The sequence below is a fragment of the Quercus lobata genome, chromosome 8, assembly GCF_001633185.2.
Source record: "Quercus lobata isolate SW786 chromosome 8, ValleyOak3.0 Primary Assembly, whole genome shotgun sequence".
Lineage (NCBI taxonomy): Eukaryota > Viridiplantae > Streptophyta > Magnoliopsida > Fagales > Fagaceae > Quercus > Quercus lobata.
Genome location: NC_044911.1, coordinates 44,845,079 through 44,914,183, shown reverse-complemented (window position 1 = coordinate 44,914,183; position 69,105 = coordinate 44,845,079). Strand labels below are relative to the sequence as shown.

General features: G+C 33.8%; 5 protein-coding genes across 10 annotated transcripts; 3 read left to right on the top strand and 2 right to left on the bottom strand.

Moving 5' to 3' along the window:
* Positions 1–3,766: 3,766 nt before the first annotated feature.
* Positions 3,767–9,311, top strand: LOC115957272 (3-hydroxyisobutyryl-CoA hydrolase-like protein 5). 2 transcript variants are annotated; one of them, XM_031075480.1, is made up of 16 exons: positions 3,767–4,071; positions 4,381–4,452; positions 4,684–4,767; positions 4,859–4,927; positions 5,122–5,185; positions 5,311–5,384; positions 5,503–5,586; positions 5,712–5,796; positions 5,981–6,066; positions 6,836–6,957; positions 7,203–7,263; positions 7,370–7,468; positions 8,438–8,539; positions 8,664–8,705; positions 8,946–9,052; positions 9,165–9,311. In XM_031075480.1, exons 2-16 carry the CDS (start codon positions 4,420–4,422, stop codon positions 9,208–9,210), a joined length of 1,158 nt encoding a protein of 385 aa, XP_030931340.1. In that variant the 5' UTR covers positions 3,767–4,071; positions 4,381–4,419; the 3' UTR covers positions 9,211–9,311. The 2 variants fall into 2 exon arrangements, with proteins under 2 accessions (XP_030931340.1, XP_030931339.1); XM_031075479.1 differs by having other exon boundaries at positions 3,855–3,875.
* A 25,215-nt stretch (positions 9,312–34,526) lies between these two features.
* Positions 34,527–37,384, top strand: LOC115957506 (cytochrome b561 domain-containing protein At4g18260-like). 2 transcript variants are annotated; one of them, XM_031075763.1, is made up of 4 exons: positions 34,527–35,386; positions 35,530–35,691; positions 36,285–36,433; positions 36,517–37,384. In XM_031075763.1, the coding sequence occupies exons 1-4, from the start codon at positions 35,252–35,254 to the stop codon at positions 36,824–36,826; spliced, it is 756 nt and encodes a 251-aa protein (XP_030931623.1). In that variant the 5' UTR covers positions 34,527–35,251; the 3' UTR covers positions 36,827–37,384. The 2 variants fall into 2 exon arrangements, with proteins under 2 accessions (XP_030931623.1, XP_030931624.1); XM_031075764.1 differs by having other exon boundaries at positions 35,297–35,386; positions 35,518–35,691.
* A 2,593-nt stretch (positions 37,385–39,977) lies between these two features.
* Positions 39,978–42,419, bottom strand: LOC115954953. Its single transcript, XM_031072966.1, has 3 exons — positions 42,129–42,419; positions 40,495–40,566; positions 39,978–40,348 (listed from the first exon to the last, which is right to left on the bottom strand). The coding sequence occupies exons 1-3, from the start codon at positions 42,316–42,318 to the stop codon at positions 40,053–40,055; spliced, it is 558 nt and encodes a 185-aa protein (XP_030928826.1). The 5' UTR covers positions 42,319–42,419; the 3' UTR covers positions 39,978–40,052.
* Positions 42,420–48,389: 5,970 nt separating this feature from the next.
* On the bottom strand, positions 48,390–52,298 carry LOC115957929 (pentatricopeptide repeat-containing protein At3g56550). Of its 4 annotated transcripts, none has more exons than XM_031076273.1 (4): positions 50,328–52,298; positions 49,676–49,979; positions 49,348–49,524; positions 48,390–49,080 (listed from the first exon to the last, which is right to left on the bottom strand). In XM_031076273.1, exon 1 carries the CDS (start codon positions 52,199–52,201, stop codon positions 50,459–50,461), a length of 1,743 nt encoding a protein of 580 aa, XP_030932133.1. In that variant the 5' UTR covers positions 52,202–52,298; the 3' UTR covers positions 48,390–49,080; positions 49,348–49,524; positions 49,676–49,979; positions 50,328–50,458. The 4 variants fall into 4 exon arrangements, with proteins under 4 accessions (XP_030932133.1, XP_030932131.1, XP_030932134.1 ...); XM_031076271.1 differs by having other exon boundaries at positions 49,348–49,675; positions 49,842–49,979; XM_031076274.1 differs by having other exon boundaries at positions 49,842–49,979.
* A 5,087-nt stretch (positions 52,299–57,385) lies between these two features.
* On the top strand, positions 57,386–60,784 carry LOC115958453 (GDSL esterase/lipase At4g10955). Its single transcript, XM_031076864.1, has 2 exons — positions 57,386–57,765; positions 59,507–60,784. Exons 1-2 carry the CDS (start codon positions 57,608–57,610, stop codon positions 60,522–60,524), a joined length of 1,176 nt encoding a protein of 391 aa, XP_030932724.1. The 5' UTR covers positions 57,386–57,607; the 3' UTR covers positions 60,525–60,784.
* The last annotated feature ends 8,321 nt before the right edge of the window (positions 60,785–69,105 follow it).

Sequence of the window (69,105 nt, the reverse complement as noted above, 5' to 3'; positions counted from 1 at the left end):
GTTCATTTTGAAAGGATGCATCATGCATCAATGATGTTTTATCTTGACATTATATGGTTACATGTATTGTTAAGATGGACTCAGTGACCATTGAACTTATCATTTTTCTTGGTAATGTATAGATGGGGTTGGTGAAGAAAATGGGATGGATGAACATTAGTTTGTTTAAAAATTCATGTTTATTTTAATATCATAATTTTTTTCTATTTTACATACTCACTTTTCAAAATACTTCACATCAAATTATATATTTTTCGCTATATTTCATTAATATATCAATTTTTCTTAATTTTTTTAATTGTTTTAATTTTTTTGCATACAGTAACTATCATTCACTCTCTTTCTTCATCTTTGGATACATAAAGAAAGAATAAAATAAATAAATGCAAATGAATAATGCTAGCATACAATAACTGTAGTAATAATATATTTTTACACAACTTTACATGGCTTAATATGAATGAATTTTGAACTTGATTGGCTAAGTATGGACAAAATTGCCTAATGCACTTTTCACCCAAATTATATAGCCTTATGCCTTCCTTCCTAAACTAATTAGGGAAATGCCCATCTTTTGAAACTCGACTTTCTCAAAATTGAGTTAAGCCTTATAGTGACTTTTTTAAGGACTTATAGTGACGTTTTAAGGACCTATAGTGGCGTTTTGTAACTCGAGCTCCAAGAAATCAAGTTACAAAATGTCATTATAGGTCTTTAAAATGTCACTATATGTTCTTAAAAATGTCACTATAGGGCTCTAGAATTTTTTTTTTTAACTAGATTTTGAGAAAATCGAGTTACAAAATAAGGGAATTTCCTTAATTAGTTTGGAAATGGGGGCATAAGGCTATATAATTTTGGTGAAAAGGGCATAAGGCCATTTTGTCCACTAAAATGTGGTTATTTTTGTACTATACAAGCATTGATAAGAGTGTTCTTAAAGTTATAATAAAAATAAATAAAATGAAAATGATCTCTGAAGGATATTTTCATCTATTATTCTGTTTGGGAGTTTGGCTAAAAGGAATGTAATAGTTGTAACTTGTAAGGGAATGCTCATTTCATTTGGTTCCCTCTTATGTATTTCTTGAGAAAAAAAATATATAAAAAGATAAAGAGTGTAGTTGTAAAAGTAATACTGAGGATTGTCAATCTATGCAATAAGAGAGAGAGAGAGAGAGAGAGGGAATTTACATAGTTCAGTAGTGTGCTGTGTGCTACACATCCGTGGGAGCAGTTTCGCCATGCCTACAATTGTTACGTTGCGCTTATGCTCCACTGGCTTTCTGCACTCCTTCCACAAGGTCTCTATACAAGATATCAATGATATTTAGGGCCCGTTTGGTAGAGGAATTTGAATAATGTTGTTTATAATTTTTTGAAATACGTGTGGGTGAAAAGTGTATGGAAATGTGTGTAATATTGTTTAAAAACTGAAAATATGTTGTTTAGATAGTCTATCAAACAGGGCCAATGTGTGTTTGGGAAGCAATGAAAATTAAAAATTATTTCACTATTTAACTTATTTTTGCTACTATTCATGGCCCCACTGTACTATTTCAACTAACTTTTATCTTTATTTATAGTACTTTCAATAATAAGTTTTCAATTTCAACAAAATAAACGGTATCTAAACAGACCTTTACTCATTAACATATGAGCTTATTATCTCAAACATAAATTATATTTTGATTTCATTTTCATTCCTTCTTCTAGAAACCCCTAAACACGTTGGAGATATTTTATTATTTATTTATTCATTACATTACATTCATTTTTTAAAATTAAAAAAATAATTTTATATATATACTTAGTACAGTACTTAAGTGCTGTTTCTTAGGTTCTCTTCTTAAAATTTTGTTATGTGGATTTTTTCTTATTGGATGGAAGTGTATTTTTAAGTTAAGTAGCCACATGACTGAATTTTAAGAAGGAAACTTAAGGAACAACACATAAAATACTGTACCTAAGTTTTGTCCTATATATATATATATATATATATATATATGACTTTGTTCTTATTTATTTGATTAAGTAAAAGGGAAAAAAAAAAGTTATAATTTTTTTTGTTGGCTAGTTGTCCAAAATTCTTAGAGATTGATGTTTTCTATGTTGTCTTTATTTGTTCTTCTATATTTTCCCTTCACTTTTTTTTTTCCTTGGCTAAATCTAATATTAGAAAGGATCTTCTGAAAAAATACATTTTATTATCCTTAACTATACCCTTGATTATAGTTTGCCCTTTGAACTTTTAGAATGTACAGTTACCTCCTTAAATTATAACATTTGTTTCACTTTACATCTCAATGTTAATTGGGTTATTAACTTAGACAGAAAGGTATGAAACATGTGAAAATATCTAATTTCCCATTTTTTCTATTCCTTAAAAATAAAAGAGAAATTACATTTTACCACCTTAAACTATACTCTCGATTATACTTTCCATCCTAAACTTTGGTTTTTTGTCCAAAATAATGGCATAATTGACAACACGGTGCAAAGTATAACACAAGTTATAGTTTATGGTGCTAACCGTGCATTTTGAAAATTTAAAATGTAAAATGTAATTTGTGATATAATTTAAGGTGATAAAATATAATTACTTATTTATTTTATAATTAGTCCCTGTGTGAAAGGTCCATTTAACCCGACTAACTTTCGGAAAAGCGTTCAATTAAACTCTTTTGTTCTTAATTAGTTTATAGAAAAAGGGAAGGGAAAAAAAGGTTATAACTTATAAAAGTGGATATATTAATTTCACTTAATAAATAATTATTAATTAAAATATTTATGTCGTTATTATTTCAACTTGATCAGACTTCGTTCTTCTCTCTTTGATTCAATTTTAAAAACAATGGTTATAACTCACGAGTAATAGATGAACAAGTTCAACTCTTACTGAAAAAAAAGGAAAAAAGAAAAAAAGTGGTATTGCTTTTTGGATAAAGCTTCCATCGTGTACTTTAATGCATTGAATGGAACACGATGCAAATACATGATCAACTGTAGACATGTGTTTGAGCATTGGACTCAAACCAAATCTTTTTCTTTTTATCTCAAAGAGCAATCATGATTGGGCTAGGTAAAATTAGAATTCAATGGCCCAATCCTGGCCCTGAGCCCATTAGGGGCCCTACCTGGAAACCTTACTTGAAACGCTGAGTACCCCAGGCCCAGCATCTATTGAAATCCCTCACGGCCTCACCCTATGCCCTCTTCTTGAAATCTTTTTTTTTTTTTTTTTTTGATTGGACTTGAAATCTTTTTGTCTAACTCAAAAACGATTCTATTATTCAGTGAAAAAAAAATAGGCTAAGTTCTATGAAATGAAATCTACAGGATTATTAAATCAAAACACAATAATTTTTTATATTTAAAAATATGATGAGATTTTTAATCAAAATAAAATAATTATCATTATATTTTTTATTTTTCAACATTTATATTTTAGTAATCACATTAGTTTGTACATTTAATAAATGAATGTTTGAATTATATAATTATGGTTAATATCACATTATTTTGTAAAATCAATATACTAAAAAATATAATAAAATTCATAATATACCTAACACAACTGCCTCAAGCACTGTGTACTGTACACTAATCTTTCTCTATCTCTAACCAAAACCAGATCTCACAATTATTAATTTACTATAAAATGATTAAAAGGTTTCATTTTCTTTACAGAGTACCAAACAAAGATTTAAAATCAAAAGAAGAAAGGAATTAAATCAAATTAAACAATATTTAACAATCTCAAATCTCCCCCTCAAAATGAAAAACAATATTAATCATTTTTAAAAAGGTTGGAGAGTTTGGTGACAATCACACCCAAAACTACTCCCACACACAAAATGTGAAGACGAATGGTGGTAAGTGGTAGGTAAATGAAAGCCCCATGATTAAGAATGGGGAGAGACTTTAAAGCACATGAAGTAGCTACCAACCAACCAGACAACCTCAGGAATTACTCCACTACTGTTCTTCTTTCTCTTCTTATAAATCCACTTCTTCTGGGCATTCTGTTTTTGGGTTCTCTTGTATTAAAACTAAGACTCTCCTGCTCTTGTGAGTTTGACTTTGTTTTTCTTCTGTCTGTGTTTCCACTTTGATGTTTACCTTCATGTGTTTAAATCCTTGGCAATTGTTGGATGTTGGGTTTTATTTTTTCGAGTTTAAAGTTTAAATTTTTAATCATTATGCCTGTAATTTTTTTTATATATATTTGATGAATGGAATAAACTGTTTTCTTGTCCCACTTTTGCAATTGGCTATTTGAAGCTAATTCTTTGTTCAAAGTAAATTCATTTCTGTTTTCAATCAATTTTTGTATACCCAGTTGGCATTCTCACGATCTTAAGTTGTATATTTATGCAGTTTATTGGCGTCGAATCCAAAATTCAATCAATCAATCAAATGGCACAAGAAGTTGTAATTCCAAATGAGGAGGTACTTTCCAAGCAAATTATGATTTTAGATATGATTTTTTTTTTTTTTGTGGGGGGAGGGGGTGATGATTCTCCCCATGTTTATATACTTATGTATTGTACTATAGTCTATTGTGTATTGTTCTATTTGTTTGTATTTTATCATCTATACTTTGATTTTCTTGCGACTGGGGGTAAAACAAAAGTATGCCTTATTAAACACTAAATGGGGTTTATTGTAATTAATCTGTAGGTTGTTCTTGGAGAAGAACTAGACCATGTAAGGTTGATCACCTTAAACCGGCCTCGTCAATTAAATGTCATCTCATCTAAAGTGGTATGTTGAACACACTCAACCCACATTGACTTGGTTTGAGTTCTTGGAATCATTTTTGCGTTTAAGTAGTTGTTTCTTTTACTGCAATCAGGTTTCTCTGCTAGCAGATTACTTGGAAAGATGGGAGAAGGACAACAAAGCAGAGCTTATAATAATCAAGGTTAGTTCTGTCTCCTCTGGCAAAATCTGAATTATTGTTGATAATATTGGTTTGTTTTAATCATAATCTGCTATGTGATTAAATACAATTCATGCCAATGTGGCTGTATTGATAACTTAATTTTAGAGTCTATCTCTATGCACTTTGATTTTCATTCATTGAGGTTATTATTTTGGATCTTATATCTTATCCAGGGTGCTGGCCGAGCTTTTTCTGCTGGTGGAGATTTGAAAATGTTCTATGATGGAAGAAAGTCAAGTAAGTCTGCTAGCCTACAATAATGTTATTGCTTCCTGATTTCCTTAATATGGGTTCTTTATGCCACAAATCACACACACACATGTGCCCAAGTTACTTATGATTTATGAATTTCATTTTGGCAGAGGACTCCTGCCTTGAAGTGGTCTATAGAATGTATTGGCTTTGTTATCACATTCATACCTATAAGAAAACCCAGGTACTGTTTTGAATTTGTAATCCTTACTATGCCCCAAATGTAAAGAAAATAAAATTTTCCCTCTAGTTTTGCCTAGTCTTGTCAAAAAGTGCTACTCAAGTTTTAAAGCTATCAACAGGTTGCTCTTGTGCATGGCATTTCAATGGGTGGAGGTGCATCTTTGATGGCCCCAATGAAGTTCTCAGTTGTCACTGAAAAAACTGTGGGCACTTAATCCTATTTACATAACATGTTCTTCTTCTTCTTTTTTTAAGTTTTTGGGCTTGATTTCAATTCTGTATTTTAACACTATTACATTGTGCTGCATTTCTTGAATGCTTTGAGTAGGTATTTTCCACTCCAGAAGCAAGTATTGGGTTTCACACTGACTGTGGCTTCTCATACATTCATTCTCATCTCCCTGGGCATTTGGGTAAACATGTATTTCCATTTTTCTTCTATTCAAGAGGGAGCTATTTGATCTGTTGTGACATCACATTTTCATTATTTTCATATGAGAAAAGAAAAGTTGATATTTTTAAGATATGAAAAGGGAATTTAAAAAAAGAAAATTGTTTCCCAATTAAATATTTAGAACCATGTGGGTAAATTTGCAGGGGAATACTTGGCCTTAACAGGAGCTAGGCTGAATGGTAAGGAATTGGTGGCAGCTGGACTGGCAACCCATTTTGTCCCTTCCGAGGTGAGTTTGAGAACTCTTGTTTGACTATGATCCCTTGTCTTGAAAACTTGTCTTGTAACCATCAACTAGATATTTACTACTCAGTAATGCTTAATGCTTATCTAATTTCATCAGTAGGTATGTAATTAACATGGAATGTGGACGCTGGCTGGTGTCCATCAGATATGTAGTGGCTTTGTCAAAACCTTCTAAAAGCTGATGTTACAATATGTAAACACATGTTGCCATCTGGCATGGTAAAGTAAAATGATAAAGCAATAACTTTCCACTCTTTTTGAATAGGTGTGAATTTGTGTACTTCCTATCATCATTTTTGTAATTAATGTGACTCAAGAGCCTCAGATTTCTACTTCAATTGGTTAAGAATTTGTTCCCATCAATTAACTTTATCTAGGGTCATAGACTTTGTTCATATTGTTTGTGCCAAATGTTATGGAAAGCACACCTTTTCACTGTCTATGTTTTTGTGTGTTTTAGGATTTGAAAGAGTGACTATAACTCTGTATGCATGACTTTCAGAGAAATTTTTATTCATTTCTATATTTTCTGTGTTGGTGATGAACTTTTTACAATCATGATGGCTTCTCAATTGAATTAAGCTTCAGTAAATTTCTCATTCCATGAACTGCTAATGCTACACATTGATGGTAGACATATTCCTATGATAACAAATTGAAGCTGGAGTTAATTCAATATGCTGAAAAATGGTCCATTATCAGTTTACTTGAGATCATGATGCTCTACTTTTACTATGTCTACTGTATATCAGAAACTGCCTGAGCTAGAGAAGCGTCTGATAAGCTTGAACTCTGGTGACAAGAATGCAGTCAAATCTGCAATTGAAGAATTCTCAGTGGAAGTTCAACTTGATGAAGATAGTGTACTGAACAAGTAATTGATCTTAAGTTCTTAACTAGTGATGCATATATACACAGATGTATATTTAATAGGTTAATACAAAAAGGAGAATGAACATGTATGTAACCTCACCATCCACCTTTTGTTTATGGGTGGAAGATATGTCATTTGGTCCATAGGTTATTAGCACCTGTGACATGCTATTGCTATTGCTAATTGGACCCAAAATATTATCAGCAGCATAATATCACTAACAATCAGCTTTGGTGACTTCTCAGGAAGTCAATAATTGATGAGTGCTTTTCCAAGGATAGTGTGGCAGAGATAATAAAATCATTTGTAAGTATTTCTTTTTTCCTTTGCACATTCCATTGGACAACTCCATCATAATGTTAAATATCCATGTCTTTGTTTAGCCAGAGTCTTTATGTAAGCTGCTTTTCAGGAAGCTGAGGCAAGCAAAGAGGGAAATGGATGGATAGGTGCAGTTCTTAAGGGGTTAAAAAGATCATCTCCTACTGGATTGAAAATAACACTAAGATCGGTAATGGGTTTTTGCAATTCGATTCTTAAAAGATATTATGCTAAATTCCTGTTCTACATTGAATGCTTCATAAGGAATAATAGACCGAATAATTGTTGATGGGATTTTGTGTACGTAGAAATGCAGGAAAATTGTATTTGATTGCATTGATCTATGATTGGGTATAACATTACTTTATAAAAGATATGTGAGACTTACACATCAAAACTCACTTCAAGGTTAAAGGCTATATTCTTTCAAGTATTGTTCCTCTGATGTGGAATTGAACATCTATGAACTCTTTCACATCCTGTGACTTAAAAGTTCTGTCATATTTGTGTCATTTAACTGACCAACAATGGGGAGTTACTTATTTAAGTTGTATATTGAAAGGCCTCTTGTTTTGAAGCTTTTTTTTTTTGTTTTTGGTTGAGTATTTCCAAAGATCATCCTGACACTTTAGTTTCTAGCTTACATTTCTTTATCTTTTTGTCCACAACTTCTTTGCAAATTTGTTCTAATCCATTGTGCAAAATGATTATGAGTGAAAATTATCTTCTCTGTTCCTGTGGCCCTGAACACAAATGGAATTGTGTAAGGAATTGCTTCGATGGAATTGAATCTGTCAGTAAAAAGTGAATGAAGAACTTTCTGTTGAAGACCAAAAAAGAAATCACAAATTTGCTTTAGATTATGGGTTATGGATATGGTAGGAATAGAGTACTTCTCCCCCACTTCTTACACCCTCTTCTGCATTTTTTATTCTTTGTCATGTTCTATCTTCTAATAAGTTTTTGGCTTTTTTAACTTACATTGCTTGATACTTGGTCTAATGACTCTCAAGAGAGTAACATCATAAGATAACACCTCCCACTTTCCTTTCACTACTCAAAGAGGATTATAAATTAATGTCAGCTTTAAGAAGTAGAGCTGCTCTCTCCTTGTGGTAGTTCTTGCATGTGGCCTAAAATTCTTGTTAAATATTACCAGATTCGTGACGGAAGGAAGCAAACACTGCCTGAAAGTCTGAAAAAGGAATTTAGATTAACAATGAATATACTACGAGCCTCAATCTCTGAGGATGTCTATGAGGTAATCTCTGCTGTTATATTACTAAACAAAAATGTATGAATATAGAGTTATAGATCCATCTTTCAGAACATAGTTTGTCTTCTACAACTTTGAAATAAACTTGTCTCCTTCTTTTGACAAAAAGGGTATAAGAGCTCTCACCATTGACAAGGATAATGCTCCAAAGGTACTCTCTCTTTATGTGTGTGTTGTGCTTCAAAATTTTCCAATTCTATGCTTCAATCTTTCTAGATTTTGATTGAGAGTGAATTTATGTAGAAAACTTTCGGCCTTGTTTACTACTACAACCGGCAAAAATGGGAAATTTAGGCCATGTCTCTGCACGTTGGTAGTAGTAAACATGGGAAATTTTGGCCATGTTTATACTTCTGCCAATTAATCTATCAAAAATATTAATTTATGGCAGTGGGACCCACCGTCTCTGGACCAAGTTGAAGACGAGAAAGTAGACCTGGTATTTCAGCCATTCAAAGAGGATTTAGAGGTCCTGATTCCAGAAAAGGAAGAAAGCAGGTTAGTGTAGCTTCTCTATTTCCAATGCCCAACTTATATCATATGTGTTACTGAATCAATCAAAAGTATTGGGAAAACGAATCCTTAATTTTATTTTCAAACTAAATTGCAGGTGGCATGGTAAATATGAGACTACACCCTATGCAACTTCAAAGTAGATGGCATAAGCAAAACAAATTTCTGGTCTGCAGCTGTTTGTTTTAGGAACTGTTGTTGGTGTAGGCACAAGGTACAAAGCCCCAATTATACGCATGTATGGGAGGAAGAGCAAAAAGAAGACGGCCCAACCTGTGGCCTTATGGATGGAGTCTGTTAGTAATTGGGTTTGAGATTAAGCAAACCCAAGCATTTAATAATTAGGGTTTCTTTATGCATTTTATTGTTAGTTTTTTAAGCACTTTTTCTAATTATTGTAAGACAGTTTTGAGAATTATAAAATTATTATGTTTCTTTTTACACTGGTGCCGACTTCAGTTTGCTTGGTGCTGACTCCAAGCAACCCTTAGATGCGAACTCCTAGGGTTTAGTCTTGATCCCATTGTTGTTTGATTGTTCTATTGAAATAGTGTGGTTGTTCTACATCAGTTTTGGTATCAAAGCAAACTTTTTGGTCCATACAACACAACTGTAGACAACCACTTGAAAGCAAAACCATCAAAAGAGCAAGCCAACCAATATGACAGTACCTTTCAAGTTTTTGCCCCATGAGATCTTGAACAAGCCCAAACCAGCCCCTGTAGTTCGTATATACCCCCTTTTGGCCACATGAGTTCTTCATCCCCAAGCCAACAGAGAAGCCAATGACCCTTCCCAAGTTGGTGACCACCATCCGTGCTCGCCTCTGATCACAAAACCCACAAACTACAAACCCAAAAAAAAAAAAAAAAAAAAATGAGGAAAGGTGACCCACGCAAGACCTAGCAATCACCAGCAGTCGAAACCCACAAATCAACACTCACCATCGCAAAACCCAACAGCACCAACCGTCGAAACCCATTGTCACCCTTGCCAGGGACGTCGACCACCACCGATGCCAAGGCCCGAGAGATGCTCCTCCATGCTTCGTGCTGTCGCTGTCTTCCCTGTCTTCACGCCGCCACAGTCATCGGTTCCTAGCATCGCAAGTCCATCACTGAGCAATTTTTTTTCTTCTTCCAGTTTAGAGATTCTGTTGTCTCTTTTAGTTTCTGTGGTTTTTTTCTTTTTTTCTTTTAAAGTCTGTAATTTCTTAAGTCCATTGCATAGTGTATTTTATTATTTTGCACCCAAAAAGGAAAAAAAAATCAAAAGGAAAAGAAAGAAAGTATTGTTGCTGTGGCAGCCCATTGCATGTATTGGGCCCTTAAATTGTTCTCCACAAGTCTACTTTGTCCAAGTAAGAACATTCACATCAGCTCATCTAAAAGATTCCGTCTATTTTACACAAAAAACCTACTTTTTTCTATTTTACACCATCACTTTTACAAAACACCCACATCAGTTCATCTATTTTATCACCTCTTTTATTTAAATAATCAATTTTTTCAATTATTTTATTATTTCTCTCAACTAACCCATTTTACCAATTTTTATATGCGCGCTCTTTCTCTCTCTATCATTTTTTCTGATTTGTTGCTCTCTCTCTTCTATCTCTCTATACCCACTCTCTCCCTCTCGGTCTATCTCTCTATACCCATCTCTCTCCCTCTCGTTCACAAGCACCAATCCACATCATCTCGGTCACAAGCACTGATCCACAGCTCCGATCACAAGCATCGATCCACAGCTGCACCGATCCATAGCTCCGATCCACAGCTTCGATCACATGCACCGATCCACAGCTCAGATCTCCCTAGCTCCGATCCACAAGCACTGATCTCCCTAGCTCCGATCAGGCAAGACCCATACCCACGAGCTCCGATCAAGCGAGACCCATGAGCACCGATCGTTCCGATAAGCACTGATCTATCTCTTTTTTTTTTGCCGTTTAGGTTTGTTTGTGTGTGGGTGTGTTTGTGTCTCTGTTTTTTTTTTTTTTTTAAGCAAGTGTGTCTTTGTGTTGATTTTTCTGTGTAGATGTGTTTGTGTGTGGGTGTGTTTGTGTGCATCTGAGGAAAAAGAAGAAGATGAGGAGAGGGCAAGTTACTGAGTTTGTTGAGCACGGAGAAGAAAGAGAGAAAAGGGAGCGAACGGGAAATTAATAAAATAATAAATGGACGAGCTACAGTAACCGTGTATATTTACACAGTTACTGTAGCTCATGTAAAGATATACACATTTTTACACAATTTTAGAAGCACCAATGTGGAGCATTTCTAGGTCAGAATGTGTAAAAAGAGCTATTTTTTGTATTTTAGAAGATTATCCACGGACTGATGTGGATGCTCTAAGATCCATTTACTTGAGAAGCCAAGTCTGTGACTATCTAGGTGCAATAAGTTGGCCACTAACTAGGGTACAACTTACTCTTTTTTTGGTAGATTCAATTTTGTCTCATTGAAAAATATTATCTTTATATTTTTTATGTGCATATCCTACCATACCCCACTGGCCTACCCATTTTGTGCTTAGGTTAGTTATTTAATTATTTGTTCTTTCTTTCAATACCTATTCTAAAATTCCAAAAAAAAAAGAAAAAGAAAAAAAAAGACAATCCAATTTCTTTGATTAATTGTGGAGCTTATTGGAATTTGAATTTTATTTGGGCTATCTCTCAATATTGTGAACACTATCACTACTTGACTGCAATTTATTCCTTGGATTCATTGATCTAATCTCTACATGCACTCTTGCTTGACCTTAATTTTACATTGAGAATTGGTTACTTGAATTTTTGGGAATCTCAATTGCATTCATAAATATAGTATTGCATGCATTTACGTAGTGGTCGCATCATGTCAAACCCTGAACATCAATCCACTTCTGAGCCTAGGTCCTCCTTAGAGCAAATCATAGAAGACCTAGCAAAAGGTGTCCATGCTTTACTAGAAAGGATAGAGCGAGTTGAAGTATCTCAAAGAGAGACAAATAACCATGAAGGAGATAACATGCTTAGGCAAAACAACCATGGTTACTTTAATAGGGCTCCAAACTTTGAACATAATCACTATAATCACATGGCCCGAGAGATTATGATGATAGGATGTCCAAGGAAAAGATAGAAGCACCCACCTTTGATAGCTGCCTAGACTCATGGGTTTTCACTAATTGGTTACGTCAGATGGAGAAATTCTTTGACTATTACCATTGGGCAAAGAATAAGAAAGTGAGGTATGTCAGGATGAAGTTAATTGGAAGAGTCGACCTTTTCAGGGAGGACCTTAAGGATACCCTTAGGCAATGACGTGAGCCCCCCATTACTGATTGACTTGAGATGAAGGATGCACTCTCGAGAAATTATCTTCCTCCAACTTATAGGAGCTCCTTCCTTGAGGAATGGGATCGTCTAAGGCAAGGCATTACTCCTGTGGTTGAATATATAGAGAAATTCAAGGAATTTAAGAGGCGAATTCGAATAGTCGAGGAAGAGGTTGTCACACTCAATAGGTTCAAGAAAGGTTTAAATGCTAACCTACTAGGCGAGATTATCACCCAAGGAGTCACTACCTTAGAAGAAGCATATAACCTTGCTAGGAATTGTGAATTAGCATCCAAATCTATCTTTTGGCAATGTTCTGAGCTCCAAAGTGTTCCTACCAACCCTTAACCTTTTGGTAGCGAGGACAAGGGAAAAAGGTGTGGTCAATGAGCATTCAAGATTAGACTCTCACCTCCAATGCTTCAAATGCAATGGGGTTGGACATATTGCAACTAGATGTCCCTTTAGAACCCTTGTCATTCAAGAGGATGATGAAAATATAGAAGATGTTGAGGAGCTGGTGTATGATCCAAATGTTGAAGAAATCTAAGATGTTGAGGCAGAATGGGAAGATAATCCTAGCTACCTTGCATGCATTAAAGTCATCTCTCCCCAGGTTGATGATTTCAAGGACGTCTTTGGTGTCCCTAGAGTGAATGTGGTAAGGTGTGCTTTGGCAAAATAGAGGGACACTAATGATTGGTGAATGAGCGCCATCTTCCAAACTTACACTAAGTGTGGGGACAAAACTTGCAAGGTTATTATAGATAGTGGGAGTTGCATAAATGCGGTGTCCTCTAACGTTGTTTCCCGCCTAGGCTTAAAATTAATCCCACACCCTAACCCATATAAAGTTTCTTAGGTGGATACTTCCTCCATAGCCATAAAAGAAAGATCTATTGTCCCACTTCAATTCCTCACCTACAAGGCTGAAATATGGTGTGACGTAATTCCTATGGATGTAAGGCATATTATCTTAAGTAGATAGGTAGACTTTGGCTTTATGATTTGGATGTCACCCTTCATGGGCGATCCAATTCTTGCTCATTTGTGTTTGAAAGTAAAAAAATTGTGCTCAATCCTTTGAAACCTAAGTCAATCGACACGAGGAAGAAGACAGAAGCACCAAAGGCGAAAGGCCTAAACATTATAAGCCGAAAGGCATTTGAAAGGGTAGCAGTTCAAGAATCCGTTGTGTTTGTCTTAGTTAAGGAACTTTATGCAGAGACCCTTGAGGAGCAACTTGAAGAAGTGAAGTCAATGCTTTAGGAATTTAAGGCTGTTTTCCTTAAGGAACTCCTCAATCATTTACCGCCCATGCATGACATACAACATGCCATAGATTTTGTGCCCAGAGCGACCCTACCAAACTTGCCTCACTATAGGATGAGCCCTGCAGAGCATGCTGAGTTGCAAAGGCAAGTAGAAGAACTACTTAGAAAGGGTTTTGTTCGTGAAAGCATGAGTTCTTGTGCAGTCCCTACACTCTTAACTCCAAAGAAAGATGAAACTTGGAGGATGTGTATTGATAGTCATGCCATCAACAAGATCACTGTGAAATATTGTTTTCATATCCCTCGGTTGGATGACATGTTGGATATGATGGCTGGAGTAATGATTTTCTCCAAGATAGACTTGAAAAACGGCTATCATCAAATTAGGGTTCGTCCTAGTGATGAGTGGAAAACTGTCTTCAAGACGAAAAATGGTTTATATGAGTGGATGGTCATGCCTTTTGGATTGTCCAATGCTCCTAGTACCTTTATAAGAGTGATGACTCAAGTACTCAAGCCTTTTATGGGAAAATTCTTGGTTGTGTACTTTGATGACATCCTCATCTATAGCAAATCTAGGGAGCAACATTTATACCACCTAACTCAAGTTTGTACTACCCTTAGGAAGGAGAGTTTATATGGCAACCTCAAGAAGTACTCTTTCTTTATCGATAAAGTTGTCTTCCTAGGTTTCATAGTATCCTTTGAGGGAGTTTCTGCCGACCCCTAAAAGGTTCAAGCAATTATGGATTGGCCCAAGCCCAAAAATATCCATGAAATTCAAAGCTTTCATGGGCTCACTTCCTTTTATCGTCGATTCATCAAAGGGTTAGTACCATTATGTCCCCTATCACTAACTGCATGAAACAAAGGGGAGTTTATTTGGACAAAACCTGGTACTAAGGCTTTTAATGAGGTAAAACAATTGATGACTAAGGCACTTGTCATGCGTCTCCCTAATTTTACTAAGTCTTTTGAAATGGAATGTGATGCCTCAGGTATTGGTATAGGGAGAGTACTTAGTCAAGAGCATCACCCAATTGCTTATTTTTGTGAGAAATTGGCGTTATTACTTGTTGTCTCGAGAATTTGTTGTCTACTCTGATTATGAAGTTTTGTGCTATCTCCATTCCCAAAAGAAGCTGAATTTTAGGCATGGTAGTTGGGTTGAATTTCTGCAACGCTACTACTTTGTGGTGAAACATAGGACTGGAGTTGAGAGTAAGGCTGCTGATGCACTAAGTTGAAGGGTGTCTTTGCTATCAGTCATGAGTGTTAAGGTTACTGGGTTTGAACGACTCAAGGATGACTATGAGTCATGCCCAGATTTTGGGGAGCTCTACACTAGCCTAAGTAATGCCCTATGGCCAATCTTGGATGATTATACCCTTCAAGATGGTTACTTGTTCAAAGCCAACAAGTTATGAATCCCTCAGTCTTCAATGGGAGATTTCCATGTTTGGGAGATACATGCGGGAAGCCTTGTAGGTCATTTTGGCCGAGACAAAACAATTGAGGAAGTGGAATGTCAATCCTATTGGCCAGGTCTTTAAAGGGTCATTGCCAAGATAGTTGGTCAGTGTCGTACATGACAACTAGCCAAACATTGTAAGAAAAACACTGGCTTGTACACGCCTCTTCCTGTGCCAGATTGCTTGTGGAAGGATGTGAGCTTATTTTGGGTTTTAAAGAGATTTACCCAAAAATCAATAATATGTTGATGTGGCATGGGTTACGAATGAAGTAGTGTCATGTGGGGCCAAAAAAAAGTCCTCAACAATGTGCCTATTGACCGAAAATATGCTTACTGAAAAATGAAAAGTCACAACTATTTGGTGTTTTTAAATGTATACATGGCATTAATTTATATTGCAATGTGGTGCAATAAAGAGCAGTTAACAAAAAGTCAAAAGGTGCCTATTGACCGAAAATGTGCTTATTGGTCGAAAATGTGCCTATTGAAAGAAAACGTGTCTATTAACTGAAAAGGTGCCTATTGAAAAATAAAAAGGCACAACCATTTTGTTTTTTTAAATGTATACATGACATTAATTTATGTAGCTATGTGGCGCAATGAGGAGTGATCAACAAAAGTCAAACGTTTCGACTTTATATTACACTAGTCGCTAACCCATGCGATGCACAAGAATAGCTACTGGATGAGCTTTAGGAAAAAAAAAAACCATTATTTTTTAGTTGGAGTAGTAATTAAAAATGTATTAAAAAAATGACATTGAAAGATATAGCACATGATTTTATTAGTGAGGCAGAAGAAAGTAATGTTTTATTTATTAGTTTTTTGTGAAAATGAATAAGAGATAGAATCTTGTGTCTTTAGTTTCGTTTGTGTCATATATATAGATATATACAAGGTAAGTTGTAGTATATATAGCAATAGGTGTCTATTGAAATGTCATAACTTTTCAAATTAGATGTACCAAAAAGTGCCTATTGAAATGTCACAACCTTTCATATTAGATATACCAAAAGGTGTCTAATGAAATGTCATAACCCTTCATATTGGATATATATGAAAGGTGCCTATTGAACGAAAATGTGTCTATTAACCGAAAATGTGCCTATTGAATGAAATGTCTATTGAATCAAAAGGTGATTATTGACCGAAAATGTGTCTGTTGAATGAAAATGTGTCTACTAACAAAAAAAGTGCATCTTTAATGAAAATGTGCTTATTGAAGGGTCATAATCCTTTGGTTATAAATTGTGGCTCATATTTATTTGGTAACTTCTTCTCAATTTCTTTTCTTTTATCTTTCTTAAAAATACAAAAAACTTGTGGATCTTCTCCAAAATTACTATTTGTAGAACGCAATAAACTTGATTGTACATGTGGCTATTACTTTGAAGTAATTCGTTCATTGCCATAGAAATTAGTTATCCAATCAGATTTTTGGCATTTCATTCAATTTTTCATAACTCATTTTATCTTTTTTTTTTTATCTTTTTTTTCATCAAAAAAAAATTATACCATTTATGGCATAGGCCAGCTACAGTGTATTGGAGAACTAGTAGCCAAGGCAGCTATGTTATATACATTGTTAACAACAAAAGAGGGCACAAAAAGGTACTTAAAGACTAAGCCAAGCTGATTCAAAGAACACATATCTGCAAAAAAGGTATTTTCCTGCCAAGTTGGACTACCATCCCCATTGAACTACTGGACAAGCCTTTTACTGTTGCTCAAGACCAAAATGTGGCTGAAACCATATCTCCTAGCTAGGACTACAACTTCGACCAAAGCCTCCAATGAGGCACCATAAGCTGATTTTGCAACACTTCTGTGGCAACCTCTGAACATAATGTTACCCTGTATTTTTTGAGCCTCATAAGAGTAAGCACTTCTCCTGACTTGTTTTTTCCTGACACCAACAATCTTGATAATGAGATCCCATTGTCCAACCAATCTCTGATTCTGTGCCTCATGAGTACCATTTCTTATGTCAGCATTGTTGTGATTAGTAAATGCTTCATGATACTTGCAAAAAAGAGCTTGAGAGGTTAAAATTACATTCAAAGGATCCGGTTTTAAACCCTCATACACCACTTTATTTCTGTGGTTCCATATAGACCAGATGAGAGTGAAGACTAGTTGCAGATATCTCATATCTCCCTCCTCCAATCTGTTATGATCAAATATTGTTCTATTAATCCATTGCTAGACAGAAACAGAACCAATTTAAGAGGACTGTATAGCTAGTTGGGATCCATACCAGCAAGCCCTAGAGAAAGAGCAATTAAGAAAGAGATGAGTGGATGATTCTTCATCAGAATCACAAAGAGGGCACTGACCACATTAACAATCCCCCTACATTTTAGAGTTAGGAAGGTAGGCAGGCTATCATGCAAGAGTCTCCAAATACAATTGCAATTTTTTAAGGGCACATTGACCTTCCAAATTGTGTTCCACACATCAGGGGAAGGGGAAAAAGGTAAGTGGTTTGCAGGGAGGTGTTGCTTTGCATCTTATAGTAGAACCTGGTAGGCCTGATGAACATTATAGTCCCCTGAACTAGAAAATTTCCATATAAGTTGATTTGAAACTACCCCAATTTTGGACAAAGGAATACTCAAGATTTCATTGCACACAGGGGCTGGATAAAGGGTTTTGACTAAATCTGGTTTCCAAGAGTGAGTATTCTAATCTATTAAGTTTGCAACAGTGCCAGTAGTGAGGTTAGGATTGTTTAGATTCTGAGAGGAGTACCAAGCAGGGTGACTCAAAGGGATTTTGGATCCATTACCCCACCATCTACCTGCTCTAAGTTTCTGGTTTTCATGCTTGATAATATTCCTCCAAAACCATGACTGATGAGGCTTAGGAATGCACTCATGGATGGAAGACCTAGGAAAATATTTAGCTATAAAGGTCTTAGCAACTAGGGAATTTGGGTTATGATGAATCCTACAAAATTGCTTAGACAACATTGCTTGGTTCATCAAACTGAACTTCTTAAACCCAAGACCTCTTTCATTCCTAGGATTACAGATTCTGTTCCAATTGATGAGGTGCATCTTCCTAACCCCTTTATCATGACCCCACCAGAAATTTCTGGTTATAGCATCCATTTGGTTGCAAATATTCTTAGGCACTCTGAAGCAAGAGAAGGTGTATAAAGGTAAGGACAGCAGGACAAATTAGATGAGGGTGGTTCATCTAGCCTGTGAGAGCAATTTAGCCTTCCAACCCTAGAGTTTTGAGCTAGGTTGCACGGACACGCCATTTTTGGCGTTGTGTCGGTGTCGGACACCGGAATAGGTACGACTCGCCAGATTCCGTTGTCCGACGAGTGTCCTCTTTTTTTCTTTTTTTTTTTACTTCTCCCACGACACGACGCCGACACGGCATCGATAGGGTTCCAACACGTCCGACATGCCAGCAGTGAAAAAAAAAAAAAAAGGGAGAAAATCATAGATTTTGACAATGGATTTACCAATACCATTGATGTTGTGATATACCCTAGAACAAAGAAGCCATTTAGAGTCTGAAAAATCATTTTGAGAAACCCACATCTGAAGTTCTCAACCCACCCTCCCTCTGAGCTCTGCCGCTGCCCTCTGTCCCTCGCCGGAGCTAGATCGGGCCGATCGACGAGCTCCATAGACGTTGAGTGACGCCGTGCCCTGTCCCTTCCGGCGATCTCTCTCTCTCTCGGTGTGGACAACAGGTCCGACCTTCTCTCTATTTTTTTTTTCCAGATATTAATTTTGGTGAATGGTCATGGGTGTACTGTTACTCACTTATTGTCACACGTTTTTTTTTTTTTTGTCTATCTGTCTGTCTGTTTTTTTTTTTTTTAATCCCACTCTCATAATCTCACTGTCCCAGTGTCACTGTATTTCTTTACTCAGCCTTTGTTTTTGCCTTATAAATTATAATATTTATTATGAATTTAGTGATTTTTGTTTTTGTGTGTCCTGCTATAGTTTTATTTATTTATTAAAGTTAAATATTGTAGGTGATTTTACTAAAATGAATACTGAAAGTGAAAAATTGTTATCCTTTTATGTTTTTAGTTTGATGTTGAACTTGTTATCCTTTTATGGTTTGTACTTTAAACATTTTATGCGTATTATTATACTACTTTGGGTGTTAGTTTACTTATTTGTAGTTCTTACATAATTTAAATTCTAGACATAAACGTATCTTATGTCTAAAAATATTTAAAAATATGCCTAAATATAAAATTTAATTAATTATTTAACTGCCGTGTCCTCGCTGTGTCGTGTCCTTTTTTTTCAAAAATTGTCGTATCCCCGTGTCTGTGCAACATAGGTTTTGAGTTGAGCTTATCCACTAGGAAACTAAAGTCAGCAACTCTTCTACCCTTGAGTTTAAAATGTAGACCTATGTATTTGGAAGGATTTTGAATCAGGTTAACTTGCAAGGACCGAGCAAGAGTTTCTTGATCCAGCCTAGGCATGATTTTTTATCTTAATTGTATGATCCGTTGATCAATAACTTCAATTTTGAAAAAAAAAATAAATAAATAATTGTAGGTACCCTGCCAAAGGCCTTGTAGCTGAATTGACACATTTCCATGCACAAAGAACTTGGGAGTCTAGGGGGGAAAGAGTTCAAGTAACGGGTTAGCAGCATGTTTTAATTATCTCTCAAAAAAAAAAATTTGTGGGTACCCTTGTAATTACAGTCCAGAGTCAGAGTATATGGAGGAAATTGTTGAAACAATGAACAATCCCGTCATCACATTGATGTTCCTGCTCAAGACTCTTCAACGGTCATCCCGCAAAATGAAATGATGCTTTAATTGGTCAAAATTCTATTGTTGAGTGGACTCCCTTTCTTTCTATCTTTTTTTTTTTCAAAATATTTTTTTAGTTCTAACTTTCATACTGCCACTCCACTTTTGTTTGCCACTTTAACATTTTTCTTTGTTCCATAGTTGAAAACGTTAAATTTTCTTTTACTTTTCTAATTTGGGTCAGTGGAGTACGTGTCCTTGTTTTCTCGGTGGGTTTGTTTTCTTTCCGCTCCTTGTTTTTCATTTCATCCATCTGGTTAGTTTGGGCAGTTTTTTTTTTTTTATCGGTTTTTTTTTTTTTGGTTAAATAGCGAAAAAGTCTAAGAATCAAACAACACAACTATTCAATGTTTTTAAATATTTACCTGATAGTAATTTGTGTAACCACGTGGCGCAATGAGGAGTAGTCAACAAAAGTCAAACGTTTCGACTGTTCGTTATTATATAGATATAAATGTGTGTGCGTGTGACGAAACTAACATTGTAGTATTTATTCTATGAAATTAGAAAGATTACTAATAGAATAAATATGTTTACTTTGTTATATTAATTATTGGTTAAACTACATGTTTGATCCTTAATCTTTACAATGAATGTCAATATTTAGTCCCTAGCATTTCAGATGCATTAGTTTTGGTATTGTGTTAAAATAATCCTCGTCGTTAAGTGGTGAATGGAAAATGCTGACAAGACTAATGGACATATTAAAATATTATTATTTTTGCCAAGTAAGTTGCCCCGTGTCCTTTAATTTAAATAAATAAATAAAAGACCCCAACCTAATAATTTGGGAACTAAATTCATTGTGAGGAAGGGGGAAGAGAGATTGGAGACTTTAAGAGTGCTCAATCAACAACGATAGCAACACACCCATATACGGCAAAACTAATATAGCCATTGGAAATTTAAAAAAAAAATTTCTCAAAAAAATCCCTAAAAACTAAAACAAAGGTCCTGAATCCATTTTTATATTTTCATAATTTATTTTAACAACAAAAACAACGATTACAGAATTAACAAACAATCCAAATGAAAACTATTGTAAATTGGAATTAAACGAATAAAATAATCCTCAAGATACATTTCAAATGAGAATAACAACTAGATATACCGCTTTATAAAATAAAATAAAAATTCAAAATCAAAACATGATCTAATAAAATAGAAATTTTGTGAAAGGCATAACAGTTGTTGACTTATATGGAGGACACAATCACACAGACACTATCTGTTAATATACTACTGAATGATTCTTCAAGCGCTTGATGAGTTGATTGAATTTGTTGATGCGGATGATGAACATAAAAGACAAGGATGGCGGCGATGAGTGACGGAACAAAGGAGCGTTGTGCTAAAGCGGTTAATGAACATAAAAGACAAGGATGGCGGCGATAAGGAGAGCATTACGCTAGCTTCGTGATGGGTGGGTCGCTGATCTCCACTCAGCCGGGCCTCTCCTTTAGCTATATCAGCTTCGCCATGGATGGGTGGGTTGCTGTCACCGTAGAGTGAGCACTCTCAAACTCTCCAATCTCTCTTACCCCTTCCCCTTTGTTCTCCTTTCACTAGGGGTGGCAAAATAAGCCCAAACCTATTTGCCCACCCAAACCCGCCCACTCTAATTGAACCCAAACCCACCCAATTATTAGTTGGGTTAAATGGGTATCAACTCAATTAGACCCAGTGATTATTGGGTTTTATCTAAAAACTCAATGAGATCCATTTAACCCAAAAACAATTTACACAAATTCAACTCAGCCCTTCCCAAAAATAAAAATAAATAAATAAAAAGGAAAAAAGAGACCTCAACATTTCAGTGTTTTAGGGTTTTCATTTTCCTTCATTTTCTCGGCCTCCAAACACTTCTTTCTCTCTCTCTCTCTCGCTTGCTCTTTCTCTCTAATCTTTTACAATTCTTCTCTACACAAAACCTCATAAGGTCGGTTTCCATTCTCTAATCTTTTGAGATTTCCATTTCTGATATCGATTCTGGATTGTTCATTTTCCCTTTATTTTGTGTTTATTTAATTTTAATTACTTTCACACTCAAATTTCTCATCATTATATTTTCTTAATTTAATTTGAACATGTTTCATTCATTCTAGAAGATTCTATAACTTAGAACTTGTTTCTAAGATTTTCTTTTCCTTGTTTGTTTCTCGGGAAAATTTCAAACACAAATGGAGAACGACGCATCTCTTCCATCAACCACCAGCACGACCACCGCGACATCAACTCCACCGCGTGAAGAAACTATCAAAAATACTCTTCACCTCGAAAACCAAAACTTCGGCACCAACTTCACTTCCCTCTACCACTCTATTTTCCCGCCAAAATCACCATTACCGACCACCACCACCACCACTTCAATCTCCCTCATGAGCAGCCCTTCCACGTGTTCCTCCTCCATCGACGACGCCATTTCGTCCACTCAGAACTGCCTCAACCAAGATTGATTGATCCTCCAGTACTAAGAACTCAACGACCACTACGATTTCTACTGAGCTCGCCTTATCGATCTTCTTTCTGACGCCGAGTCTCTTTGCCACGAGAACGCTGAGCTCTACCTCGCTAACATCGAGCTTCTTAAGCTTCTCTCATCCCAAGCCTCATTCCACAATCTCCTCCTCTCTTCTTCATAACCAGCTGAGGCCATTGTAAAGAAAAGTTTTTCTTTGTTTTTTCTATTTCCCGGGAAAGTTTTGAGCTTGAAATGACATTTCTTTGTATTTTTTTTTTTTAGAGAAGCTAAGAAAGTGAGAGAAAATAGAAAAGAAAAGAAAATATTTTTTTTATTTGGATTTTTAATATAATTGTTGATGTGGATGTGCTTATGTGGAGACTAGAGAGAGAGGAAAAGGGAAACCAAGAAAGTGTTGAGGTTTTCACTTTAATGGCATTTTTGTAATTTTGATAATTGGATAATTGGGTGAGTTGGGGTTTACCCATAATAATTGGATTTGGGTTAGAAGCAATTAGTTAAATGGGTAAATGGGTTTTATATATCCAACCTAATTATGTCCACTCCAAACCCACCCATTTGACACCCCTACCTTTCACAGTGGATTATGTTCCCAAACAATTAGCTTTTTTTTTTTTTTTTCTTTTTTTAATTGAAGAGCACTTGACAACTTACTTGGCAAAAATAATAATATTTTAATATCTTTGTTAGTCATGTTAGCATTTTCAATCCATTACTTAACTGCAAGGATTATTTTGACACAATACCAGAAGGTTAGAGACTAAACTGACACCTCTGAAATATTAGGGACCAAATTGACATTTGCAACAAAGGTTAAGGACCAAATATGTAGTTTACCCTTAATTATTTGAAGTAAAATGAAATTTCAATATTATTTTTCTAAGATTTATATAAGAAACAATTCAAATATTTTTATTTATGTGAGAAACAGTTTATTTGAAATATGGTATTCTTACTCAAAGTTAGTTGTTTTTACAACAATTGAAACAATGTGTAACAAAAAGGGGGAATATATATATATATAAAGCAACACACAATTATCAAGAATGTTAAAAAAAAAATTAAAAATTCAAGGATATTTACATTTTTTTTTTTTTTGTAGGCATGAAACATGCCTCTCTATATTAGCCACTATATCATACAATTTTCAATTTGTAAATACATACATACATATATATAGTATGATCAAATCACTACACTACTCTTAGTGTCTTTCTATTTTGTCTATAAAATAACTAAAGAATACAATTTTTTTAAAAGGAAATTTATTGAAATATTTTTTTTAGGTGGAAATCATATTTTCATCCCTACATTTTCAGGCGATTCTCACTTTGGTCTCTAGATTTTATTTTTACCGTTTTTAGTCCCTATCCTGAAAAATACTTTCCATTTTGGTCCCTGCCGTTACATCAAAGACGGAAAATGCACACATGGCAAACGGCAGAATTAAAAAAAATTAAAAAAATTTTATTTTATTTTAAAATAAAATTTTAGTTATCAATAATTTTAAAATAAAAATATTAAAAATTTTAGTTAAAAATAATTGTTCTTCATGTTCTTCCCCCAAGAACATGGTTACCTAGAAAATAAGAAATCCAAGATTTTCTTCTCTTTTATTTCATTTTCTTAGCATCTAAACAAGCAAAAACATATACAAAACCATGATCAAACTTAGATACTCTAACACAATCAACTAACAAAACCCAAAACACAACATTCACTCTCTTTCACAGGAGGTGGAGCCGGTTCAAACATCTTCTGCTACATAGCCAGAGAAAGAGAAGAATACAAAGGCACTACTTTAATAGGTCCCACCCTGTCATCCATATTTGCTACTTTTTTCATTATTTTTCGACATGCATCTTCTATCTCCTCCTCACCAGTGAGGAACACAAGTACATCTCCAGGAGTTTCACTCGTATGAATTTGCACAACTGTTTGGATTGCTACATCCAAGTAGTCACTTTCAGGCTTTTCAGTGTAAAATATTTCCACTGGATGAAGCCTCCCAAGAACTTTCATAAGTGGTGCATCAAAATAACTCTGAATATTTTCAGCCTCAAGAGTAGCACTCATTACAACTAGCTTCAAATCAGGTCTATTTGTCAACACTTGCTTCAGAGTCCAAACAGAACATCAGTTGCCAACGTTCTTTCTGAGATCTGATCTTCTCTCTCTCAACCCAAACGGTCACCGTGGTTTGATCTGACTAGCTCATGATTGTGTTTTGGTGTATTTTATTGATGAGGATTGGTTTTGAGTGTTGGTATTTTGTTTTTGATCTAACCATTTTTTTTTTCTAGGCAACCATGTTCTTGGGGGAAGAACATGAAGAACAATTATTTTTAACTAAAATTTTTATTTTAAAATTATTGATAACTAAAATTTTATTTTATTTTAAAATAAAAAAATATTTTTAATATTTTTTTAATTCTGCCGTTTGCCACGTGTGCATTTTCCGTCTCTGATGTAACGGTAGGGACCAAAACGGGAAATTTTTTTCAAGATAGGGACTAAAAGCGGTAAAATAAAATCTAGGGACAAAAGTGAGAATAGCCTGAAAATGTAGGGACGAAAATGTGATTTCCGCTTTTTTTTTAAACATCAATAGTTAGGGGTGAGGAATTTGAATCCTGGATGTCTTAATTGGAAAAACAACTCATTAACATCTTCACAAATCAATTTCAAAAAATTCAGACTTCTTTGTGTTATGTTTCTCTTTTCCCATCAATTGATAAACAACCTTTCTTCAAAATTATTTTACACTCGTCTCTCTAATAAACTCTTTAACCTTTGGGGATTTTTTTCTCTTTAATCCTTTGGGTATTCTTTTGCTTTAAGTTTGTCCATGGTAATACTAACATCCATTATTTTAAAATTAAAAAATTTTCTCAATTGAAACATATACCTCGATGTGATCTCATTCGTAGAAAATCTAGCAACTTGATTCAAATAATGCTAACCAGTAGATATTTAACAATACTATAACCGTAACTGTCACTATAGTTACCATTTTACTAAGTTGCCAAGATATGAATGATATGAATGTTAATGAATATTCAAAGTAACTAACTAATGAGTTTGTAACAATATTGTATCATTAACAATGTTGTAAAAGACCACTGCATACCCTTAGTGCGGTAGTCACTCCACAAGTATAAGTACTTGTGGGGTGTGGGGAGGTAAGAGCCGAGATTCAAGTCTCCAAAAGGGAGTTTCACATACATATACACTTAGATTAGGCTATAGTAGAATTTCTATCTTGCACTAAAAAAATAAAAACAAACAAACAAACAATACAATGTTGGAAAAGGTCATTATGAATAACTTTGTAAAAATGTCCCTATATCTTTGTTATTTGTTATTATATGGTAATTCTCATGAAGTTTGTGGAAAAGAGGGTGCTGTATGGGGATTTCTGGAGAAGAGAAAAAGAGAGAAAAACATGAAAAAGAAAGGCTTGGTAAATATTAAGACTAGTCACGGACTTATACGATGGTGAGAAATATAATTATTTTGTAATGTAGAATAACGTATAATTTATTCTCTAAAATTTATTGAAGATAATTGCGCTTCTTAAAAATTGAACTATTTCTAAAAGTTTTTTCCATCAATATAGCTCTACAAATATATCATTCTATTATTTTGAAAAAAATTTTATTTTTAGTTTTTAGAAACTTGGGTGTGTTTGATTGATTCTTTTTGGAAGTGATCTATATTCTTCAAAATTTTGATATAGTTTATTATTTATTTTTTTTTTTTTTGGTACAACTAAACTTTTTTAAGTTTCAAATTTCTCATTCTCATACTTATCAAAAAAAAAAAAAAAAAAGTTCACATTTTCTTAAGAACATTTTCATGATAATCAAATCTCATCACATATTTAGAATTTATATTACTCAAATAATTAAAAACACCATCTAAATTCATAGACATGTACATGTATTTTGATATAAACTCAAATTCTCACTTCCAAAATATCTAAAAGTTAACCAAAAAATGTATAGTTGTAAACACCAAATTAGCCAAGTCATGTTACGTAATATAATAACATTATACAATTATATACTATATAATGTCATAGGATATTAGAGCACTAAACAGATATTGATCAAGTTTCCTAAATTTATTGAAGTAACCCAATTAGTATTCATACAACCAAAGCCCAAGTGGGTCACATATTAGTTTAATATAAACTAGTAGATGATTCAAGCGTTACTCGTGATAATATTTTTAGAGTGGTCTCATTAAATTTATTTTTGTAATTTGGACTAATTTAATAAATAGTAATGTATTTTCTAATCATATTTTCATTTATTATAGGGAAAATCACAAATATAATATATATATATATATATATATAAATATAATTTATGTTGTACAAAAATGAAAACAATACAATTTTTCTTAGGAATTTAAAAAATAAGTTAGTGAAAATATTAATTTTTTAATAAAAGTCATTTATAACATTTTAGGTATCGTTAAAAAGTATATAAAATTTGGAAATTATTCTTTTAGTTTTAAATAAACTTTCAAAATTAATTTTTTCTACCATACAATCAAAAACACAAAGAGATCTAAAACATTAAAAAAATTTAAAAAAAAAAATTCAAAATTAAAAATAAAGGAAAAATAAAATAAAACTCACATTTCAGTCAAACTCCTTCTCCTGATTATGTAAAATGTATCAAATATGATGTGATCAAGCTAAATATCCAATGCATAATTAAATTCAAAATTTTAAAAAAGGTTTTGAAGTAACACAATAGAAATATGTTGTTGTTCCCAAATAAAAATGTTGGTTATAACTTTATACATAATGATTGTATCTCGTTTTCCTTAAAAAAAAAAAAAAGTACACTTTCAAAGGGGAAAAAAGTAGAGAAATTTTTTGAAAAAAAGAAGGAAGTATTGTGTTAATACTGTCATACACTAATCTAACCTCTAATCCAATATGTGAAAAATGAATAGATATATAAATAATTTTAGACACATAGTTGTTTTTTTTTAATATCAAAGAATACACTAAAGAGATAAGGAAGATGAAGAGCAATATAAAATATCAGTAAGCGCTTAAAAAAATTATTCAATCATCTAAGAATATCACATAACAAAGATATAACAATTTGGTACTAATTTTTTAAATAGAATATTAACTAACAGTGAAAGGAAACTACACAAAAACCATCTTCTTCAACTGCACTAATTGTTTTTTTATCATATTGTTCAAACTATCTTGTTATTTTCCAAATAAACTAAAACCTGACAACAACACAAAATATAACATATTTTAATATGATTTTCCCCCCAAATCTGGACAACAACAAACATCATTCATTAAAAGTATTTAGTGTTGTAAATAAAATAATAATAAAAATATTTGCATCAAGGATTACAAGAATGGAGTAGTCAATAATAGGAAAATGGGGTACAAACTTCTAGTAGGAGATCCTCCTATGTAGTAGTTGTCAGATTGTATCTTTTCTACCATCAATAATTAAACAAGACCTTAATTTGAATACATTTTTATAGATAATTTTTTTTAAGAAAAATTAATTGAATTCATTCTTCAGTTATAAACAACTAAAAGTAGAGTTCTAAAGAACACAAATATTCATCAATCAAAGGTAGAAATGCAAGAAAAATAAAATAAAATAATCCAACAAAAAATGAAAAAAAAAATTGAGAGAGAGAGAGAGAGAGAGATTTATATGTAAGAGGATGGGAATAAGAAGAATCGAAATAAAGGAGAATAAAAAATGTAAAGTTAAAACCGCCCAAGATGAATATGTATAAACAATATTTTTGTTTAATTTTTCATTGATTTATTATTTATTTATAAATATCAAAATTAAAGTAAATGAATATGTAAAGTTAAAACCGCCTAAGATGAATTTGTAAAGCCATATATTTATATATTTAATATTGTCAAAAATATTAAAGGTATAAAATAAATATGAAAAATAATAATGATATGGCTAATGACCTGACAGATGAGGTGGCTCTACAGGAACATAACAACAATAAATATTATGTTCTAGCTTTTATATAATCTATATATATGTATAGACACACACACACACCTATGCTTTATCTCAGTAACTCCCAAAACTATATGTTCATAGACCCAAAACAAAGTATAAATCATGTTGCAACTTAATAGTACTTTTCTCGATCAAAAATAGATTTGGATTCAGCCCACCATAGATAGTGGATATATGGGAGTTGATGATGCTCAAAATTGTTAGTAGGTCTATCGTCCAAACCCGCAGTCTTCAGTGAAAGGTAAAGAGTCAGAAACTTGCAAAATGAAAGATACCTTCAGAGTGCACCAGTGTGGTGCCGGCCTAAGACCCTCCAGAAGTTAAGTCAAAAACTCACAATAATCTCTATGAACTTTAAAGAAGGAGTTTTCGAATAGTATTTTTTGCGTACCTTGAAATTGGGGTGTCTTGGTGTTTATATAGGAGTTTGTGGATGACCACATAAGTTGAATTGTAGGGACATGGGGTTATCCCTCAGCTAATTTGTAGGAGTTAGGAACTACCCCATAACTGATTCATAGGCGGTGGGAGTTATCCCTTAATTGATTTGTAGGAGATGGGGGTTATCCCTTAGTCGACAGTCGTGTGAATGTAGGAGAGTCTTAGATGATGCGAGCGTTGTAAAACAGGCTCAATATGCCCATTTTTACCTGCCCATCCCTGTGGGTGTGGTTGGGGGAGGGAGTTAGGACAGAGTCAAGACTTAGAATTAGAGGATAGCTCTACTACTCATTGTGTACGGTAGTTCAAGCTTTTGACTCTACTATTTTGCTACTAAGGGTTTTTGTTTAAAAAAAAAATTAAAGGACTAAGTTGTTTGTTTTGGGTAAAATGGGATAATTGGGCTTAATTTTTTTTAGCTTAATTATCGGTAATTTTTGTTGTTGGACTAATTTTTTTGGAGTTGTATATTTTGTTTTAGATTTAATCTATTAATTTTTTATGGCTTTAAAAGGTGGAAAATGCTAAAACTACAAAATTTTTACAAATTGCTAATGTGGTGAGTGGTTATTGGTAAGTAAAAAGCGATGCATGTGTACAAACCAATAAAAGTTTGCTACCTCAATAATTTGTAAAAATGTTGTAAAAAAGTTTGTGATTATAACATTACTGTTAAAATAATTGATAGCATTATTAAGAGAGGTAAAGTATAATTTTATTGAATAAAATTGCTAAAATTAGTACCTATTAATATACTAATATTTTTTATAAAAAAAAAATTAGGGAGGGCCATTGCCCCCACTAGTCCATATATAGCTCCGTCCATGGAGGGAGTTTCTCCGGAGACATCCTGATGGTGGGTTTAATGAACTTGAACAACATCAATTCTATATATATAAAGAAGGGGAGAGAGCAACCTTTCACTATACAAAGAAGGGCAGAGATTCCATAAAACATCTTTACCTTTTGTTTAGCTGACTTCTGTGCCCACGACACACTCGGCTATAGAATAGGATACAGTTAAATTTTGTGTCTAGCAAGTAGAATATCAAAGCAAACATAATTAAACATTTAAACACATCAATCACAGTCTCAAATCTAATTTTCTTCTCACCAATTGTCATTATTTTCCCCCAATTGCAAGGAAATTTCCATGTACTTTTAATTGGCGTAATCTCAATATTATAGTTACAGGAAAAAAAAAATGATGACCATCACTTTTAATAAAAATATTTTATTATGGACAACGTTTGTCTACAAACTAGTTTGTAGTCAATGGCTACAACACCGGTTAACATAACTACATATTTTGAAAATTTAGCTATTGAATTGCATGTTTTTAATATATACATCAAATTGCATTACAATCGATTGTTATTTACTATTCGATCCATATACTTATTTTTTATGCAAAATTTTATACTATACAACTTGATTGATGACAATTTATTGATAACTTGACATAGCTATTGATATTTGATTTTCTAGAAATTTTTTAAGTATGAAGGACATAAAAAGAAAATGTAATCTAATAGTAAATTTGTCAAAATTCATACCTAATAAAAAAATATTGAGTAGAATTATAATTGTTTGCTACAAATTAGTTTGTAGCCAAACTTTATTATTTCTTTATTGGAAAAAAAAAAAAAAAAGAGGTTGTTAGTGAGTTTCAATCAGTTAGCCTTTTTCTAAAACATTCGCTTGTTTAGACATAGAGGTCAATATTGCTTTAACCTTGGAGCGGGGTGAATGGTTTTCCTTAGTAAAAAGGAAGAAAAAGTCCTCTGCATACCTATTATAGAATTAAAGCAAGGTGTCCCATCCAAAAAAAAGAAAAAAAAAAAAAAAAAGCAAGGTGTCTTTTTTGTATCTTTATTACTTTTGACAGAATGGACTCATATTAATCGAAACCCACCTTGATGATTTTCTTTCAAGCTCATGATTATTTGGTGGACAATAATGTAGGAATCACATGTGACATGCCAACAAACATTGGGAATTATTATCATCAGCTCATGTGTCAAGTTTAAATGACCAATTCTGATCAATGGTTACTGTGCTTACACATAGACTATGCTTGCTGCCTAAACAAGTCACTATTTGTTTATCTCAATTAAGGAAGGCAATAATTTGAGGTCCCCAACAAGCAGTATAATCACTTGTCAATAATATTGGTAATAGTAAACATTAATAGTAATAACTATGGCAATATTTCATGATCTTATGGTAGTAAATTAAAAAGTTAATCTAGCTTAGTACATATGGGTGTTTTGGGTTTGAAGGTGCAGAAAAGATTCCACTGTTTTTTTCTCAAAATGGTCTGCACTGTTGTATGGACTGAGTGGATCACATATATAGTGGAGACTGTATTCAAGCACTTCTACCTCTTTCTCTGCAAACAAATCTATATCAACAGGTGTATAACTTCCAAATTAATCATCATGAGTTCAAGGAATCAGGTGCACTATTTGATAAGGGTGGGACCCTTTTCAGCTTTTGTTTACAATCAATATTAGAATTCCACAAAAAAAAAGTTGCATGAGCCAAGTTGTGTTGGACCTCTTGGTCCACATGTTTTGTATGAATCTGAAAATTTTCAATTCTCTTCTTTGTTCTTCCTGCTGTTTTGTTTTTTTCTCTCCACTCTTAAAAACTTTCATTAAACCAAAGCAGAATTTTTTTTTTTTTTTGGGTTAAATAATTTCTTGCATAAATTTTAATAGAAAAGAGCTATATAATTGAATGAATAGTAGGACACAGACACAAAGATAATATTTAAATGGTTAGAGTATGCTATGATCAATATGCTTAGCCTTTCCCTATCCCGAGTGTATAAATCCTAAATGCTGGAGAACAACTCTGATGATTGAAAAGGCAAAATCAATCCAATAAAAAAAAAAGTGCAATATATGATGGTTTCCCATTTATATTTGATATTAACGACTTGTCCATTAAGATTTCACAAATCCTTACTAAGATCCCATTTCCAATTGATTAGTGATTAGTCACAAAAAAGGGGGGCAAAAATGAGCTATTTACCTAATTAGCTTAAATTTTATTTATATTAAGGTACTTTAGCAACTTTTTTTTTTTTAAGAAAGCAAATAATTGTTTTAAAGATAGGTTAAAGTTAGTTTTAAAAAAAAGATAGGTTAAAGTTATAACTATTGTGAGTTTGTAACTCTTTAAATGTTACACCATTTTAAACAATTATAATTTTTTTTATTCAATAGTTATACAAATGAAAGAATGGGACTTAAACCTTGGTTCTTCTTATAAAATAGAGTAGATAATGCTACTAAGTTAAGGTACACTCCAAGGAACAAGCTTAAGCATTGATGCAAGTTGTCCATCATTGGCCAAAATGGGCATTTGCCCTTTTCACCTAAAAGATGTAACAAAATGCCACTGTTTTGAAACTCGATTTTTAGAAAATTGAGTTTCAATGAAAAACTCGATTTGATGAAAATCGAGTAATGTGAGAAATTTTACATGGAAATCGAGTTCCATATATATATATATATATTTTTTTTTTATGTTTGATTTTACATAACTCGATTTTCTAAAAATCGAGTTTAAAACAAAAGCATTTTGCTAGATAATTTCAGAACATGGGCATTATGCTGGAAAGTTTTGGCAAAAGGGGCAAATACCCATTTTGGCCGTCCATCATTAGATTTTTCTTTGGTTTTATAAGAGCCGGAGCCTTTGATAAGCAAGAAGCCAATGTTGTAAGTCTTGAGGATGATTCTTTGAAGCAATAATTCCATAAGCAAATACATGAGACTCTTTACTTTCAAGCTTCAAAGAAGACTCATCCAAAGTTCCTTACCCTTATGCACAAATTATTGAATAAGCCATCTTCCTATCAAGGTTAAGGAGTCAACTGAGCATCTCAGCAGCGGGATTGAAAAGACCTTATAACACTTAGTATTAAAAGGGTATCCTAGAAAAACACAATAAGAGGCTCTAAGAGTAAATTTTGGTCTATTAGGAGCGATATAGGATGTATAGCAAAGACAAGCAAAAACCTCTCTTGATGATGTTCACTAGACTAGATCTAATGTTAGAGACTTTTTGGTAAAGAAAATTAGGTGTACAATATGATCTCTCTGCTTTGAAGGAAAAAATTGGCCTTTGCCCTTTAAAAAAAATAATCCAGCATTTTGCCTAATTTTCCAAACTAATTAGGGAAATGCCCTTCTTTTGAAACTTGATTTTCTCAAAATTGAGTTAATCCCTATAGTGGCGTTTTTAAGGAGTTATAGTGATATTTTAAGGACATATAGTGGCGTTTTGAAACTCGAGCTCCTTGAAATTGAGTTATAGGGAAAAAAAGAAAAAAAAAAAATTGCATGTAACTCAACTTCATGGAGATCGAGTTACAAAACGCTACTATAAGTCTTTAAAATGTCACTATAGGATTCTTAAAACGCTACTATAGGGCTTCAGAAAATTTTTTTTATTTTTATAACTCGATTTTGAGAAAATCGAATTTCAAAAGAGACTCATTTTCCTAATTAGTTTGGAAAATTGGACAAAATGCTGGATTTTTTTTTTGAAATGGACATTTGCCCATTTTCTTCCTGCTTTGAAAGATGTTAGCTTTGGATTAATGGGTTAACCAAGCCAGTGCATAAAATATTCTGGATTAAACAAACTTTCTTTTCTGTCCGAACCTGCAACCCCATAATTATTTGATGCAATAACCTCTCTCTTTTTCTTTTTTTTGGCTGAATTTGATGCAATAACCTTATTCCTAAGTAGTTGTCAGTCGCCCATTAAACACCCAAATGTGGTTTCTTTACAAGCCACTAGAAATTTAGAGCACCATATAAGTTTTAACTAATAAGAAATCAGAAATTTTGGATTCCTTTAAGTTCACGTGAATTTTACCACTTTGTTTGAACATGCGCATGTAGTTTGTTTGAGCTCTAATCGGCATTATTAATTTGAAGACATGAAGTGACAATTCTTGTTTTTCCCAAATCCAACCTACGTAAAAGTCATATCAATAAATTAACTCCAGATCTGTTTGAATTTGGTAAAATTCTCACCTTCTTGATCACATTCATCCAAAAAATGGCATCTTTTTTCTTCTAATCTCAACAAAACTTAGCCAAATTACAAAAATTCCCCCAAAACTTTTTTCAACTTATTAATAGATAAATAACACACTACTTACTTAGTACTTACATGACTTTATTTAATGAGATTAAATTCTATAAAGATGTGGTGTAAAACTCAAGTTTTACCCTCTCTAATCTCAGTATATCACATTATCTTATCACATATTAAAAAATAAGTACAACCACTCCCAATTAATTCTAATACCCATATGAAAATCCAACCAAATTGAGAGTTTGTTAAGATGTTATTAGGTGTGGTAGAATGTATTGAGTTTTAAGTAAAAAATTGATGAGACAATCTTTTATTAGATGGTGTAAAACATGGGTTTACACCCCATCTTTGTCAATTTTGGACTCTTATTTAATACATTTATAAATTATTAAAAAAAAAAAAAAAATGATGTTTGCAAGTTGCAACTCTTTTGTTTAAGAATGCTCTATCATTGAGTTGCTTTAAGCAAAGATTACAATTTCTTCTCCCCTTGTATTAACCAAAATCCTGGTCTTTCTCCACTGAATTCAATGCTGCCTTATATTTATAGCATTAGCATTACCATGGTAACAAATCAATTATGTTCAAGCATACTGTTATAGTGGATACCCAGTAGTGAGACTGTGGGGGGCGTACTATTACAACCTACCAAGGTCCATTCTATAGTCTAGTATTGTCTCCCTCCTTTGAAAAATGGCATTCTTTTTGCTCTGAAATTCCACATTATCCTCCATAATCCCAAAAAGGCTGTCATAAGTGAACCCCACATGTGGTTGAAATCTTCACTTTCTTTAATCTCTTACTCAAAAATCTTCACCCCTGAACCATCAACCTCCATGCAGCACCCACACTTCTTTATTTAAAAGTTCTCACTTTGGCTTTCTTTACACCAAAACACTATCATGGTATCTTGAACTTAGACTTTTGATTTGCTTCCTTCAAATAAGACCATTGGTTTTCATAAGACACATTGTTCAAGCGGACTTTTGCTTATAATTATCATAGAGAATGAGTGAGAAAGAGATAATCAAGTGGCTGTAGCTTTTTTTTTAGGATGTCAAGTAGTTGTGGTCCTTGCGCTGGTGTCACGGTTTTTCACATCACTGTGATGTGCTAAACCTTGTTTTCTCAAACTGCAATTTTGAAGCTTCAACAGCATAAAAGGCTTTCTGGGTCTTTGAAGGAGTGGCCATTGCTTATCTTTTTCAGAAAAGAAAGAATGCAAGTTCTGCGGAGATTGGTTTTTTTCACCGTTCATGCTAGTCTTTTTATTCTTGTTCTACCACTTGTCAGCTCGTCTCAAGAACACTCAAAAACTACTAGTCATGCAAGCAAGAAAGACAACAATGATAAGGTTTTTCTTTTATTCCTTCCATTCTGATCTCTTGGAAATTCTTCTGTCATTTTCTTGTTCTAACATATTGTCTATTTCTTTTGTATACCACTGTTCCTAAGGATTTCCTAATGAAGCCAACTGATTTTTAGTTATGTTAACAGCTGAGTTCGAAACTGATGTTTGAGATTACACTCCATGGATTTCTCCTCTGGGCTTCAATGGGGTTCTTGATGCCTGTAGGAATACTTGTTATCAGAATGTCAAATAGAGTGGAATGTGGAAGAAAGCTCAAAGTTCTTTTCTATACTCATGCAATTTTGCAGGCAAGTTTTTTTCTTTTTCTCCTGTTACTTCACCATGTTTTCCCAAAAATTTAGATTAAACAATGATAGTTTGTTTTAATAATCTTTTTCCTTCCTCTTTCACTTGATAAACAATATCCCTACAGTGTGACAAACAGATAGCAATAAAGCTTTGAACTTTGCTTACTAGGCAGATGCCCTACTCTATGACTTCTAATGATGGTGAAATGTATATTAAAGTAAAAAAGATTCCTGATTTGCAATAATTAATCTAACCCACAGTTTCTTAGCAATCGGATACACAGCTAGTAAACTTCAATTTCCCTCAAGGTCATTAAAGAATATGATGGATACTTTAAGAGCAAGAAAAGGCATAGAATACAATATTCCAGTTGATTATTTATCCATCGTTTCCCAAATCTTATTTGGAATTGAGCATGTGGGTAAAACACAATTATGATGTAAGGTATGGCATTGGCCCAAAACTCAAGTCACAAAGTAGACAAATAACACATACAAGTGAAGATATTGTACCCATCATTAATGTAATTATTTTCCAAATGAATTCTACATTTGCTTTCTTCATAGATTTGATAAGTATTTTATGTTAACAGATACTTGCCGTACTTATTGCCACAGCAGGAGCAGTAATGTCCATCAAAAACTTCAACAACTCCTTCAACAATTATCACCAAAGGATAGGGGTAGCCCTATATGGTATCATATGGTTGCAAGCCCTGGTTGGTTTTATAAGGCCACGGAGGTATAACCATTTAAAATTGTTACATCAACATGGTTATGTATATCAGTTGTGCATGTTCACCACAACTTTTTTGTTCTCTGCAGGGGGTCTAAAGGAAGAAGTGTATGGTTTTTTATACATTGGCTACTTGGAACTGCAGTATGCTTACTAGGAGTTCTAAACATATACACAGGTTTACAAGCCTACCATGAAAAGACATCAAGAGGTATAAGGTTTTGGACTATCATTTTCACTGCTGAGATGTCTTTCCTTGCCTTCTTCTACCTGTTTCAAGATAAATGGCTGCATATACAAAGGCAAGGAGTAGTTTTGGGCAATGAACCAATAATGCCTAATGACCAAGAGATTTCTCCAAGAGACAAGCAAAAGGAATTGAAGATCCTGACTTGTTGAGGATGAAAATCAGCCAATGTTAATTTTACCAATAGTAAATCCTTTTCATCCTTTTCATCTCATTTTCTCTATGGATATTCTCCCATAGAATGGATTGGTGTTTATTAGTAAAGAGCACATACAGCATCGAATGTTGGGATGGAGACTTCCTATAATATAAATTACAGATGTTTATTGTTTTTAATTTTCTGAACATACATGGCTTTTTGGATCTTGCAAATTGGATATGTAGTGACTGTGACTTTTGGGATCCTGTTTGGGCTACAGATAAAATATTTGCAAAATCTGACAGTACGAAGATGCAACCTGAAGTTATATCATTTCATGAAGAGCAGACAACCCATGAGCTTCCAAATAAAATATTTACATTAGCTGCAGTCATAAACTCATAATCCTTGGGATAAACAAACCTTCATATAATCCTGACGTTGTGTTTTGGCAGAAAATGGAATCCTACTCCTGTATTTCTACTTCAAACAAATATATGCCTTAGGCCATGATTGGTTAGATGAAGATACAGTAGAAGAAAAGAAAGCTTAGAATCTTGAACTAGTACTTGATCCAAATAATGTTATGCTTCAAAGTTCTTTCTATTCTCCTCATTCTTTAAAGCACTAAATATCCTGAGTTCCTAACTGCATTTGAAAAAATATATGGTCTAAGTCTCTCTCTTTTCAATGTCACTATGATGCACACTCACTTCCTAGCCTCTGAAATTCAAATGGTTTTAACAATTAAAACAATACTTTGTCAATCACATAAACAGAAGCACTTTGGAAGAACACTTTAAATAAGAAAATCAGAGCAAATTAAAGCATTTAGAGTGGATAGAAAGTGATGGTGAAGTTTGGAAGTATTTCTTATTAACTATTAATACGTTCATATGACATGGAAAACATTGCCGTGATGAATATGATATGTCATATGACATGGAAAACATTGCCGTGATGAATATGATATGTGCTGGCTTCCAAAGCCAAATTGTCAAGATCCCCCCAACCCAAAGAACGGGCACACGGTTTTTGGATATCCCATACGTTAAAGCAGTGCCTTGGGAGAGGAATACGCAATTAAAGGAGGCAGATAAAAGTGAGAACCACTTTTAGTACAAGTTAAAATATTTTTCCACAAATCATCTACAACAAAATCAAGAAAAATATTTCAGCTTTGCATCGTAGGAGGCAGATCCTCAGACCAGGTTCATTAAAGTAGTTATATGACCAAAAAAGTCGTGATGTGAAAATCTAGGGATAAATCTGAACACTGTAATCATCCAAATCAATCCATTTTTGCTTTCCATGGTCTGGAGTTTGAACTATTGTTATGATAACTTGGCAAAATTATGTATCAATTATAGCATTGAATTTGCTAACAAATTGAATTGTTAAATTCACCTAAGCAATGGCTTTGAATAAAATTTAGAAGATAATCAAAGGAAAAAAGCTAAAGTAAGAATGCTACAATGCTTAAAAAATTAAGAAACTAGAACTAGTGCAGGCGAATTTAGCTCAATAATTCCATCTTAATGACAGTCAATGAAAGTAGATGAAGTTGAGGAATGAGAACATTATACATGGGAGATTTAGTCAAAAGTTGGATGTAGTGGAAGGACATTGGATGGTCTGAAAAAGAAGATGAGTTGAGATGTCAATGATGGTATGATAGTCTATGACTTAATAGTTAATAGCATATCTAGCCCCACATGGTGAAATTTAATAGCATATCTAACCCAGAGTAATGGAAGTTTAACAGTACATCTAGACCAAAATGATGAAAAAATTAATGGAAGATCTAGCTCCAAATGAAGAAATTGGTGAGACAGGATTCATGTAACAAAATCTAAAATGTTGGGAAAGCGTCTTTTTTTTCCTGGTTTCATCAAACTTCAAATTGAAATTATTTGAGGACAAAATAGGCAACACATACCACAACAGTATACTATTTTGTTTGGAGTGAACCAAACCCCTTGAATTCAAGCCTATCTCAATATTTCAGTACTCTCACTAAAGTGGATTGTGGGGCTACCGAGAGCCTCCCATTCCTATTAAAATTATCGATATAATCATTTAATGGATAAATAATAATTTGTGTTAAGAATTTTAAGCTCTAAGGAAACTTCTCATATGAAAATTATAAAAACAATGTACTTAAGTCAGCATTTGCTAGTTTGCTCATTATAGCCTCATCAAGCCACTGAATTATTTGGTCAGTCTCAATTCCTGTAGTTTGAATATTTGTGAATAAATATGCAAAATAAAATCCAGTTCTAAGCCTACTTTTGGAGAATATTAAATGAACATTCCAACATCCATGGATATAAAACATTCAATTGTGTTTTATGCAGCATTTGAAAGGAGTTCATCCCTCATTTTATACACAATCATTTAAAATTATTAAACTCATTTTAATTAAATATGTACACATGATTTTCAACTTTTCTTATCTACAGACTATGATGATGATTTTAAATTTCGTTAATAATAAGTTGTTGAAAATAACTCCAATGAGTGCTAGTTTGAATGAAAAAAAATCAAATATCTATTAAATGCAAAATCAACAATTTCATCTTTTTGGATATCTAGTACATGGGGATGGGGTTATGGTTATTGCTGCAAAAGTTGCTTGGCACCTAAAGATGATTTCATTATTTTATATATATATATATATATATATATATATATATATTTAACTTTCTTACAGGAAACCTACAGGAAGAAAAGGAAGACAACTCTTTTTTTATACCTACTTGTGGTAAATGATGCAAATGTCAGTTTAATCTGACCTCAGAGAAAAATGAAATCTTGCTCAAAAACAGTAAAATGAGTATTTCTGTTCAATAGCTACTTACTAAATTATGGGAATAAAGGTCGCTCTTAATTTGCAGAAGTAATACCCTATTTGATCTTGTGCTGTGATTCTGTCAGTATAAATGCTATGTAAGAAAGAAATCATGTCTGAGCTGTTAATAAGGATGCAACAATAATATCTCTTTAATTAACTTGATCGACATCTTTGAAGAATTCCTTTTAAACAACTTAAGCCAATGCCTTGACACCCAGTGCAATGGACTCACTTGACAGATAAAAGCTTAAAAATCTATAATAGATCATCTTTTATTTTTTTTACAAGAAAAGAATTTGAAAGTCGCTGATTAGTTAGAGCATCACAACTCCGAATTTAGTGCAAGAAATTGTAATTTCACTATAGTAATCTAAAGTCATATATGTCATGGAAAAAGCTGTACATAACCAGTTATTATTGCAATACCTAATATTATAAAAGGTGGAAGAATTACAAAAGCTCCAATAGTCGCAAAGAAAACTGAATCATTCCTTTGAGACACTTCATCCAGGTAAGCTTGTCTTCTGATATTTCTCTTCTGTGAAATGGTTAAGAACTTGGCACTAAGCTTCTTTAAATCTTTACCCAATGGAATGCTGAAATCATCATCTCTGTCTCCAACTAATCGTGCTAGCTGGTCACGGATTGTAAGTTTCTGGGAACTGCCATCACTTTCATAACCTGGTGATGACATAAGACCATAAATAAATCTTAAATTGAATTAAAGTACCTTTTCTTAAAAAATTTTACCCAATTTTCTTTATGTTCTTTCTGCTGAGTAAGAAACATCTTGTATGCTTGTTTCTATGTTGGATGAATTCACATACCATCAACTGCTGAGCTAGTGGAAGTGAGTTGTTCTAACAGATCCAGCTGTGTGCGTGCGGAAGACAAGGATCCTTTTAAAATTAAACATCATAAGCACATCAGTATCAAAATCAAATTTTTCTCAATTCGAAATTTAGAGGTGTAAAGGGAGTATCTTGCATAACCAAACATAATAACTTTCAAGCTAGAGTCTACAACCTTCAGAATGGACAGGAATTTTAAAAACTGCGGTTACAGAATGACAAAGAGAACAAGCAATTAATGATCTTACTGTATATGTTAAGAAGTTGCAACCTCTAGTTGAATTCCCAGAATCTCACACAATGATGATTTACATAAAAATATTTAATAAAAAAATACATGATATCTGTTAGTTGAAAATCGTAAAAGCATGTATTCACAGTATACAGCTAGAAGCAGCATTTAGAGTTTCTGAATCAACCAACCAAATAAGAGTCCTTATGCATGTAAATTGCAAGGTAATCATTATGGGATATATTTTTTGGGCGTATTGGAAGTACTTCAATTTCTTTTGAAACAAAAAAATGAGCTTTAATTTCCCTCATAAATCAAGAATAGTCCTTAATAAAATTTGTACAAGCAGTATTTTACTGGTTATTCGATTCAATTGAATTTTCTGATATTTTATGTAAATTGATGGTGGATTAATACTTCGTGAACAACACAAATTAATATAGTATTTATTTAGTTATTTATTTTTAATAATTTGATAGTTATGGGAGAGGGATTTTACCCTGGACATCTCTATTGGAAACACGAAGAAATATAAGTTGAACTACAAGACTCATGGCATAAATAAATAAGACAATATTTATTAATTTCACATTTGTACAATATATATACATAAGTTAAAGCAACTTTTATCTTTTTTTGTCTTGTAATTGTCAAGATAGAATATTATTTCAATGCTTTATAAATTTTAAAAATTTTCTTATCACTCTTACTTTGGCCTCCTTAAAATAATTTTTGCCCAAAATATTAATAAATAAATAAACCCTGGTTTCTCAATAAAACTTCTGCATTTATACAACCCATTATTTTATATTAGTTCCCCAACTCACACACTTTTTCTCCATGTGTACGACCTTTGTCATTTCTCATCTTTATAGGTATTCTTACCTTCTTGACCAGTTCGTATAGAAGTCAAGGGAAGAGTTTTCAAGGAACCAGCTCCTGGGGACCTCTATTTTTCTTTTGGTAAATATTCTTACCCTTTTTTTCCTTACTTTTTTTTTCCCCTTTTCCCTTTTTAATCTCATGGCCACAAATTGTTGCTAGTTGAGGCAAGGAAAAACAAACGAGAAGAGCACAGCATATTTCTTAGCTATAAACTTTATAGCTAGTAGACCAAAGTATCTCTCTCTCTCTATATGTGTGGTGAGATTCTGACAAAACCCACTGAATAAAATGTAAATTCTTATCAAAACCTTCTAGGACACGGAATGTGTTAAAGGAAATATTATTCTACTGAGCTTTTTTTTTTTTGCTAAAATGATTCTACAAAGCAACTTATATGTCTAATATTCTACTGTTATTATAATCACAGTGGTGAAGTATGAGAGTGAAGTTCAATGAGAAGAAGCTGATAAAAACAATTTGTTGAGTTGCATACCAGAGAAAGAAACAGGAGGATCCTCCTCTGTAACTCTTCCTTCAGCTCCCTCTGGCTGACCAAATGTTCTGAAAGAATAAGAAGAGTGGAGCTTGAGAAAGTGCTTGTGTTTTGGGAACAAAGATAGTGGACTAGTAGTAGTAGTAGAAGGCTTTGGGTGAAGAGAAGAAGCAATGAAATTCAAGGCCATGGAATTGGAGTCCTTTGTGAAATTTCTATGCAGTTTAAGTCTAAGGATTTGCTTCCCATTGTCGTTAATTTTAGTTGGTTTCTTTCGGTTTACAAAAAAGGTGTTGTATTAATATTCAATACCCACCTCATTTTTTTTATTTGGGCCAAAAAAAAGCTCGTCCACATATTTATTACACATGACACCGACATTGTCCACGTGTCTAATTCTGATTTTCCTATTGAGATTTTCTTTTTTTGCCTTTTTTATCCGGCTACCTTTTCTAATTTCAAAAGCCAAAATATGGAAAAGACGAAAACAAAAATGTATTAAAAATTGTAAGAAATTGAGGAAAAAAAATAAAACATTCTATTTGCTATCGTTGTTGGGACGAACTTGGCTAATAAATATCGAACTATCCTAGAGGTGTTTTTTTTTTTTTTTTTTTTTTTTTTGGTGAGAATCAACTATCCTAGAGATTCTTATCAAAAAAAAAAAAAAAAAAAAAAAAAAAAAAAAAACTATCCTAGAGATTAAGTAGGAAATAATCCTTTTTATTTTTTATTTTTGCTACTTCATTCTTCATTAGAAAAATTTATGCATCACATGTTGATCTATGGAATTTTTTTTTTTTTTTTAATTATGAATAAAAAATAGCCAAATTACCATGATACTAGTTACGATTCTCTTACTGCTTGGGACCTTATTCCATAAATGAATAAATAAAATTTAATAATTTGTTTGGGACAAGCAAGGCAAAGACTAATGCTTGAGAGACCCAGAAAAAGAAAAAAAAAATTGAAATATATGAAACTGAAAAGGAAGAGCATTGATCCAGTCCTCCATTAATCGCCAGAGAATTATATTATTATCAAATTTTCATTTGCCACCGTCCATAAAAATTAAAATTATCCATATTTTATAAATAAATAAAAAAACACCCCAGAATTAAATATCCCCATCCAATTGGTGAAGCAATGCTAAATAAACAAGAAGTCAATGGGGTTAACATTGACTTGGTCTTTCGACTCACTTAACCTCCCTCTTTTCCCCCCAGCTCCAAGACCTTCTTCAAGGTATTCCGGTGGCCCACTTTGCTAGCCTTATTGACTCCTTTCTATGGCCCCACAATAAGGGCACCTGTTTAGTTAAGTCCGTGTCAAAATTTCTTTTTCACCGCCAGCAGACCCCTTGGAACAAAGCCCTTTGGAACTAGATATGGGCTTCCCCTTGCCCCAAAAAAATCCAAATTTTCCTCTGGAAGGCTCTACGCGACTAACTCCCCACCAAAACATACCTATCATTTGGACGCCCGTCTATGGATTCTCATTGCCCTAGATGCCAGTCACCAGAAACTACTATACACATTCTTCGTGACTGTCCATGGGCGAAAGAGGTCTAGCACCAATCACCAAGTATCCTGCCCCTGTCCTTCTTCCAACTGCTGCTACAAGACTGGCTGCAATATAATGCTACGGTGGTTAGGGCTACCTTACCCCACCACCCCCCATGGCAAGTCTATTTTCCCTTCACCTGTTGGAAGCTTTGGCTAGCATGAAATGAAAGAATATTCAAAAACCAATCCCGCTCCCAACATAGCCTTATCTACTCCTCGGTACAAGCGGCGACAGAATTTCATTTCCTCGCCGATACCACCAGACGACCCTCGGTCCTGGTTCCTCAGCTTATTCGTTGGCAAGCACCCCCCTACCCCTATCTTAAACTTAACACCGATGGTAATGCCTTAGATAACCCAGGTCTGGCTGGAGTAAGGGGAGTGTTGCGCGACCACTAAGGCCGGTGGATCTCAGGATTCTCAATTCATGTGGGCCTCACAACAAACAATATGGCTGAGTTGGCCGCGGTCAGACAGGGTCTGGCGATGGCATGGAATACGGGCGTGAAGCTCCTTCAGCTGGAGCTGGATTCTAAAGTGGTCCTAACCTGGCTGACAAATAAAAATATGAATTATCCCACTAACATGCTGCCTTTGATTTATGATTGTAGGAACCTCTTGGATCAGGAATGGGAGGTGTACGTGCAACACGTGTACCGTGAGGCAAATGGCTGTGCCGATGATCTGGCAAAGTGGGGGACCCGCCAACGGAATCTGATGACTGTGTATAGCGAATGTCCCACTTTTGTTAATGTATCATATGTTAGGGACTTGACTGGCCTGGGGGAACCTCAGCTATGTGCCCCAGGCACAATTGTTGGTGTTGTATGAACTCAATTTGTTATAAATAAATCCTCCCGCTTTCCACCTAAAAAAAAAACATGCCCTAGGTGCAACAAAGTGTCAAAAAATTCAAACATTGTATTAGCAATCATGGAAATTTATAATTTTTGAATAAAAGTTGCATGTGGCATTTCATTAAGTAACATTCACTTACTGTCCCCAACTGGATGAAGAATTGAACCTTGATTCTACTACCTTTGTCAATTGGCAAGCTTATATCCAAACCTAATCTTGACAAGCTTATATCCAAACCTAATCTTGACGCAAGGTAATTAAGAAGACCTTTACTACCATTCGTTTCTTTTTCGATGAATGAGCAATATTACCACAAAGAAGGTTCAGTACAGATCAAAGAATCAGATATAACAAAAATATCATGATGCACAACCAAATTCTTCTAGCAAAAGAGCATTAAAAGAAAAGATGCTCCCTACTTTCAAGCTGTCTCCTACCTAAAACACAAAGCACATCCCCTTGAAACCCCCCCCCCCCCACTTAAGCACTCTATCCTTAATTGGCAGCCTATTCGAAATAGTTAACCACCCTATAAAGGCATGCTTAGGAATGGTTTCAGGGAACCACAACAATTTCCACCAGCTGACCTCTATACTATTCTTTCTAATGTAATTCCAGGTTTCTCAGGTCGTCAACTGAACAGACTTAGATGGAATCCAAAGTAGTCTGTCCTCCTCAACCAATCTTACCAAGCTGAGTTTACTCTGAATTGCCACCAGATCATTGGAACGAGCAAGGTTCCAAACCCAATTGCCATCTCTCAACAGACTAGAAAGCTTGGAATCTGGTTTACTAGCTGCATCATAAATAACCCTATGACCATATTTATTATACAGCGCAGTATCTGGGTGCCAACAATCATGCTGAAGAAAGATATTTCCTGAGTCAACTTCATATCTGATGAGAGGCCTAGTTTAAGAATCTTTTACCAGCTCCAAGTGCATTCTTGAGGGATTTAAAGAACCCAAAAAAATCCTACCCTTTAAGAAATTTTCTACCATTTGTTTCTCCTGTATAATAAAGAAAAAATGGTCAAACCCCATGCACGATGCTCTCATTTCAGTCTAGGAGGTCTTTGATGGGTAGTGTACCCCCAATTTTGAGGAGGTCGAATCTAGAACTTGAACCTGAGACACATCAAGGACACTAAATATTGCACCAAGGTCCAACTTCTCCCATAACGTAAAGAAAAAAAAAACAATAAAAGGTAGCATCATCAAATCTGTAAAGTCAGGTTCTCACATTAATAACAGTGCAAGAGATGAATATTTTCATGACCGGAAAAAACCCAAAAATGTCCTTTAACTTTAAGTCGCAATACAGGCCAAATAACAAGCTTTATATGCTGCAAGTTCCAAGTGGCTCTAAAGTAATTCTTTGTCCACTATAAGAAGCTACTCCACTCCTATACCCCTTTGATGAGTAAAGAAATTCTTACCCAAAGCTCCATAATCTTTTTAGATACGTCTGAGTTTAGGCCTATTACATGTTGCAATATACTTTATAAATGCATGACACAAATTCCAGTGAATAGATTGGAGGGATGACTTGAGGAATTTGTGAGAAACATCCAAACAGCCCTCCCCCACATTAAACTGAATTTGACTGAAAAACTTCTCTGAGCCTTTCTTAATACTCCTCCACATCCCACACCCGTGAGAACCTCTTACCCCTCTAGTGCACCAGCCTCCTCTCCTCTCACCATATTTGGCTGCTATAACCTGACGCCATAATCTGTTACTTTCATTCCCAAAACACCACAACCACTTCCCGAGTAAGGCCTTGTTAAACAACCCAATCCTCCGGATCCCCAAACCACCACTCTTAATAGGCAAACAGACCTTATCCCAAGCAACTAAAGGGTATTTAAAAACATCCTCCGAGGCCCCCTAAAGGAAATTCCTCTGAATTCTTTCTATCCTAGCTGCCACAGCTTGAGGGATAGTAAACAAAGATAAAAAATAGGTGGGAAGGCTTGAGAGAGTACTTTTTAACAAAGTAAGCCTGCCACCTTTTGACAAATAAAGTCTTTTCTAGCCAGATAGCCATTTCTCCATCTTTTCTATAATAGGATTCCATATCGACGCATCCTTATAATGGGCCCCAAGTGGCATGCCCAGATATCTCATAGGTAGTGTGCCCACCTTGCAACATAGGGTACAGGCCAAAGCATTCAGATTCCCAACATCCCCAACAGGAACAATCTCACTCTTACCTACATTAACTTTCAGGCCTGTAATAGCTTCAAAGGAGATCAGCACCATCCGAATGTATAATAACTGGTCCCTAGAAGCATCACAGAACAGAATAGTATCGTCAATAAAAAGAAGATGAGAGATATGCACACCCCCTTGTCTATGTGACCCCACTTGAAATCCACAAAGAAAGCCAGCATTTTCCGTTCTCTTTAGAAGTCTACTCAGCACTTCCATAACTAATAGGAATAAAAGGGGAGATAAAGGATCCCCTTGGCGCAGGCCACGAGAACTACCAAAGAAACCAGCCGGAGACCCATTGACCATAACTAAGAATTTAACCGTAGAAATACACACCTTAATCCAACCTCTCCACCTCGCCCCAAAGCCGATCCTTTCCATAAGGTAGAATAAGGCATTCCAATTCACATGATCATAAGCCTTCTCTATGTCCAATTTAACTATGACACCCGAGATGCCACTCTTCAACCTGCTATCTAAACATTCATTAGCAATTAGAACTGAATCAAGAATCTGTCTACCTCCCACAAAAGAATTCTGAGAGTCGGATATTAGTTTATCCAACACCCCATGAAGTCTATGAGCCAATACCTTAGCCAAAAGCTTGTAAAGGCTGCCCACGAGACTAATCGAGCGAAAATCTTTAATATTGACTACATTAGTCTTCTTAGGGATCAAACATAAAAAGGTAGCATTAAGAGATTTCTTAAAAACACATTGGCTATGAAAATCCTTGAAAAATGTCAGGACATCCTCTTCCAAAACACTCCAGCATTTCTGAAAGAAAGCCATAGAAAACCCATCTGGCCCAAGGGCCTTATCCCCTTCCGCCTCCATGAGAGCCTCAATAATCTCCTCCTTCTCAAAACAGAGGTCGGTTTCTGGTAAATAGGTGTTGTTTATGCTGCTGTGATGGGGAATCAGTGGATCACCTCCTGCTTCATTGTAAGTTTTCTCATGCCTTATGGAGCGAAGCTTTTGCAATGTTTGGGATCCAATGGGTAATGCCAAGGTCAGTCAGCTCTTTTTTCTTTATGTGGAGAAACTGGTTTGGAAGGCATCGTTCGACCATTTGGAATATGGTCCCGGCATGTTTAATGTGGTTAATTTGGCAAGAACGCAATAGCTGCACTTTTGAAGACAAGGAGAGAACATTAGATCATCTAAAATCTCTCCTTTTTGGTACTCTATTTCTTTGGGCTCGCATTTGGGGGTGTACAAATTGTATTTCTTTATCTGAGTTTTTAGCCTCTTGTTCCTTTAGTTCTTGATTATTTTTGTATCTGTTTCTTGTTCAGAGTGTTCACTATCGTGAGCATGATGTTCATTTTTTCAATATAAAGTCTTATTACCTATCAAAAAAAAGGAACATAGCTGAGAATGTTCTCTCAGCTCAGGAGTGTATCAAGAATTATCCCAGGGAAGTGGGTCAAACCAGATGCACTATAAAAGTTGACTTGATGAAGGCCTATGACTCAGTTGACTAGAGTTTTGTATTTCACTGTTCAACTGTTATTGGGATTCCTGATAGGTTTGTTAGTTGGGTTTGGGAATGCATTCTACTCCCAGGTTTTCTATTGCCATAATTGGTAGTCTGGTAGGTTTTTTTTTTTTTTTTTTGGATTGTAGGTAGGTTTTGTTTTAAGGGTGCTAAAGGGGTTAAGACGGTGATCCTATCTCACCTTATTTGTTTGTCATTGCTATGAAGGTGTTCTCTGGGCTTCTAAGAACTTCTATCAGGAATTCCTTGAATGGTTTTGTGTATGCGCAAAAAGTGTCCTTGAACAGTTCAGGCATGTGCCAACAGTATTATTGGAAAAGGCATGTGCAGGTGTCGACATTTCACAGACAGAATTGTTGGAATTCTCAAACTGCTTATCAGAAATCAATTTAAAATACACTCATGGTATTCCCTTAGGATAATTTTTCTTGACAAGCGCCTGTTCAGCAAACATGTAAAAATAGGGCTCTGATTCATTTCCATGGACTATATCTCACTAATGCATGTGAAAGGAAAAATATCAATTCAAAACCAGATTTTCCATAACGGAACTTTGCAATCCTGACTTCAACACCCAAGATGCCACATTGATGACAGGTGATTGAATGGGGCATCAGAGAGAATTTGGTTTGGAAAGAGAAGTTTGGGAGATTATGAGAAAACTTGTCAGGTATCTTAGAGTCAAAAGACTCAATAATTCAGTATACACAAAAAGCAGTCACTTCCAGTTTTGAACACGACAATATTTCACTAATAAGAAATTAAATACTAACCTTGGTGATATTCACTTCAATTGATGCACTGTCTTCTATCTATGCATTGAAAATTTTAAATTTCTGAAGGCATTAGAAGATGATCAAAATAGCTTTGTATCATCAATAGAAATGCATACAAAGTTCCTTATCCAAAATAAAATAAAATTTCACACACAGTAAAATGATCTTTTATTTTCTTTGGAGAGAGAGAGAGAACCATCAATTGTGCCTTAATTGGGAAATAAAAAGGGGGGGGGGGGGTATATATCTAACTAAGATATGCACATGAGAGTGAATAAATAAAAGTATGATAAAGAGACTTACAGAGGGGAGGGAGGTGCATTTGTAGAATGTAGATATGGCTGCTATTGGACCAATGCTTCTGATGTCAAAATGCTTTGAACACAGGAATTAGCCCCAAAGAAGGTTTTGCCTTGGTCAGTTTATATGTCTTTTAGGGTCTCAACAATGTCATGCTTACAGCTGGATGCAATGCAATAACTGCAAATGAAACTAGTGTCAGAGCCATGACAATGAAGGAGACATTGGGATTGCAGTCACGGCCAGAGGGATTGAACCAAATGAACAGAATTCCTGAGAATGTAAATACTGGAAGTAGCATCCAACTGACACAGCAAGTAAAGAAATATACCTAAACATACAATTCATAAGGTTAGTTGTCAAATGAAAGTAAGTACAATTAGATACGAAAAATAGAATTAAGCTCTTCTGTTTATCTTTTTGCACCCATGCATCATCCCATGAGCCTAACTATTGGAATAGACTTCTCTTCTTTATCACATGAAAGGAAACATTACCAGCAAAAGGAAGAAAGCAATTTTTCCCTTGCTTTAGGGAATTCTAATAAACTTAGAGCCAATGCACTATGAGAGATCCCCAAGGATATGGGAAAGGGTGAATTCCAGGCCCCCTGTATCTCACGCATGTTACACAAGCTGAAAAGAAAAAGAAAAAAAGCTTTCATTAGCATAACAAGCTGGCTCCATGCATTCAAGCCATAAAAATCAAGAATGATAAACCCAGTCTTTATTTGTATATTTCATTTAAGACACATTGCCAAGTTCTTAGAAGCATTTATTATAACTCATTCAAATTTCATTTTAAAATTTGTGATAAACAGCCCAGAAAGCCTCTGGAAATAACCTTCCCTATGGCAAATATAAAGTACAAACTTTTTAAAAGACAAGATTTACACATGCCACCATCAACCTGGGTTAAATAAAATGCAGCAGAAGGCAACAATCCCTTTAATATAATATCAAAACTGTGGGGGCAAAACTGACCATAAGGTTTGATAAAAAATCTCTGTCAAAACCAACCAACTGATGATAGCATGGCCTCTGAAGCCTAAGGTGTTGGTGCTAGATAATCGTGGGATACTTCTTGGGGAAATTTAATTGACTATCATCAGTCATCACCAGTAGTCTTTGCAAGAACAAACTCCGCCTTTGAAGTGATGGAACCGAACTCTGTCCCTAACAATTATTTCTCTATTAAATGCTTTCGAAACATATTTTGTAAATGAATGGCAATCTTTACAAACTCTTAAATTCTTAACAATTCGTATAGATGTTCCTTTTGGAGTTCTTGCCAACCCAAAAGCAATTGCCAACTTCTCACTATGATATGATGTGGAAGTTTCTAGGCACTCTTCTGTAATCAATCCAGCCACAGAGAGTAAAGACTCCTCTGGCACATAACCAAGCAAAGCAGCCTTACTGATTACTTCTCTCAGTTTGTGATAAATTTCAATAAAATCAGGATGTAACTTGTCATCCACAACAAATTTATGAATTTGATCACCAACTTCAATCCAGCTCCATCCCGGGGTTGTCTTTATTCCCTGGCTTTTGATCAGTTTTCTCATCTTTGCAATACCATCTGTATCTTTGGCTCCAGCATATATCGCAGCAAGCAGAATATAGTCCCCTGCATTTGATGCCCCAAGCTGAACCAGATTCCTCATGGCAATCTCTCCTATTTTCACATTCTTGTGAATCTTACAAGATCCAAGCAAAGTGCGCCATAGGACTGGATCATCTTGTGAGGGAGAAGTCCCTATCATATCAAGTGCCTTTTCAAGCTTCCCAGCTCGTCCAAACAAATCCACCATGCAGCCATAATGCTTAATTCCAGGCTTCAAATTGAACTCCGTGTTCATCATGTGGAAATACTCAACACCCTCCTCAACCAAGCCTTGGTGACTGCATCCACACAACAAACCAAGGAATGTGATGGAATTTGGTTGAACTCCTGCCATCAACATCTGCCTAAAGAAAGAGATTGCTCCATCCCCATGACCATGCACTCCATACCCAACAATCATCGAGTTCCAAGTAAAAACATCCTGCTTCTGCATACTATCAAAGACACAAAAAGCATCATCCAAGCAACCACATTTTGCATACATATCTATAAGTGCATTTCCAACATAAACATTCTTCACAAACCCCTCTTCACAAGCAATCCTATGCAGATTAACCCCAACATTCAACGCGCCCACGTGAGCGCAAGACGAAAGTAATCCAACAAGAGTAAACCCATCAAGACCCACATTCTCATTCTTCATCTCATCATACACCTTCAACGCCTCGTAGTGAAAACCAGCTTGAGAGTAGCAAGAAATCATTGAATTCCAAGAAACCAAGTCCCTTTCAGACATATCATCAAACACCTTCTTTGCAACCCCAATGAATCCATTTCCCACATAAGACCTTACAAGATTAGTACAAACAACAACATCCCTCTCATACCCACATCGTATTATAGTCCCATGAACCTCTCTACACTTGTTCTCAGCCTTAACTCTCTCGCAGGCCTTGAGCACAAATGAGAAAGTAAAGGTGTCAGGGCGAGAAACCAAAGAAGAAAACATGTCATTGTAATAAAGAATGGATTGGAGAGGAGATGGGCTATTGGCAAAGCCTCTGATAATGGAATTCCAAGCTTGTGTTTGAGGATTATCAATGTGATGGAAGAGAAGCTGTGCGTAGGACAAGGAGCCAGAAACCGAGACAGCGCAGAAGTGGACGAGTTTGGTGGAAATGGCGGGGTGGTGTTGAAGACCGTTGGTGATGACGTGTGCATGGATTTTCTGAAGCCTTTGGAGACTGTTGCAGCCTTGCAACAGTTTAAGGATGGTGTCGGATTTTGACATGTCTCTCGTTTCTTTGATGTGTGTAGAATTCTATATTTAATGAAATCGCCAAAAGATATGTTTTGTATTCATTAAAAAAAGAGGCAAGTTGTGTGGAATGGCCAATATTTAGGCCGTTTGGTACTTGGGTTAAAATACATAATTTCAGTTTTTACACTTTGTTTGCTTCATTGGAAAATCTTTTGTAAAGAAAGTTTTTCACATTTCTCAGTATTTAGTAGCACAAAAAAAAAAAAAAAAACTGGTCACTAACTATGGGAAACATAATTTTAGAAAACAATCTCTCTCACGCGTTGCATCTCCTATAAATATTATTTTCGTCTATAACTATGGGAAACATAATTTTTTAGCATCTTCTCTCTCTCGTGGTAAGCTTTCTCACTTTTTCTCTCCTCACACCCTCACTAGCACTAACTCTAGTCTCTCCTCTTCCCATAAATCTCTCTCTAACAGTCTCTCTTCTCTCCTTTTTCCATGTTTCTCTTTCCCTTTGTAACACAATTCTCTTATTAGATTTTTTTTTCTTCACTGATTGGTCAATAGCTCTAACTTGCAAAGAAAAACAAATTTGCAACAGTAATTATTACATTTCTTTCTACCAAAATCCCAATTCTTTGCTTTGAATTTCAAGCTTAATTTTCATTTTTCTCTAAGAAATTTTCGGTTTGATGGATTCCAAACAGAAGTTACTTCTTTTTTCGTACATAGAGTACAAAAAAAAAAAATAAAATAAAAAATAAAGAAGAAGAAAGAATGAATAAAGTAAAAGATGAAAATTTTAAACATGGTACCTATATTACTCTAAATTGCTTTTACATGGGACAATCTTTAACGTGGACTAATAATATTGTTATATAATGAATGATAATTGTTTAGGAGAGTTGCATTTGTTGGCAGATACTTTATGCAATAATGATGTATTATGTAGATACATTATTGATAATTTAGAGTAATATTGAAGACTTGTAGTTGACCATAGTAAACAATTAGTATACCAACAAAAAGAGTAGACAATTAAAAGTTATTGTTATTTATACTTATTGAAAATGTATTCCCCTGTCAAATTTATATGTGTGTGTGTGTGTACGTACATACGTACGTACGTTACTGTCCATATATATGAGCAAGATGAGTGGTAGAGATCATGAAAATTTGACAACTAATTAATTTTTATTGTATCTATTGTCAAAATTTTAGTATGAAAACCAAATACATTCTTGGTTTATTATTTATAATGAATACATTAGTTGGCTTACATAATTCACATGTTTTAAATTAAACAAGAAATATTTTTTTTTTAAATTGCATACCAAATACCAGAAAACATTCTCAAGTTCTTTTTTAAGGTCGTTACCAAACACTGGAAAATAAGATAATTTTCTAGAAAATACTCTTTGAAATGAACCATTTTTCAGAAAATGTTAATGTTGAAACAAACAGAGCGTTAAACAACATTACACGTATTTTCACACACTTTTTCACCCGCACGTATTTCTAAAAAAACTGAAAACTTTTGTTTAAACACATGTACCAAACAGGCCCTAGTGTTAATAACTTTGGGTTTTTGTTTTTTTTTTTTTTTTTGGCATTTAGGATTATTTTTGGAACATTTTAGTTAATTGTTAAGTTTGCAAAACTATTTAGCAAACTAGGATCTCGAGACTTTAATACTCAAGTTTAAAGATGGAACTCGAGTCTACTTGAGTTGCAAGTGGTGGCAATCTAATGTGGAAAAAAATCTATGTGGAACTCGAGTCTAAAAAGACTCGAGTTCCTGCATTCTCCCGATTAAATGTTCTTCTTCAGATCTACTTCTATAGAACTCAAGTCTAGGAGACTTGAGTTCCACGTGGATAAATTGTTTGAGTTGCAAGTGGTGGCTTTCTAATGCAGAAAAAAATCTACGTGGAACTCAAGTCTTTATAGACTCAAGTTCCTCCGTTCTCTAGATTAAATGTTCTTCTTCTTCGAATTTGCTTCTTCTTCTTCTTCTTTAGATCTACTTCTATGGAACTCGAGTCTAGGAGACTTGAGTTCCACGTGGATAAATTGTTTCATGCCAGTACAAAAACTTAAGTCTTAAAGGCTCGAGTTCATCATCGAAATCAAGTCTCAAAGACTCGAGATACTAGTTTCCTAAATAGTTTTAAAAACATGCTTACTAACGAAGTAGTCTCTAAAATTATGTTAGACATTTTCCCTAACTTTGGTGTAGCACGTGATTCAATTTTTAGGAAAAAAATTTTATTAAAAAAAAATAAAAAAAAGGGAAAAAGTTTGGCTTCAATTTAATTGTGCTTACTGTTTAGAGAAAAAAAATTATTCTTAATTTTTGGTTACAAAATATTAGATCCTTAAACCAAATTTCAAACTAATTTGGAACTTGCAACCTCACCTTGATTGCTCCAGCAATGACCAATCAATTAGACAATTTAAATAATCAAAAAAGCAAAAACTTGTTTTACACCATCCACACAGTGTAATTTATAACTAAATACGTGAATTACGTTTTCAGTTATAAAAACACAATGTAGTTATAAAAAGTATTAAAAATACTATGTGCATAAAACATTCGTGTAAAATAAACACCGATCTTATTAGAAAGTCCATAAATATATTTTACAAAGTCCAATTTTCATTTTTTAGGAGTGGTGGTTACATATAGAAGTGTGCAGTAAACCCGCAAACCCGCTTAAACCGACTCGATCCAACCCAACCTGCGAGGTTGGGTCGGTTTTTAAGAGTTGGTGAGTTGGTTTAAGTTATGAAAATTTTTTTAATAGTGGGCCAAGTTCGGTTTGGGTCATAAGATTCACAAATCTGCATAACCCAATCCGACCCACCTATATTTAATATATATTTCAATTTTAAAAAATATATTATACAATTTTTTTATTTACTTTTTTGCTTCTCTTCCTAAATAAAACCAAATCCTAAGTTCTCCTCATATAGTTTGTGTTTGTTTAGTATTATGTTCATGATTATTTTGTTATAAATTTGCTCTTATTTGTAGTGGTATTGTTCTAATGTTCAATTTAATAATAATAATACAACTACAAAGGTTAGACCCTTTTAGAGTTGTACTTTGGTTAGTAATGTATTATAAATCCGATTTAAAACATTAATATTACTATTTTCGTGTATGTTCTAATAAGTATTATTTACTCCAAAAAAAAGTAATAATAATAATAGTAACTAAAAAACAAAATTGTCCAATCTATGAGTCCAATTCGACCCAACCCAATACATGTGGGTTAAGTTGGACCCCTATAATGGGTTGAGTTGGGTTAGATTTTTTTAAACCCATCATAATATATTGGGTTGGATTAGAAAAACCTCTTAACTCGACCTAACCTGACCCATGCCCACCATTATTTACATATCATATTAATTGAAATCATGTTTTCTATTTTAGTTAAAATGATAAAATTATGTTTCCAAAAAATACAATTTCATGGTTTCGGAGTGTGTGTGGGGTGTGTATGCGACACCAACTGTGTAACAAGATTTAACAGAAAATTAAAATCGTTTAGGGATAGGGGTATGGTCTATGGAGGTGGGTGGGTGCCACTGGCTGTAAGCTGGCAGCACACAAAGGAATATGCTTAAAAAAATTTTGGGTTAAAGAATATGCTTAAAATTTAAATAAAAGATAACGGTCAGCGACTCCATAAAACTGAACGGTTAGAATAATGTCATAATTTAACGTTGTTGACGGTAAAGAAAGAAAGCCAGGCCATACGCTCCCAAATCAAATGTGAAATGCCCAGGTTGGATAAATTATTATTATTATTATTATTATTATTATTCTTTAAAAAAAAAATCGATAATGGAAAGAGAAGGTATTTGATTCTAGATAAGTTTACAAGGTTTTCAGAAAAAATAAAAATGACTAAAGTTATTGGCACCCAAATTGAATAAAGTTGCCCTTCCGTTGACTTATGGCCTGCGACCCACAGAAAATCATAGAATATTATCTAGATTTTTTCCCCAAATTTTTCTATTTGTCCAATAATGATAGAGCAATATTAAATTTACATGAATTCAATAATAAAAAATAAAAATAAAAAATTACGTAAATTCATTATTAATATTACTTTTATTATACATCAATTACAACAAATCCAATTAATCATTCTAAAAAAACTGTGGAAAATTTTGCATATTAAGCTTATTGAAAAAATTTCTTCAATGACCACAACTTATATGTCACAAATTTTGTCATGATTTTGATATAACATATTGCGAGTGGTTAAAAAGAAAAGGAAAATTAGTGTTTAAAATGTCATTTCTATCCATTCCTAATGTCCATTCATTCTATGCCTCTTCTTCTTCATTGATCTCCAATAAAGTTGATGTAAGTGATAAATCGAGTTAAATCGAATCAAGACTCAGTGAGCTTATTCTAAGGATCATTATTCGAGTTTGAAATCAATTTAGAAGACGTGAGCAAGTTGCTAAGGTACAAGCTATTACTGAGCTTGTCATTTGTGTTGTTTTCTTAATTTAGTGAAGTCGCTTTGGGTTAGGAAGCCTTCATCTTTGTCAAATTCGGGTAAGATCATGCTACAAAGTCTTTGTTTTTGTCTAGCCCTCACTTTTCTATCCCTCCTACCAAACACAAATAAGGAAAAATAAAATTTTTTCTTTCTTCAAAATTTTCTATCCTCATATTTTTCATTCTTTTACTTTCTCAACTTCTCAATTTGACATAACCTTAATAGTGAGACAAGCATCTCTTTTCCTTTGAAGTAAGTGAATCCATCTTGTGCATGAAATATATGCATCTTTCCTCTAATAACATGTGACTCGTGTAGGACTATAGATTCTATTCAAAACACTATGAGTGAGAAGAAGTATATACCTCCACAATACTTTCACATTATTTTTATAAACAAATCATATGTAATGAATTGTTATTGGTTCTAATTTGAATCTATAACTTAAATTACTTTTTTACTTATTCATAACAACCTAATACTTAAGATTTTATTTTTTTAAAGTATTATGAAAATGTTTTACATTTCTCTAAAATAATTACTATCGGAGAGGAGAAAGAAAAGATAGGTACGAATATGATACCTTCTATTTAATGGTGACATTGAAGGGTAATTTGGTCAATTGGACTGAGAAATGACAACCTGAAAGAAATATGACCGTTGAGACCTCCGAAACCAAGCCCTTTCAAATCATTATTTTACTCAAAAAAACCATAAGAGAGAGAGAGAAGCAAGCAATTAAATCCCCAAGCACTTTCATCAGTTTCAAGGAATCTGATACTAAAAGCTTTTCACAGAACTAAAGCCACCCTATCCCATTAAGGAAACCACACACTCTCTTTCTCTCTCCCTTACATGCAAAGAAACCCAAAAGGAGAATTGCAAGAACAAGGAAAGAGGTGGGTCAATGGCAAAGCCTGAAGCAGAAGAGATAACAACGGAAGTGGTGCTGGTGAAGGAGCCAGGAGAGGCTCATGATCAGCATCATCACCCCTACGCTTTCCATGTCTCTGGACCTCGCAACGTTGCCTCTCCTAACTGGAGAGACCTCATCAATTCCAGTTGGTCAGTACAGTACTCTTCCCCCCCTTTCGTTTCTCTATATCATTTTTCACCACAAGTTCCTGTTTTGGGTCATGGGTTTACAAATTCTTGACTACCTTAGGCTATGTGACTCACTGATTTACTTGGAATCTGGTGGAAAATGTGAAATTCTCAAATGGGTCATTTTGAAAATTTTAGCAGAATGGGTTTTTGTCACAAATTTTAGAAGTGTAGGCTTTGGAGTTTTATCTTTGATTCATTAATTTGTGGTATTTCGGTAGAAAACGTAGGATTTATTACAAATTTGTATCTGGGTCTTTTGTTTTATGAAAGAAAAAACATCCCTAAATTAGGGAACAGTTTGTTGGGTATCTGGGATCTGAGTGAAAAGGGCTAGTAGAGAAACTATGTTTGGCAAGTTTTGATAGGACTTTCCTCATATATGCATAAGCACACCAATTTTTGCTATGGAAAGGTTGGTTCTTTCATTACATGTCACTCTGTGAGTGAGATTGACTATCCACTATTGATTCCTAGATTTGGATTTGCGGTTTATTTTTGGTAATTTACCCAATCGTTTTTTTTTTTTGGCTAGGTTTTTAATTGGCTTAAATACTAGTTGAATGTCCCAATTTAATCTACTAGTCTGTCTCTAGAAAATAATTTGAATTCTGTTGGCGAAAATTAGAAATTGTTGCATTGGGATTTATTTGAAGTGACTTTTAACAAAAAGAGGGTTCTAATTATGGCAAATACAGTGGAATGATTCAAAATTCTCGTTCCAAACTGCCTATATATTTCTATGAAATTTATATCTGTGTGGCAGGGGAATCAAATTTTAGGAAACACAATCAGAACCTTCATAATAATAGATGCCAGATTTTTAATTAAATAGAATTGGTTTATCATTAGAATCAATTCGGTTCTTCAAAAATGCCATTTTCTCTTTATTTATTTTTTAAAATAAGTTTTGGCCCCAAGGGAAAGGGGGGGAAGTGGAGATTCAAACTATTGACCCCTTGTTTATGAGGCGTGGTTCCCAGGTAATTGTGCTACCCCTACCTTCTGTTAATATAACTGGAATTAGTTTAGGTCACTTTTAAACTTTGATAATGGGGGTAAATATTGGATAGCTTTTTTGATTCTTCAATTAATGGCTATATCTATTAGTAAGTGATGATTTTCTTTCATGACATATGACATTATTATATATTTTAAAATAATATATACAAAAATAAGTACAGACATACATACGTTCTCATTGTTTTTGTTTAGAATTCTAAATGCATTAATCAAGTTTGACATAATAGTTTAATTTATTGGTCTGTCTGGTTGCTTGGAAAATGAGAGGAAATGGTGAAATTTCTGGACCTAAGGAACATTTGCTTTGTGAGTGGTGGTTGTAAAACTTCAATTTTTCCCTATATATCCATCTCCTCAACAACCAAATTAACAAATATATTTTAGAGCGGTTAATGCTTATATTTGGTAGATAACCAGATATGGTCATGTGAAGTCAAATTAGCCAAGTTATAGTTTTATATAAATGATTGGATAACTTTACAACAACTAATAATTATTTTCCATGCAAGCCAAATAATTGAAAATGTTTTCTGGTTCATTTTCAAGGTCATAACCAAACATAGGAAAATGAATCAGTTTTCTAGAACATGTTCATATTATGTTTTCTGTTGAAACAAACTGAGTGTTACTATTAATAATTTTATGAATGTCCATTCTGATGATTGAGTAATGTATACAGGAAGGACACAAATTACAAAAGAACTGTCATTGCCTGTTTCATACAGGCAGTTTACTTGCTTGAACTTGATAGACAAGAGAACAGAACTGAAGAAAATGCTCTTGCTTCAAAATGGTGGGTGCCTTTCAAGTACAAGCTAGCACAAACCTTGATTGACGAAAGAGATGGATCTATATTTGGTGCAATACTAGAATGGGATAGATCTGCAGCAATGGCTGACTTGATACTTATGAGACCTAGCGGTGCTCCAAGGGCTGTCTTAACACTTAGAGGAACGTTGCTCAAAAGCCCAACAGCGCGAAGGGATATTGAAGATGACCTCCGCTTTCTGGCTTGGGAGAGCTTGAAGGGCTCCGTCAGGTTCAAAGTAGCTTTGGAGGCATTGAAATCAGTTGCTGATAGGTATGGAAGCAACAATGTATGTATTGCAGGTCATTCCTTAGGAGCTGGGTTTGCTCTCCAAGTGGGAAAAGCATTAGCCAAGGAAGGAATATATGTGGAGACCCACTTATTCAATCCACCTTCTGTTTCATTAGCAATGAGCTTAAGAAATATGGGAGAAAAGGCTGGATTTGCTTGGAAGAGATTTAAATCAATGCTTCCTATGAGTAGTGAAACTCAGGTAAGCAGTGATGCGGGTGAGAAAACTTTGGGTTTAGGATTGAAGAATTGGGTACCTCAGTTGAAGAATTATGGTGTAGGGTTAGGAAAATGGGTACCTCATTTGTATGTAAACAATAGTGACTACATTTGTTGCTCTTACACTAACCCTGATGGCACAGAAGAAAACAATACTGGCAAGGAGAATGTGGGTCTTACAAATGGGCAAGTGGCAGCAAAGCTGTTTGTGAAGTCCAAGGGGAAACAGAAGTTTCTTGAGGCTCATGGGTTAGAACAATGGTGGTCAGACGACTTGGAACTTCAACAGGCTGTCCATAACAGCAAGCTCATAAACATGCAGTTGAAATCCTTGTATAGCCTCCCAGCTCCACAACAAACACAGGGAAAGGCTCCATAGCAGAGAGTGGTTGCTTTCATTGTGTGCAAATAGCTCATTTTCAATAAGTAAAATTCCATACTACCGTACAGGAGTTTGAAGTGTGAACTTCGAATGACCTGGTTTACTTTTTTATTGGCTTTACTGTTTTCTTATCTTTGTTAATCAGATCTGCAAATGTTTACTATCTCACCTGGATATATAGAACAAGTCATTCTTTAATTTCATTATAGTGGCTCAAAACTATCAAGATATTCAATCTCAATTTGTAGTTAACCTTCTATGTTTTGTTTCATGAATTTTGTACATGTGAGTTTCTGAGGAGTAAGGAATATGGGGATGTGAATTTGAAATGATCCCAATAAACTTTTGTACCAGTGGCCTTATGGGTTCACTGTCTTGGGTGAGTTTCTTATCATAAAGAGTGGTTTAAATGGACCTTGTCCAGTCCAGAATTAATAAGAGAGTTTTGAGATGGGGTCTAAGGAGAACGGCCTTTCTCAAGCAAAATCTCTCTCAATATGGAGAAATTATTTTACCTTCATTGCACACAAATGTGAATTATACCTTTTTTTTTTTTTGATGGGAGAATTATACCTTCATTGCACATAAATGTGAGTTTTATCTGTGGCCTATACGTGAGATCTACCTTTATATAAAAGATATCTACCTTTATGTAAAAGAAATATAGAAAATATCGAATGCATTGAGTAATTTCACATCACTATCACCCCTTGCCCCTAGGTAGACTCATGGTCCCAAGGGTTTTTTATTTTTATTTTTTTACTATTCTAAGATGAACAAAACTTAGATACAATTCCAATTCCTTAAGTGCAATATATTAGGTTTTAAATTAATTTCAAACACAAGATTGTATTGACCAATCAAGTACAAACAATGTTATCTTTTTCAATGACAATTATATTCGCTGTAGTTATATGTTTTTACATAATTGAAGAAACTGATGTAATGTACATAAGGAATTTTACTTAAGTCTTACCCAAATAAATATTGTGTCAATACAATCATGTGTCAAAATTGTACTTTAAAACACTGAACGTTTTTTCTTTTCTTTTTAAATTTTTTTATTACTAAATTTTTTGTTTTGTTTTTTTCTTTTTTGAGAAGGCATTCATAGTTTTTTTTTTTTTTTTTTGAGAAACTGGCATTCATAGTTTTGTTGTAAACAAGATTCAAGGTTAATAACTATTATATGTCTCCAAAGTACATCCAACCTCTTTACTACTTCCTCTGAAGAAGGCTCCCGTAAGAGTGAAACTCTCATAGAATCATAGTTGGTCGAAGGACTTTTATTCGCAACATTGAGCTTGAACTTATTTATTTACTCATTTATTATGAGATTTATTTCCATAAATAGCATGGTATATATATATATCCTTCCCAAATCACTCCAAAATCTAGGAAGCATATCTAAATTCAAGTTGCTATTCTTGTCATACAACTGTTTGCTAAAGGACTTCGAAATTCAAAAGCATATATCAGCAAAAATTTATTCTTTGTTGATGTTTCTTCCGCTCTTGGATTTTGGCAACCTAAAAACCTTACCTTCCATGAAAGAATAATCAATAATGTGATCCATCAATGACTTTGTCTGATGATGTATAAATAAGAATTTTATTGAGCAGTTTTGTGAGGTTTTATTATTTACTAGTTGTAGACCCACACAATGCGTGAGAATAAATAATTTTTTTGTAATTATAATATAATGTATAATTTGCTCTCTAATTTTTTTTTTTTTTTTTGAAGATTATTTGTTCTTCTTAAAAATTAAACAATTTTCTACTCGGTCCAATTAGGTCTACTTTAGTCCTATTCGGTCCACTTGGTCAATTTCAGTCCCCTTTGATCCATTTTGGAATAATTGGGCCTTAATTGATTCTTTTTGTAGGATGCCTTTACAAGTTTAGCTCAAAAAATCATTTTTTTCCTAAATTTTTTAGTTGAAAAGTATAAAATTGTATTATATTTGGACTAAACTCTTTAGTTTTGAGTTAAAAAATACAAAAAAAAAAAAAAAAAAAAAAATCGATATTAGAAAGTAGAAATATGAGCCCTAAAAATGCAACTAAAATTATAAATATTCAAAAGTCTTATTCATTCCACTTCAGTCCATTCTGTTTTCTTCCGTCCACTTTGGTTCGATTCAATCCATTCGGCCTACATTGGTCCTATTCTGTCCACTTTAGTTATATTCGGTCCAAATTGGTCCTATTCAGTCCATTTTATCCACTTTAGTCCACTTCAATCCTATTTGGGTCATTCAGTCCACTTTGGCCCTATTCGGTCCATTCTTTCTACTTTAGTTATATTCGTTCCATATTAATCCTATTCAGTCCATTTGTCTTATTCAGTCCACATTGGCCTTATTCAGTCCACTTCGGTTCTATTTAGTCTAATTTGGTCCTATTTGTTCCTACTCGATCCATTACATCCACTTTGGTCCTAATCTATCTATTCATTCTTATTTGTTTCACATTGGTCTACTCTGTCCTATTCTACCCACTTTAGTCCTATGCAGTCCACTTTGTTCCCATTCATTCCAATTCAATTCATTTTGGTCTACTTCAATCTATTTTTGTGAACTTACATATAAAGAAAAGACATGTTTGGGTTGGGAGCACATATTCTAAATCTTATTATATAAAAAAAAAAAATATATATATATATATATATATATCTCAAACTCGTAATATCTAGAATCTTAAGTACAGCATTTATTATTGTTATACTTATTAAGCCACATTAACATAGCATTTTAGTCTACTTCGGTCTGGCTAAATTTAAGTGAAAGTCTTTCTAAACATAAAGACTATGAATATATAAATCTACTCTTTAAGGCAGTTACTCATTTGTTTTGAATTCATTACTTTTAAACGAATTGCATGAGTTTGATTATACATATTCAATATATATGTATAATTTTTATTTAAAATAATTTATTCAAATTCTTCATTCTCTTAAAAGAAATTATTATGATAATCAAAACTAATAAAAAACTTATACTTAATATATATATATATATATATAGTTTTTCTCCCTAATAATTTGATGGTTTTTATTGATATTATTCTTTTTTGAAATGATCCATATTCTTCTAACTATTGTTATTACGCATTATATTTTCCTAATTTCTTTTGGTACAATTAAAATTTTTAAGTTTCAAAGTTATTATTCAAATTCACATTCTCTTAGGGCATGTTTGGATTGAGGAGGGAGGAAAAATGAGTGAAGGGGAATAGAGTAGAGTTGACTGAAAATAAGCTAATTTTAGGTCAATTCTAATTTACTCTAATCCTCCTCCCTCCTCCTCAATCCAAACAAACCATTAAAGAGCTTATTATGATGACAAAAACTTATCATATAATTACAATTGATATTACTCAAATAATTGATAGTACTCTCAACCCAAACTAGTATTTTCCCATTCTTAAGTAGGTACACCGAATTGGACTAAAGTGATCTAAAATGGACCAATTAAAATGAAGTAGGCTGAATGGACAAAATTGGACCAATTTGAACTAAATAACCAAAGTGGAATGAATGGATCGAATTGAACCAAATTGACCGAAATAAACCAAAGTGAACCAAATGGATCGAACTAGATTGAATTGACCGAAGTAGACCAAATAGACCTAGTTGAACTGAAGTTAACCGAATTGGACTGAAATAGATTGAAGTAAACCGAATTGGACCAAATTTTGATCAATAATTAGCATAGCCAAGATTATATTTTGATATATACTCAAATTCTTACTTCCAAAATAATCAACTATTGACTCAAACAAAAATCAAACTGAAACGAAGAGAGAGAGAGAGACAGAGAGAGAGTACTTGTAATAGGGAACTAAAAAATAGAACACCAAAGCATATGAACCCAAAATTGATTTTCAAAAATCATAATGATTCATCAATATAAAGTGTTGGGTTAAGATAGCTTGACCCTAGTTAATTAATTCAATTACCCAAGTTGATTAATTAGATTCAATTGCATGCAAATCATGAAAGCACCAACAAATCGCCAAAAATACTAAATACGGCGGAAAATAAATTTGACACGGTAATTTGTTGACAAATGGGGAAAATCTCGCAAAATGAAAACCCCACCAGATGATTTTAAGGTCACTACTTCTAAGAATCCACTAATTAACAACTAAGCGGTTACAAGTATAGGGAATCTTACCAACGACCCTACCTTATCTCGAAATACCAACCTACAGTTGAACTTTCGCTCCGATACCCAATTGGACTTGATCTTGTAATAGCCTTCTTTCCTTTGATGTACAAACCTCCAATTTGTGACTAACCCTTTGCGTGATCCCAGTACGTGATTAACTCTAGCAACTTGAACAGATGTTGTTGGCTGCAAGGTTCTTCACTTCATCAACAATGAAGATTAGGGAGCAATTGGTTATAAAATCCTATGGCATACAAACGCAGTAGTTTCTCACAGAGAAAAAGTCTATTGGTCTCTATATCCTTCTGTGACGATTCTTAAAATAAGCCTTATATATGTCTAGATTTATGAGAAAAGAAACCCTAAACAATTACACAAGCTTAGGCCAAATTTCAGATCTGGAAATCTTGAAATAGTAATTCTCGATAGATCAAGCTGCTATTGAGCTATCTGTCAAGTTTTACATTAAGTCTTGATAGCAGGCTTCTGTCGAGACTTAATGAACAACTTTTTTTTCACTTGTTTCTTGGACCAATCTTCATATCTTTAATACTTGACTTAAACAACATGTTTTTTGAAGTACTAAACTCATCTTAGATCTACCTATTGACACGTAAAGTGCATTTTGTCAAAAGATTAGCCAATTAAAATAAAATATGACCCTAACATAAAGTAGAGTTGCAAAAAAGAATAAAAAATTGAGAGAATAACAAGAAATTTATAGAAAATAATATGAGAAAAAAATGTTAAAATAATAGTAATAAACACTAAACGATCCAAGTCGTGTTATATTATGTAATAAAATAAGTACTTTGTGGGCTGTTGGGGGAAGGGCAAGGGGCCAGGGTTCAACTCTTCAGGAAAAAGTTTCACATACGCATACACTTAGATTAGGTTAGAGTAGGACTTCTATCTTATATAAAAAAAATATATATATATATATATATATATATATTATGTAATAAGATAACATTATATTCTTATATACTATCTTTACAATGCAATAGGATAACATCTATGAAATCAAATAGAAGAAAGAAGATAACAAATTAAAAACACAACTTAATCATGTCAACCCAAAGTAGAGTTCCAAATAATACAAAAATTCATCAATATAAAGTAGAGATGTAAGAAAAAATTTTAAAAAAAAATAACTACAAAATGAAAAACAAAATTTTGAGAGAGAAAAAGAGAGAGAAATAACATTTTGTGTATGGGAGAACTATGTATAGAAAGAGAGAGAGAGAGAATTGTGAATTTATAGTAAGACAAAAGGAATAAGAAAAATAAAAAATAAAGGAAGATAAAGGGAAAGAGGAAAAGTGGTATTAAGATAAGTAGTAGTGAGGAGATGAAGAGGTAAAAGGGAGGAGAAAAGTTGGAGAAATTATAACAATAAGTTAGGAAATTGATAAGAAAAAAAAAACTAAAAAAAAGAAAGAATGTTGGAAATGAGTGGATAATGTGACTGTTAATGTGACTCAACAAAATTGTAGTAACAAAAAATGCTACGATTCAGTTTCTAGATATTTCTAGATTAACCGTCTTTACTCACCACCACCACTACACCACCATCTTCTTCCCTTCTTTATACTTACATATATGAATGACTTTACCCATAGTTTTCTTAACTAATTAATGCGAGGACAATAAGCACAAGGCAAGCAGTGTGCTAGTTATGACAACCTAGAACTAATAAACATCAAATTCAAATCTAGGGTATGTTTGGAATGAAGGGAGATGGAGCTAGAACAGAGCAAAAGGTGGCCAGAATATACTAGAAGATGTTCTTGTCACCTTAAATTCTTATTTCCTCTCCTCACCCCTCATCCCCACCATTTAAACGTACGTAGAGCTAGAATGATAGAATTCCTAGTTTCATTCCACTATAAATCCTAATAATTCATTTGTTAAGAAAGCTTCAGATCCTCATCAATAACAACTTAATGGATGGAAAATTAGTATTGTTGTATTCAGACTAATTTTTTAAAAAGTTGTTGACGTGACAAAATCTAAATATATATTTACTTTTTTGGTGAATTGTTACAATTTTATTTTATTTTATTTTATTTTATTTTTGTGAATTGTTACAATTTTAAGAATTCTATGATAGTTACATTAGAAATTCTAAAGAATGTTGATCCTATAAAAAACTTCTCTTTTTGTACTTCGGGCGTAAAAATAGTTTCTCTAGGGCTAGTCTCTTGTTTTACTACCTTAAAAAAAAGGTTGAAAGTAGTAATAGTTATGACATAACTAGTCCTCAGCTCAACCTGAGTTTCTGACTCTTTGTTCCTGGTTTTATTTTCTGTGGTGTGCCCCTTTGTTATGGTTCTTATGTATCTGCAAACGTTGTTATGTACACGAAACCGAAAGAAAGAATGGATCGCAAATTGTATAGAACTTGCATACATTAATGAACACAACAATTACTTGGCTCTCTGCACAAAGAATATACAACAGGTTAACTTAATATTGTGCCATAATTTTCTGTTCTTAGATATTAAAGGAAAAATATACCATGGAGCAAATATCATACATAGGTTTGCTATTTTTTGTCGTTCCAATTCCAGAACGAACAATTTCATGGTAACCCGGAAAACTCATAGTCATAGTCATGTATGCTGACCTCCTGATCAATCTGAGCATGATCATTGTAGAAATGGAATGGCTCCATATCTAAAAGCCATGAGTCAAGATCATTATAAGCTAACAAATCCACCCCATAGTTCACTGTTGAATCTTGAAAAGTAGAGTCATAGTTCACGGCTGAATCTTCATAGGTTGAGTCATCCAAGTATATTGGATTGCTTACTTGATTTAGTTCTTCACTCAAGCTTACTTGGTGACATAATTCGGATGAATATTCAAGAGATACAAAGGATGCTTCTATGCTGTTTTCAGGGTCTTCTTGATCCGTGATATCAATAACTGGAACATTTGCAAGCTGCACATCAGGTTCAATAGTAGGTGGAGAGGTTATAGAGCTTCCATTGCCAGTTAGCTCTTGAACAAGCCTCTTGAAGCTTGAGCTGTCAGTTATGTACACCTTGGGACGCAAAACTTTTATCAAACTTTGGAGTTGCCTCTCATTCTTTGATACTTTCAATGAAGCTTGTCTTACTTTCTTCCCCATAATTTTAGAATGTATACGAAATGGCGCCTTGGAATCACCCCCACCTTACGGTTCAGCGGAGAATTCTAAAGAGCTATAAATATTTGGTGTAATGAAGTAGATATGTTTAAGTTTGTTGGAAAGAAAACAAATTACAAGACATAAAGATGCTGAAAATGATGTTCATCATACAAAAAGAGCTTATCAATTTGGAATCCATATAGACCTACCAATCTACATCATTCTCTCTGTAAAGTTATGACCCATCAGAGAAAATGCTAAGGTTTGTATTTACATGGAGGATGTGGATGTTGGTCAATTCAAGAGGATTGGTTTCAGGTATTAAAATAAGTAAAAATAAATACGATATACCAAATTTGATGTAGAAGGGCATTCAGGGCACGTAGTTGATAACTATTCAAATAACTTACAATAATGTTACGCGATTGCTTGTTTCTGTTCCAAGTGACATCCATGTTGACAATGATAGAAATTTTTAAATAAAAGGGATAAGCTATAATGCACATGCACCCAAATAATGCAATAACCTCTCATTTCATCTATGCAATTCGACCTCCTTACTTCTGTGATACGATAAAGAACTTTTGGGCCTGCCATGATCTCTCTATATTATTCACCTCAAAAGGCCTTATTAATGTACACTCTTCATTAGCAAAATTTACAGGAGGCAAGTATATATAATATAACAACAACAACAACCAAGTTTTAATCCTAAAATTTTGTGATAAGCTTCAAATTCTCAACAGACTGATTCCAGCTATTCTGTTAAAGATCCATAATCAACACCAAAATTTTGATGCTTAAGTGTGGTTTTTATTATTGCATATACTTAACTCTTGTAAATTGATGTATAAAAGTTGATTATAGGCTGCCTCAATCAAATGATACCAATTAGTAAGTCCATATTAATCTACATCATAAGGAGAAATATAGTAAAGCATATGATTGAGCCATCTTTTTATCCTTGCAATTAAACAAAAAGGAAAAGCAGTAGTGACGGTTTGTGTACTTAAATTAGTCTGAAAGGGATATATATTCAGACATTATGTCAGTGCAAGGGACGTCTGAATGCACTAGCCGCCATGTCCACATCTTATTTCACATCAGTATCTTGAGTTTTGGCTCTGGCTGTCGATAATACATGTCAAACGCACCCGACATTATTAGGTTACAGCTATTGCAAATCACAGAATGCCACATTTTATGGGCTACTAGGCATCATTTGTTAAGTGATGGATGGTTTCTTAATCAACTGCTTCACGTTAACCAAT

Coding starts and splice junctions, on each gene's coding strand:
- LOC115954953 (XM_031072966.1), bottom strand. CDS start 42,318: ATGGCCTTGAATTTCATTGCTTCTTCTCTTCACCCAAAGCCTTCTACT. Junction 40,567..42,128: donor TCCTCCTGTTTCTTTCTCTG/GTATGCAACTCA, acceptor TAATTTTAAAAG/GATCCTTGTCTTCCGCACGC. Junction 40,349..40,494: donor CACTAGCTCAGCAGTTGATG/GTATGTGAATTC, acceptor TGTCATCACCAG/GTTATGAAAGTGATGGCAGT.
- LOC115958453 (XM_031076864.1), top strand. CDS start 57,608: ATGGCAAAGCCTGAAGCAGAAGAGATAACAACGGAAGTGGTGCTGGTG. Junction 57,766..59,506: donor GACCTCATCAATTCCAGTTG/GTCAGTACAGTA, acceptor TAATGTATACAG/GAAGGACACAAATTACAAAA.
- LOC115957506 (XM_031075763.1), top strand. CDS start 35,252: ATGCAAGTTCTGCGGAGATTGGTTTTTTTCACCGTTCATGCTAGTCTT. Junction 35,387..35,529: donor AGAAAGACAACAATGATAAG/GTTTTTCTTTTA, acceptor TTATGTTAACAG/CTGAGTTCGAAACTGATGTT. Junction 35,692..36,284: donor ATACTCATGCAATTTTGCAG/GCAAGTTTTTTT, acceptor TTATGTTAACAG/ATACTTGCCGTACTTATTGC.
- LOC115957929 (XM_031076270.1), bottom strand. CDS start 52,201: ATGTCAAAATCCGACACCATCCTTAAACTGTTGCAAGGCTGCAACAGT.
- LOC115957272 (XM_031075479.1), top strand. Junction 5,186..5,310: donor CTATGATGGAAGAAAGTCAA/GTAAGTCTGCTA, acceptor TCATTTTGGCAG/AGGACTCCTGCCTTGAAGTG. Junction 6,067..6,835: donor CCCATTTTGTCCCTTCCGAG/GTGAGTTTGAGA, acceptor ACTGTATATCAG/AAACTGCCTGAGCTAGAGAA.